Source organism: Gossypium hirsutum, chromosome A11 (genome assembly GCF_007990345.1).
Source record: "Gossypium hirsutum isolate 1008001.06 chromosome A11, Gossypium_hirsutum_v2.1, whole genome shotgun sequence".
NCBI classification, from domain to species: Eukaryota; Viridiplantae; Streptophyta; class Magnoliopsida; order Malvales; family Malvaceae; genus Gossypium; species Gossypium hirsutum.
This window is the reverse complement of record NC_053434.1, coordinates 15,083,791-15,155,879: the sequence shown is the minus strand read 5'-3', so window position 1 is coordinate 15,155,879 and position 72,089 is coordinate 15,083,791. Positions and strand designations below refer to the sequence as shown.

Here is a 72,089-nt window from a genome sequence, read left to right as displayed (position 1 = left end):
TGTGCTACCAACTAATAACAAAATGCTTAGCTTGTCTCTATTGTATTTTCTTTAACTAATTTCAAGCATTAAGTTCCTTCCAAAAATCTTTATTTTCTAATTAATAATTTTTTTATTGATAATTAAAGATAAAAGGATTGTGTTATTTAAGATTCAACCTATGTATTTATGCCTACAATTTAATACTTTTATCATTAAGTTAAGAGATTGTTAGCGAATTGAATTGATGATTAAATTAATTAAATTATCAGAAAACACCATAAACAAAAAAGAATTAACGTAATTTATGAATTTTAACATTTCCATAAATAAAAGCAACTTCAGGTTTGCAATTTTAGCATGAGTGAGTTGGGATTTCAGATTTCCACTCAAAATATAAGCAACGGTGATAAAGATTAAAGAAGGATTGAAGAAGGAAAGAGCAAGTGAGTACTAACGACTAGCTCCTAAACATGGTAATTAGGTGTAATTTAGTACCTATATATATATTTTTTTTGGTTCACTTTGATATTTGAACTTAGTAAATCCATTTTGATCTCTAAACTTGAAAAATATAAAAGTTTAATATTGTGACACACTGAAATTGTGCCATACCATCATTTCAAAATTAAAAAATTTCTAAGTGATGACGTCAATTTTAGAGTGCCGCATACAATGTTCTAATAATCGAACCTGTTAGACCACAAATTTTTAATTTAATTAGTTTGATTAATTCAACTACTAGACTAACAATAATAAAATAAATTTTTAAAAATTTTTAAAAATTTTTAAAAATTTTTAAAAATTTATTAAATCGGTTTAACTATTGATTTTTGTCTCAATTTTCGATTTTTTACTGATTTTGAGTAGTTCCCTTTGTTTGGTCCAGTATATCGATTTGTTCTCGATCTAATTAGTCCGATTGACCAACTAGTCTTGTTCCACGAACACTGGTCACATAACCAAATCTTAACAGATGTCAAATTTAAGGATCGAAATGGATTTAATTGTCAAGTTCAAGTACTAAAACAATCGAACAAAGTATAAGTATTAAAATGGACCTAATTTTCAAAGGGCTAAAAATTATATTATAGTAGCTGATTGAATCTTAGCTTGATTAGCATCAACATTGTTGCCCGTGTAACAGGACGTGAGTTCGAGTATGCTGAAACACGTTATCCTCTTATTTAAGAGTTGGGGAGGGGTTATGAGTAGTTTTAGGCATTATATCGAAAAGAGCATATATAATAAGAACTTATAACGAGATATGATTCAAAATTTGTTAGTTTCTTATTTCTACTTTTCATTTTTAGGATTTTTTTTTGTTTCAAATGTAGTAAAATTAAATGGGAAAATATAAATGTATTTTAGTTAAAATAAACATAAAATCAGATAAATATATCAAAAATATATATAAACCCAACACAATATATAAAACTAATTTATGCATTTTTTAAGTGGTTTGATTTTTTTTTTTAAATTCAATTTTTAATGATACACATCAAATTGTTGAACCCGTTGATGGATGTGTTCAGTACCATTTGATAACATTGAGATAGAGAGAAAAACAAAGTTTTTTTTTATAAGAAAAAAGAAGTTTATTTTTTCACAAAAATATTATATAATATATAAAAGAAACAAAAAATTGAGTAATTATTTGATATAGAGATTAAAAAGTTTTAGAATCCACAAATATAATTAAAAATATCATAATTGTCCCATTTATTTATATATATTTATAATATTTTATAAAACATGTGTTGAGTATGTCTTATATTTCAGTGAAATTTGAGAGATAATCTCTTAGTTAAACTTTGTTTATTTGTTTCAGTCGAATACTAATTAGTCTAGATTATTTTATTATTATTTAACCTACAAATTTAGCCTATAAATAGGTTGTTTTACAACCTTAGAAAAACACATCCATTAAAAGATTAGAACTTATAACGCTTTTGGAGAATTTTGTGTTTACGTTTTGAGGATTCTTTGTTTTCAGGTTTCGAGGTTTTGTTTTTATCTTCATCTTTTGTACTCTTCGTTTTTTTGTCATTATAGTAAAATTATCTTTTCATGTGGTTTTTTATCCTCTTTGGAGGAGTTTTTTCATGTAAAATTTATATGTATTCAATTTCTCAATTTCTTCTTCTATTTTTTACTTGTTTGTTGTTTAATCGGGTCGATCCCTAACAAGTCATATCAGAGCTAGTTTAATTTTCGTAGATCAGCCCGTTCAGCGAAGGAAGCAACGAGGTTTGACATTGAGAAATTCGATGGTGTCACAAATTTCAATCTGTGGCAAGTTGCGACTAGGGTATTACAAGAGGTATTAATGGAGAAAACCTCATCCGTATTGTGGAAAAGGTTAGAAACTTTTTATGCGACTAAGGCTTTAGCTAACCATTTAGTATTGAAACGACGTTTATTTACGTTTCACATAAACGAATGTGAGCTTCTTAGAGATTACATTAGTCAATTTATTACTCTTTTGAATGATTTAAAGAATGTTGAGGTTAAGATTGACGATGAGATCAAACTATGCTATTACCGTGCTCTTTACCCTATTCATACAAGTCTTTCAGGGAGACCCTGATTTATGGTAGAGACAAACTCTCGTTCGAGGATGTGAAAGGTTATTTGTTGAGTAAAAACAAGCTCAACGATGACTTTGGTTTGGATAGCAAGGCAGATAGGCAAGCTTCCGTTTTGGTAGCATTAAAGAAGCGAGACAAAATGTATCACTATTGTAAGAAGTTAGGTCACATCAAAATAGATTGTTATAAACTTCGAAACAAAAGGGCTACTGAGAGTAATGAGGAAGATGTAATTGGTGCTAATTTGACCGACAAAAGCGTTGATGATTTCTTATTAGTGTCAACGAGTGATAGATCCTAGTGGATCCTAGATTCAAGATGTTCTTTCCACATGTGGACACAGAAAATGGTTTTCCACATATAGTTCGGTTGAAGGTGTAGTTGTGCACATGAGAAACAATTCATCAAGTAAGGTATCAGTATTGGTACTATTAAAATTAGGATCACGATGGGACGATTAGAGCACTCTCAGATGTCAGGTATGTATCTGATTTATGAAAGAATCCCATCTCCTTGAGTATTTTAGACTCGAAATGTTGCAGAATAAACATCGAGTTGAGCGGCATTAAGGTACCTCATGGGGCTCTCATTTTGTTAAAATTTAAAAGGACCGACAGTCTTTATATTCTAAAAGGTTCTATAGTGACCGATGAAACTGTACGTCCCTCGTCCGTTACGGAGTCAAAGCCAACTTAGTCATAGGAAGGAAAAATGTATGACTGTTTCGTTGAAAAAAAATTCTCTTTTGGATGCAGGTTTGAAAAGTTAGGACACTGTATTTGTGAGAACCAAACCCGGGTTAGTTTTGATTTGGCAGTGCACAAGTCAAAGGCTAGAAGTCATCCAACTTCTAAGCACATATTCGACTTAGTTAATTCATTGCATAGTTAAAGTTAGGCCTGTGGTGGACTTTGTGGAAATATGAGTTAATGTGGAGATTTGTTGAGTATGCATTATATTTCAGTCAAATTTTAGAGATAATCTCCCAGTTAAACTATGTTTATTTGTCTTAGTCGAACTCAGATCAGTCTAGATTATTTTGTTATTATTTGATCTAGAAATTTAGCCTATAAATAGACTCTTTTACAACCTTAGAAAAACAAACCCATTAAAAGATTAGAACTCATAACACTTTTAGAGAATTTTGTGTTTATGTTTTGAGGGTTCTTTGGTTTCAGGTTTCGGGGTATAATTTTTATCTTCATCTTTTGTATTTTTCATTCTTTTGTCATTATAATAATAAAAAAAATTGTCTGTGGTTTTTTATCCTCTTTGGAAGGGGTTTCCACGTTAACTTTGTGTATGTTCAATTTCTCAATTTCTTCCACTATTTTTTACTTGTTTATTGCTTAATTGGGTCGATCCCCAACAACATGTCACATTCTTAATTCGTTTGTAGAGTATAAAAAACTCCATGTTAGAATTAAATAACCCGAATCCTTATTTAAACAAAATACGGTGGTAAAATAAAATAAAAGTAAAATCCATATAGAACTGCACTATTTTATTTTAGAATAAGGTTTTTTAAACGTTATTAAACTCCATCTATTTTATATTGATTAGAATAAGGTGTTTCAATCTTACTAGAATATGGCTTTACAAGCCTATAAATAGACATAGTCTATTTCTCTTGTATTCATTCGAATTCGACATAGTGAATTCTCTTTTCCTTTGCCCGTGGTATTTTTCCCAAAAGGGTTTCCACGTAAAAATCTGTGTGTTCTTTATTTATTTTATTTTATTTTCATAAATTGGTATCAGAGCTTCCGGGTAGTTTATCTCGATCACGGTAATGGCATCTTTGAAGTATGAAATTTCGCTGTTGGAACACAACACCAGATTTGAGTTATGGCATATTAAGATGTAAGCAGTTCTTGCGCAGATAGATCTGGAGGATGCCCTGCTAAGGATAGATAAGATGACTTCGACATTAACAGATGAAAAGAATAAGCGTAAGGATCGAAAGGCATTAACACAATTACATCTGCATTTGTCCAATGAAATTTTGCAAGATATGATGAAAGAGAAGACCGGCGCTGCATTATGGAAGAGGCTAGAACAAATATGTATGTCAAAAACTCTAACAAGCAAGTTGCATATGAAGCTACGTTTTTATACTCATCGTTTGGAGGAAGGTACATCTGTACACGAACACTTAACAGTGTTTAAAGAAATTCTCTCAAACTTGGAGGCCATGGAGGTTCAGTACGATAAGAAAGATCTAGGGTTGATTCTACTTTGTTCGTTGCCGCCATCTTATTCAACCTTTAGAGACACGATTTTATATAGCCTTAAGTCTCTCACAGTTGATGAGGTTTATGATTCTTTAACCTCGTATGATAAGATGAAGCATCTTGTGGTTAAACCCGACTCTCAGGGAGAGGGTCTTATTATTCGTGGGAGACAAGATTGGAATGCTGATGATGATCATGGAAGGACACAAGAACGAAATCTTTGCGGTAAATCTAAGGGTAGATCAAAGTCTTCAAATAGAGGTAAAACATGTAACTTCTGCAAGAAGAAAGGGCACATTAAATCTGAGTGCTATAAGCTACATAACAAGATTTAAAGGGAGGCTGTAAATCAAAAAGAAAAACAACCAGAAAATTTCGGTGAAGCTGATGTTGTAGAAGACTACAACGATGGTGAACTTCTAGTCGCTTCTGTCAATGATTCTAAAGTAAGCGAAGAGTGGATACTTGATTCAGGCTGCACCTTCCACATGAGTCCTCATCGAGATTGGTTTACAACTTACAAAACAGTGTCTGAATGTGTTATTTTGATGGGAAATAATGCTTCATGTAAAATCGCAGCTGTTGGAACAATTAAAGTTAAGATGTTTGATAGAGTTGTCGGAACACTTAGTGACGTACGACATGTTCCAGAATTGAAGAGAAATTTAATTTCGTTGAGTACTCTTGATTCAAAAGGGTACAGATACATAGCTGAAAGTGGATTTTTAAATATTTCCAAAGGTTCCCTTGTTGTGATGAAAGGGCAGAGAAAGACTACCAAGTTATATGTTTTGCAAGGTTCTACTGTTACTGGTGATGCAGCTGTCGCTTCCTCTTCCTTATCAAATGATGATATTACAAAACTTTGGCATATGCATCTAGGGCATATGAATGAGAATGACATGGCAAAATTGAGCAAAAGAGGACTTCTTGATGGGCAAGGAAATGCAAGCTGAAGTTCTGTGAACACTGTATTTTTAGAAAGAAAAAGAGAGTTCGATTTATAAAAGGAATCCATAACACGAAGGAAACGCTGGAGTATACTTATTTTGTTTTGTGGGGGCCATCCAAAGTGCCTTCGAGAGATAGAGCTAATTATATGCTAACTTTAATTAATGATTTTTCCAGAAAAGTTTGGGCATTCTTCCTGAAGTAGAAAATGATGTGTTTTTCTTGAAAAATTATGATTGAAAAACAGATGGGAAAAAAATAAAATACCTTTGCACAGACAATGGCTTAGAGTTCTTTTCTGATGAGTTTAGTAAACTATGCAAGTCAGAAGGGATCGTGAGACACTTGACAGTTCGTCATACTCCACAGCAAAACGGTGTTGCAGAACAAATGAACAGAATAATCATGGAGAAGGTTCGATGTATGTTGTCAAATTCCAACTTACCAAAGTCGTTTTGGGTAGAAGCAGCCTCTACTACATGTTTTTTGATTAATCGATCTACACCCATTGCCATTGAGAAAAAGACTCCACAAGAGGTATGGTCTGGTAATCCTGCTAATTATTCTGACTTAAAGATTTTTGGGTGTCCTGTGTATGCTCATGTTGATAATAGAAAATTGGAACAGAGATCCATTAAATGTGTTTTTCTTGGTTATAAAGCTAATGTAAAAAGGTATAAGTTATGGTGTCCTGAAAATAGAAAAGTTATTATTAGCAGAGATGTCGTTTTTTATAAAACTGCTATGCTGCCTAACTTATCTCTTAAAGACTCTTCCAATAAAGAAAATCAAAAGCAGGTGGAGCATTAGATTAATACAGAGTCGACTTCTCAAGCGAATACAAAAATTGAGAATAGAGTTGTTTCTTCATCACAATACTCTATTGCCAAAAATAGAACTAGAAGAGAAATTAAACCTCCAAAGAAGTATGCCGAGGCTGATCTAGTTGCTTATGCTTTAAATGTGGCTGAAGATATAGATGCAAACCGAGAGCCATCTAATTATTCTGAGGTAATTAGCTGTGAAGACTCAGAAAAGTGGATGTTTGCCATGTAAGAGGAGATGGAATCACTCCACAAAAACAGAAAATGGGATCTTGTGAAACTTCCTAAAGATAAAAAAGGTTGTTCGTTGTAAATGGGTGTTTAAAAAGAAAAAAGAGACTCTAGGAGTTGAAGAACCCATATATAAAGCAAGGCTTGTTGCAAAAGGTTACAGTCAAATTCCAGGAGTGGACTTCACAGATGTGTTCTCCTCAGTTGTGAAGCATAGTTTGATTCGAGCTTTGCTTGGTATTGTGGCCATATATGATTTGGAGCTTGAGCAGTTAGATGTAAAAACTGTATTTTTGCATGGAGAACTTGATGAAGACATTTACATGCAACAACCAGAGGGTTTTACAGTCTCGAAAAAGAAGACTATATTTGCTTGCTAAAAAAATCCCTTTACGGTTTGAAACAGTCACCTAGACAGTGGTACAAAAGGTTTGATTCCTTTATGACTTCTCATGATTTCAAAAGAAGTAGTTTTGACAGTTGTGTTTACTTTAAGAAAAACAATGATGGTTCTTTTGTGTATCTACTTCTTTATGTTGATGACATGTTGATAGCAGCAAAAAATAAAGGAGAGATAAGAAAGGTCAAAGCCCAACTAAGTGAAGAATTTGAGATGAAAGATTTAGGACCAGCAAAGAAGATACTTGGTTCAATATGCAGAATGCTAAACCTGTTAGTACTCCTTTAGCAGCCCATTTTAGACTTTCATTGGCTTTGTCTCCATAATCAGATGATGAGATTGAGTATATGTCACATGTTCCATACTCTAGTGCAGTGGGATCTCTCATGTATGCTATGGTTTGTTCACGTCCAGATTTATCATATGCAATCAGTGCAGTTAACAGATACATGGCGAATCCCGGTAAAGAACACTAGAAAATAGTTCAATGGATTTTAAGATAGTTACGAGGTACTACTGATGTTTGCTTACAGTTTGGAAGAACTAGAGATGTAATCATTGGGTATGTTGATGTTGATTTTGCTGAAGATCTAGATAGAAGAAGATCTCTCACAGTTTATGTCTTTACAATCGTAGGTTGTGCAATCTGTTAGAAAGTCACTTTACAAACTACAATTTCTTTTTCTACCACTGAAGCTGAGTACATGACAATTACTAAGGCTTGTGAAGAAGCTATCTGGTTGAAGGGACTCTTTAGTGAACTCAATGAAGACCTTCAAATCAGTACAGTATTTTGTGACAGTTAGAGTGCAATCTTCCTTACAAAAGATCAAATGTTTCATGAGAGAACAAAACATATTGATGTTCGGTATCATTTTGTTCGTGATATTATTGCTCATGGTGATATTGTTATGAGCAAAATTAGTACTCATGAAAATCCTTCAGATATGATGACTAAGTCACTTCCTATAACCAAGTTTGAGCATTGCTTACACTTGGTTGGTGTTCATTGTTGAAGTTAAACCCTTAAGGGGTTCTATGGAAGAGGTGGAGAACTTGTTCGTTGAGAGTTCACGATGAAGAACTTGTTCATTGAGAATTCGTGTCAAGGTAAAGATTGTTAGAATTAAATGAACCGAATCCTTATTTAAATAAAATACAGTGGTAAAATAAAATAAAAGTAAAATCCATATAGAACTACACTTCTTTTATTTTATTTTGGAATAAGATTTTCTAAACCTTATTAAATTCTATCTATTTTATATTGATTAGAATAAGGTGTTTCAATCTTACTAGAATATGGCTTTACAAGCCTATAAATAGACATAGTCTATTCCTTTTGTATTCATTTGAATTCGACATAGTGAATCTCTTTTCCTCTACCCGTGGTTTTTCTCCCGAAAAGGTTTCCACGTAAAAATCTGTGTGTTCTTTATTTTATTTTATTTTTACACTCCACATAATATGTATGGAATAAATATTTTTTTAATAATACTTCTTATTTAAATAAAACTCAAGTATTAATTGTGATGAAAAAACACATAACACTTGAGAGAAAAAGAAAAGTACAAATTCAAACTTTAAAAATAATATTATTAAAAGAGAGAATTACCAACTTGAAAGAGATTCTTAATCTTAAAACTACATGCAATTGTTGTGAAAATTGAGGTAATGACCTTTTTGACATTTTAACTTTATAAAAAATTATTTTAGGCTTTCATTTAATTTAATTTAATTTATTTTTTTGTCTTTTTTAATATTTGAATTTGTATTTTTTATTAAATTGTTTAAAAATGTATATAAAAGTTAACGTTTATTAACTTTGTTGATATGACATATACATGAATTGTTATGTGAATAACATGTTAGCATTTAATTAATTTTTAAATTTTAAAAATTATTATATATAATATTTTTAATTTTTTAAAAAAATTATAATTTTTTTGAATTTTTAAGAATTAATTAAATATTGACGTGATAATCCACATATATACTATATTAATAAAATTAAAAAATAATAATTTATATTAAGTAAAATTAAAAAATAATATTTTTTTTCTATTTTAAGAGGAATTAACAAAAATACGAATGTAAGAGGTAAAAAAATAAAAAATTAAATAAAAGATTAAATTTTTTATTTTATAAAATTAGAGTGAGAAATAAATGATTGAAAGTGTTATAAAGGCAATAGCAGATCTGATGTGATGGATTAGTAGTGGATGCCACAATGAAAGGTTAGGATTACGCAAACGTGGGTTGCGAAATCAATAGTCAAAAGTTGCGTTAAAAGAATAAAAAAAAAAAAAAAAAACAGGCGGAATCGAAGAGGACGTGTAAGTTGTAGCTCTTGAAGCTTGGTAATCATGCTTTGCTTTCGTTCTTTTATGTTTTGAAGCCGTTTGGTTTCTTTCTTGTGTTTTATTTCCAAGTTCTGAATCGACACACAAGACAATAATTCGTGTTTATAATAAAACTGTACACGTCATCAAATGTCATGTGCCTAATCAACATACAATTTCTAAAATTGTTAAATTACATCTTTTGACAAAGATTGGAGTTGGAATTCTAATTTAATATGAACACGGCTTCCTTGTCTTCTTTTTCCATGTTTTAAAGCTTATTTTAATTTGTAATAATGTAAGCTGTTTCTTTAATTTAATGTGGCAGCTTTTTTCCCTTCCTTACCTCACATTCAACTCATTCCCATCAGAATTTGCTTTTTCAAGTACAAGTAATGGAGTCCATTCCATATTTTAAATTTGAATTTCAATATATACACATTTTCAATTTATTTTTAAAAAAATGTACAAAAGTAGGAGGATGATCGGATTCAATGAAATAAGTTCAAAAGTATAACAAATATGATTATGAACAGTGATTTCAATTGGTTAGCTCATATATAGGGTTTTGCATTCAATCAAAGGAACATTTTGTCTATCAATATGAATACAAAGGACATGGCTTATTGGTTTTTTTTAAAAAATAATATTAAAAATTAGAAAGAAATACTTGTGTTAGGTAAACCTACTAATTACAACATAAAACCTAGGTAGAGTGGGTCCCTGGGAAATTTCCCCAAGCCATACCCCCTTCATCATGAAAGCACCCTAATTTAGGATATTTCACTTTTTCTTTATGCTGAGATATAATAATCTTGAATCCAAGTCATATTTTCAGCCTCCTAAATCCCTTTTTTTCTATCAATTCTACATGTTGGAAAGGTATTTTCCCCCTTCATTTATTTTAACAGGTTGAAGATTTTTGTCATTTACATCTTTTATTTTCATTGATTTTTTGAATTAAGGATGAATTTTTTACTATACTCACTAATATTTTCATCTTTTATTGAATTTTTTGAACGAATTTAAGAAAAATTTTAACAAACAAGAATGCTCTTTAAATATGAAGGAATGATAATTAATTTGTTTAACAAATATTTTTAAAAAATAACGTAGAGTGTTTAATTTACAAGAACAATATTTTTCTCATTTTAGGTCTTTCTATTATTATTATTATTATTATCATTTTATGTTATTGTTGCTATTAAAATGAAGTATTTGGAGGAATTCTTTGGTTAAATTTTATCTTTAAATCATCCAAACTTAATTTTAAATGGAAAAATACAATAAAAAAATTCAGAATGATAAATTTAGCCGTAATTTAAACTATAATAATAAATATCAATTGTATAAAAATAATAAATATCAATTAAAATCAAATATATTAGTGGAACTTAATATTTAGTTATACCTTTAACCCTGGTAAAGGTTATTAATCTCAGTGACGATGACAAAAGTTGGAGGCATCTTGATATGGGAATATATATTATATAGAGAGCAGGTATTTCTTGTTGGTAATGCAAAGGATGGTTGCTAAGTATATCCCATATTGGTTAAGTATTGACTATTAACAGCTTCTTAATTTCATTGGGTATTTGGGTTATAAGTCTAACACTCGGTTCGTGTTTTTGTATTTTTTTTAGATAAGACTCTTATATTATTTTCGAGAAAATAATTTCTTTATAAATATTTTTACTTTTTCTTTGACTGTTACGAAAATCTGAAATAAAATATATTTTTTTGCTGCTGCGTGGAAATAATTTTCTCTTTTACCTTTGAATATTTATTATTTTACCCTTTTGTTACTAGCATAAATGGAAAGTTATTTTCCTTATTTTCATATAGAAAGCAAAAAGCAAGCTTCAGAAAACTCTTTTCTCCTCCTTGCCTCTTTTCCACTTTCTTTTAAAATTTTTGCCATTTTTCCCTAAATTATATTCTGTCTAGAAATTTGAGTAAATGGAATCGATTGTGACCCTTACGAACTTTCCTGAAAATTGATTCTAGTGTGATTTCCTTGAGAAGGGTAATACCAATTGTGTTTCACCTTCTTTATTTAGATGTACGAATATTGTAGCATTGTGTTAACCTTAAGGGACAACATTCACTACACGATTACATCAATTAGAGCGAATTCATTTATAAGGCAGTGATTCCTCCACGACGCAGTAAATTTTAATTTCTTAATTCTTGGTTTATTTTTCTTGTCAATATTGTAGTATATTTTCAACATTACATAAGTATAAAATAATATATCTTTTTATAATTTTATATAATTAATATTTTAATGATTTTATCAATATATTTTATATTTTATTCAAATAAATCATGCTAATTTCAAAATGTCTAATTATATTTATTTTGTGTAAGAAACATTAAATGGTCAAATATATATTTAATTAATAAATACAATATTCGATCTATATGATATAAACATCATATCGATTTAAAAATTTATATGTATAATAAATATTATTATATTAATAAATTTAATAGTTTTAAGATATTAATCATAAAAAAAATGTATGCAACTATTTTAGTTTTATGAGAGAGTGTGAGATCTACATAACCCCAACAATTTAAACTATTTTAGTTTGCTGTTGATGTATCTTTGCTTGATTAAATGAATTTTTCCTTTGACTTTTCAAAGAAAAATAAAAGACCTCCAACAATATTGCTTCCTTAATTAATATTTGATGGTAGGAAATGGGTTCAAATTTGTAGGTATTTATGTATAATTCATCATTGGTTTTGATAGGTATGATCAAAAGGAGATTATTTAAATAATACATTTGATTATCAAATGGAGTTGGCTCCATTATTGGTGACTTTAAGCTTCCATTCAGCTGTCAGAACAGACAAGAATGAACCACCCCCAGTAATTTATTATACCAACAGCATGAGTTGCAGATAGAGCTGAATAATTTAAAAAAAAGGGAAAATGCCAATATTGTTTGGCAGATGAGAAAGTTTAGTACTAAAGTTTACTTGGTAACAGTCTCCGTATGTACAATCATTGTTTTGGAAATGAAAGATCATCAGCATCAGAACGGAACCAGAATCATTACTCCATATATGAAAAAGAAAACAAAAACAAAAGGATAGGTTTTTTAGTTCAGTTCCTCATCATTCTAAGGGCAAGTGCTTGAAGCTCACCCAAATCACTATTGTATGGTCTCTTCCTAGAGTAACCATGGATATTAGAAAACTCCTCTCTGCTTTGTATTTCTTGCATATTCATGTTATCAGCACTGTTGAGCTCAACAGACTCAAGTGAGCTTTGTGGCGAAATGGGATTCATGTAGATTGGATATGTTGGAATGGAAGGACCACCAGAAAGATTGCCTTGCCATTGACTCTCCATGTTATGTGAATTCATAGCATTTTGAGCTAGTTGTGCTTTCACTTGCATTAATTGACCTTGGAGGTATGCCACCTATCAAATCCACATCAACATTAGAAACAAATTAAAGCTAATCATAAACCTCAAAAGGAAAACAACTCTTGAAACTGGTGAAAAGGAACATGGATCAAATTCAAAGAGGTTTGATGTTGGGGAAATATATTTGTTCTAATTATATTATATATGCAAACTTCCTTGAGAAGGGACAATAAGGAAATCTAATACCTGTTGCTGCAAGGCGAAAATATGAGCAACACAACCATAGACAGGGTCTCTAATCCTTGCTTGGGCCTCATAAGCAATGGTGACAACCGCCTCACAACGATCATGAGCTGGGATATGCAACAACAATTTGGAGGCATTGCTAGCACCAAAAACTTTGTGGATGGCTGCAAACCTTGCAGGACCTTGTTCCGAGCAGAAATAAGGCGCAAATATACAGTCAGAGGCGCATTTTCGTCTCAGAAACTTGCATGCACCACAAGGGGAGCCAGTGCCAGAGGATGCCATGTCAGAAACTAAAAAAAAGGGACAGATAAAAGAGCTTTGAGCAGAAAACAGAACAAGAGGAATAATCTTTAAAATTTTCAAAAGCACACGAGTACACTAGGAAATGGTGCTAAAAAAATGGGGTTTGTGGAAAGAGGGGGAGAGTTGGCCGGCTAGGTGAAAGTGGGGCTGTTGAGGGGTCCTTAAGGGGCACAACAGTGGTGAATGGGGGACACTGAAGCCCTTTATGTAGGGTTCTAAAGGAACATTTACTAATGGTTTATGCTAATATTGGGATTGGTCTATATGATTTGAACTTGATCTCAACATTTTTTAATATATTTATTAAGTTTGATTTTTGGTGGTGGTTTTAGGTTTATCGTAGAAAGTTGAAAACTTTAGTATTTCTTTTTTAATTTTCCGCCGATCGCCGCACCTTGGAACTGCTGCAGTTTGTCGCTTTGTGAGCGCTGCCACCTGCCGGTAATGCCTACCGACAACCACTTAAGTGATTTAGAACACATTTTTTTTTATTTTTTTTTAGTGCAGTTGGTTAATGTTGTTGTGTTGTGAAAATTTTATATTATTTGTTTGAAGACAGATCAGGTAACATTTGTATTTGTTATACGTTTCAAAGCTAATCATTTTAATTCAGCAATATGCAGTTTTCCTACTATTGTAAGTAATAAGAAATTAAAAAAGAGTTGATAAGCCATCATATTATTCATTTTTCTTCAAAGTGTAAAGACAAAAAGGGTAACAAAGCAAGTACGCATTAAGCTGCTGATGGAGTCAAAACTAGAGCCCTGTGCAGCAAAGGGAAGCCGAAAGATTATCTTTTGGGCTTTTTCTTCTGAAAGAGTTAAATCGTTCAGGGATTTGAGTTTAAGTGAACAAATATTGTGCGGTATTGGCAGATAAATGCAACAAATTAGAAAGAATAATAATGTTGCAGGGCATTATTCTAGACAGCCACATTTACCGTCTTTTGTTGTTTGGTAATTATGACAGTTATTCAAGCCTATCTATACACCCTGATTATGGGTTCATCAATATTTTAATCTTGTTTTTCAACTTGGGTTTTTCTGAAAAATAAGTTTTAAATTTTATTTAAGTCTGACCTAAATAAAAAATATAAAACTCGAGTCTGATTTGATATTAAAAATTTTGTATGTAAAAATAAATTAAAAATATAATATATCAAATATGCTAAAAACATTAAAATAAATGTTTTCAACAAATTGAAAATATATTAAAAAAAAGTCTTTATACTTACATAACATTAAGATAATTACAACTTAGCAAACAAATGCTTTTAAAATAATAGCAAAATTAATAATAAAACAAGAGTTATATAATATCTAAACAATAACAACAAAATAATAGTAATATGATAGCAAAATGATAACAAAACAACATCAAAATGGCAGCAAACAATAGCAAAACAACAATAAACAGCAATAAAAAGAATTTAGCCAAATTTGAGCCGAACCCAAGCCAAATATCTTACTTGAGGCTGACTCGTTTAGATACAGGCCTTATTAAATGAGCCTTGTTATTTGTCCAAAACCATTTTTTAAGCTTATATATTTGTTAAAACCCTCTCACTTTTCGAACAAATCTTCAAGTTTAGACGAATGGCTCAGCTTATAATCAGGTCTATGGTCAACCAAACCCTTTCACTTTTTAACTTAATATGATCTCCACATTCACGGAATCACGTATTTCCTTTAATTTTTTTTCTTTGTTATTTTAATTGTTTTATCAATAAATTATAAGGTACAGTTGAGGGTTAGATTAAATTCCTGGTTAATCTAGGAATATTTGCCAGCAGTATTTCTTCTTTTTAGAATATGAATTTGCAGCAAAATTGATTTTTAGCGGCGTTTTTTAAGGTCTTTAGTCGCATTTTTAAGCGCTGCTAAAACTATTTGTGACATTTTTATAAGCGCCACAAAAAACGCCGCTATAAACGGCGCCACTAAAGTTTGTGGCGTTTATTTAAAAAATGCCGCTAAAGGTCATGACCTTTAGCGGCGCTTTTCCCACAAACGCCGCTAAAAGTCATGACCTTTCGCGACGCTTTACCCACAAACGCCGTTAAAGGTCTTGACCTTTAGCAACGCTTTTCCCAAAAACACCACTAAAGGTAATAAAATTTAAAAAAATATATTATAAAAGTCATGAAAAATATAAAAAATTTAAAATTCATTATCAAAATATTGAGAAGAATAATATCCATGATATAAATATAAAAATTTTCTATTAAAATTCATTATCAAATTAAATTTTCTATTAAAATTTTAACTAAAAATATTAAAATAAAAATTTAAAATCAAAACTAAAATAAACAATAAAAATTAGATTAAATATAAAGATATCAATGAAATAAGGACTTAAATCATAACCATGTAAAATATAAGATATTATCATCAAGATTTACATCCTCATCTTGCTCAAATTTTGGTGGCTTGTACCTTGCCAAAAAGAACATGCAGAATTTCAACCAAATAAGATCATTAGGGAAACACTTGTAGAAATCAGAGTATTTTTTTATACTAAATAGAACATAAATCAGAGTTTTTATATACAACCTATGACACTACTTTAGGAAACTCTAAGTTAGGAAAGATACTAAATAGGAGATATGATCCCTTAAAATAAGGGATTTTAATAAAGAAAATATCTACAAAATATTCCTAAAATATTTACAGAATATTCCTACACTCCCCCTCAAGCTGGAGAATATACATTGTATAATCCCAGCTTGAATAGGAATTTATTGAACACAGGTTTTGGCAAAGCCTTGGTAAGAATGTCTGCAATCTGTCCTTCTGAAGGAATGTAAGAAAGAGTGGCTGTCTTTTTGTTGACTTGATCAGCAATAAAATGCCTATCAATTTCAACATGCTTTGTTCGGTCATGTTGAACTGGGTTCTTGGCAATCTGAATGGCAGATTGATTATCACACAAAACTTCAAAGTGATCCTCCTGATTTGTGCCAAGTTCTTTTAGTAATTTAAGTAGCCAAATTCCTTCGCATATCCCCAAAGCTAGTGCTCTAAATTCAGCTTCAGCACTACTTCTTGAAACAACAGATTGTTTCTTACTTCTCCAAGTTGTAAGGTTACCCCAAACAAAAGTGCAGTACCCACTAGTGGATCTTCTTTCAGTGAGATCTCCAGCCCAACTAGAGTCTGTAAAAATCTTAACAGTTCTGTCTTGTGTCTTCTTAAACATTAAGCCGTGTCCTGGAGTTTTCTTCAAGTACTTGAGAATTCTATTTGCTGCTGCCATATGCTCTTCAGTAGGATTAGTCATGTGTTGACTTATCACATTTACGGGAAAAGCTATATCTGGCCTTGTCAAGGATAAGTAGATTAGTTTCCCAACTAACCTTTGAAATTTCTCTCTGTCTACTAAGGACCCATCTTCTTTATTGAATCTCAAGTTTGCCTCCATTGGTGTATCAGCCGGCTTACAGCCAAGAAAACCAGTTTCTTTGAGTAAATCAAGTACATACTTTCTCTGGTTGATCACAAGTCCTTCTTTTGATCTTGCCACCTCCATTCCTAGGAAATACCTTAGCTTTCCCAAGTCCTTGGTTTCGAATTCCATGTTTAACAACTTCTTCAAATTGCTAATCTCTTCCTCATCATCTCCAGTAAGAATGATGTCATCCACATACACAATTAGGATAGCTTTCTTATTTGTAGAAGTTACCTTGATGAAAAGCGTATGATCGGCAAGGGGCTGCTTGTAGCCATTTTGAAGAATGACTTTAGTGAACCTCTCGAACCAAGCTCTGGGTGATTGTTTTAACCCGTATAGAGACTTGTTGAGCTTGCAAACCTTGTTGCTACCTTCAATAGACTTTGAGCCAGGTGGCAATTGCATATAGACTTCTTCCTCAAGCTTGCCATTAAGAAATGCGTTTTTTACATCAAGTTGGTGTAATTTCCAATCGCAATTTACAGCCAAACTTAGGAGTACTCGAATAGTGTTAAGCTTTGCCACAGGTGCAAAAGTTTCTGTGAAGTCTATCCCATATGTTTGCGTGAAACCTCTGGCCACTAGTCTAGCTTTGTATCGTTGGATACTGCCATTGGAGTTATACTTTACAGCAAAGATCCATTTACAGCCGACAGCCTTTTTTCCTTGAGGAAGGTCTGTAATGGTCCAAGTAGCATTTTTCTCTAGTGCACAAATTTCCTCTTCAACAGCCCTTCTCCATTTTGGATCCTTTAGAGCTTCAGCTATGCTTGTGGGAACCTGTTCTTTATCCAAAGTTGCTGTAAATGCTTGAAAAGACGGCATCAATGAATTATAACCAGTAAATTTTTCAATAGGATGCTTGGTGCATTGTCTAACCCCTTTTCTAATAGCAATAGGAAAGTCATCTAAAGTAGTGGACTTACTGATTTCTTCTTCCATTTCGGCAGCTGGACCCAAATCCAATTCTCGGCAAGAATCAGATTGCAAAACAGTCTCAGGGATATGTCTTCTTTTTCTTGTGTAGACACGAAGCTGTTTGGGTGATGGTGTTTTTTGAAGACTGTCAATTGGAGTAGGTGTATTTTCAGGAAGAGTGTTTAAAGTGGGTGTAGGTGAATTAGTCATAGGTACTACAAGAGAATCAATGGGAGCATTCACAGGTGACAGATCTGCAGGTAATGGCGAACAAGATGGCAATTCTGAAGGTTGAGAATGAAGATTAGAAGGAGATACCTGTTGTGGCTGAAAATCACTCCATGTTTCCCCCTGAATTTCAGCCTGAGTGAAATAGGAATCCTGCTCATAAAATGTTATATCCATAGTGGTGAAAAATCGTTTAGAAGGAGGATGATAGCATTTATAACCCTTCTTAAGTGAAGAATACCCAACCAATACATATTTTAAAGACTTAGGATCTAACTTGGACTTATTAGGAGCAATATTTTGGATAAAAACAGTGTAGCCAAAAATTTTAAGTGGCAGAATGGAGGAGATAGGCTTAAAATGAGGAAAGTGCTGCAAAAATATAAATTGAGGCGTTTGAAATTTTAAAACCTTACTAGGCATCCGGTTGATTAAATATGTGGCAGTTAATAAGGCTTCCCCCCACAAATATTTAGGAACATTAGTGGTAAATAGAAGAGAACGAGTAACTTCAAGAAGGTGCCTATTTTTTCTTTCGGCAACGCCGTTTTGTTGTGGGGTTCCAACACAAGAACTAATCTGAACTATGCCCTTTTCCTTAAAAAATCACCTAAAGACCTTGCAAAAAATTCACTGCCATTATCAGATTTAAAGAGCTGGATTTTAGACCCAAATTGAGTGAGAGCCATGTTATAAAATTGCACAAAAACACTAGCAGTTTCAGATTTATCTTTCAGTAAATAAGTCCAAGTTATCCTACTGTGATCATCAATAAAAGTGATAAACCACTTACAATTATCAGCATTCTTCACCCGAGAAGGGCCCCAAATATCACTATGGATCAAAGCAAAAGGGTAAGAAGGCTTGTATGTAGAAGGAAAATAAGATGATTTAGTATGTTTGGCAAGAGAGCAAACTTTGCAAGAAAAAGAATTAGGCCTTTTATTAATGGCTAGAGCAGGAAACAATTTTGCAAGGTATTGGAAACTAGGATGGCCTAAACGAAAGTGCCATAACATAACAGTATCAACTTTTCCTAAAGCGGTAAATGACTTGGAGATCTCGATTTTAGGAGAGGTAGGGAGGATGTAGAGACCATTATGCAAGCTGGCCTTACCAATCATCTTCTTCGAGTTCAGTGCCTGCAAAGTACAATCACGATCATTAAAAATTACAGAGCAGTGCAAGTCTGTGGACAATTTACTAACAGAGATGAGATTGCACGCCAGATTTGGTACAAAGAGAACATTTTTAAGTGCAATCTGTTCATTGAGAATAACAGTGCCATGTCCCTCTATTTTGCACAAGGTACCATCAGCCGTTTTGACAGCTTTACCAAAGGTATGGAAAAAATTGTGAAACAATGTCTTGTTACCAGTCATATGATCCGTAGCACCAAAATCGAGGATCCAATTAGGAGTCAACTGGGAGGAGAAAAATGCAGTAGAAGAAAGGTTACCTTCTGGATCTTTTATAACCAGATTACCTTCACAAGACCCTTCAAGAAAATTGTTGCCATTCAATCGATGGCAGATGATAGTCAGACCAGACGAATCTGATGGAGCATCGGAACCAGAAAAATTTTCTGGATTTGAAGTAATCTCCGAAGTAGGAGAAGGAGTTTCGGACATGGTCTAGGTTGAAAAAGAAATCGTAACCTAAGCTGATACCATGTAGAAATCAGAGTATTTTTTTATACTAAATAGAACATAAATCAGAGTTTTTATATACAACCTATGACACTACTTTAGGAAACTCTAAGTTAGGAAAGATACTAAATAGGAGATATGATCCCTTAAAATAAGGGATTTTAATAAAGAAAATATCTACAAAATATTCCTAAAATATTTACAGAATATTCCTACAACACTTGATAAGCTTCTATCAAGCTTAGCACAAGCAGGTTTTTTAAAGCTAAATAAGCTCAACATTGAGACATGCTAAGCTCTTAACATGCAAGCACATGCCATGGTTCATTTGCAGCTCTACCTGACAAGGTTAAATTAAATTTAGACCTTCTAAAAAACCACCCTCCTGAAAATGAGAGTTTTTATCCAGAGACATAAGCACATAACTTTTAAACTCATAACCTATCTTTTTCACTTAAATCTACAAAATGCTTCTGCCCTTACCATTACTAAATTGAAACCAGAAAACAAATGTTCAAAATTAACATAATGCTTTTTGGAAAACAATAGAAGGCAATTCCTCTAGCTCCTTATCCCACCCACCATCCAAGAAAACAGAATAAAGTTTTTCCTTTTTGTTTTATCATCTTGTGGAATGCTGTAATTAACTTAACAGTCATCTAATTCAGGGACAGATTTTAAAACAGAATTAGACTTCTTGAAAACTGGGAAAAGAAACAAGGTCCACCTAGGCCCTTCAAGATGCTGACATGCTTCACATGATGCCCACATTAAGGATGCAAGTAAAACATAAGGCATAGGCAGAGAGAGAGTTACAGAATAATAAAATCACTATATGTTAACTGATTTTAGTCATAAAAGAGACTAATAGAACAAAAGAGTCTTGTTATCACAAGCAAAGATCAACAAAAATCCTGAAGAGAAAAGTTCATAAAAGATATAAATATGATTGCCTTAAAGCAGCTCCCTAGCTTTGTTACAGACTACTCTTTTTCATTTCAGCACATATAAAGATATATAGAAATCACCAACCAATACCAACATTACATAGAGACTACAATGAAATTCAAACAGGGATAAATCTTGAGCAGAAGAACTAAAAAGCTCCAATAAAATTTGCATACCAAAAGAGACAGTGATACATTGAATGGCTCTACTATATGTTCAGACTTATCACCAACACTGCGTGAATTGAACCAAGATTCAGAACCCCCAGTATTGCTCAAGCTCAAATCCTTGGCAGCATCCTTGCAGATGCTACAATAAATTTCCAAACCTTCAACCTCCACAATTTTGCTCACCTGACCCATTCTCAGCCTGCATTATAAGGTAAGAAAAAATTTATTTGAAATTAGAGCTAATTACGTATCAAATTAAGAATCAACATTTGGACTTAATTTTTGCAAAACTTATGAAAAAGCGAAAGAAAACAAAATGCAAATTAAATTTGCCATTGGTTAGTGGAACTTCACAAAATTAATGCAGAACAAGGTAAATTTCACATGTAAGCCAAGCCACAACTATTATTGCCATTAAGTTGAGGAAATTCAAATAACTTACTCCTTCATGTCCCTATGACAAAGTGGAAGATAGTATGTGTCTGTGAAAATTACAATGAAAATCAAGAACATTACAGTAGACATAAGAAATTACCCAACCGAATTTTGCTTTAACATTGTCAAGCTAGAGAATCTTAAACCAAATAAAACCTGCTCCTGCAAAAACATTTAAGTAAATAAATGTTTTAAAATTTTAAATCAAATAAGTTGCATAATAACATAACAAAGAGAAATGTTAATATAAAACCTAAAAATAATTTAATGCCAATTTTTAAGGAAATTACATATGGTTCTAAAATTCAAAACAAGTACTCCTAAAAGCATCCAGACGTTAAATCAAATAAGTTGCATAATAACATAACAAAGAGAAATGTAATTATAAAACCTAAAAACAATTTAATGCCAATTTTTAAAGAGATTACATATGATTCTAAAATTCAAAACAGGGACTCCACAAAGCAGTCAGACACAGATAAAGACAATAGTTATTATAGATGATCAAGTAAGTGGTTCACAAGGAAAATCTACAATGGTTCCCTGGCTTACTAAGTCTACTTGCATCCCTAGAATAGATCATGATTAGCATGCAAGTAGACATCCATCTTCTTTAATTTCTATTTCTTCTAATAAATGGTAAAGTCCTAGAGCTAGAATCACCAACAAGAAAAGAAAAGGGACAGTAAAGTACAAAAAAGAAAACAACATATAGAAGCAATGCCAACAGACATAAAAATAATCTTAAAAACAAATGCAAACAACACAAATAAATGTAAGTGACTTAAACAGTAATAGTTGCAAAGCATCAGATTTATTATAATAAATAGAGAAAAAAAAAACAAGAGTTACCATAGAAGAAGCATAAGGCAGGAGAAGATGGTATGCTTACTGAATTTGATTGCATACCACTGTACAAAACATGGAAATTTCTAATGGACACCTGGATATTCTCAAGAACCTAGAAGGAAAAATGAATTGTCATGAGTATAGAATAGAATACATTCAAAAGTCAGAGCAGTGTATTTGCAACATGCAGAAACAGAATTAGCGTCGTTTATACTCATTTAAACTTCTCATTTTAGTAAATGATAATACAATTTTTATACTTCTCATTTTAGCAGCTTCTATTTCAGCACGAATGCAGTTACTCTCAGCAACTTCCAGTTTTGTTTTAAATGCCAGAGAGGCAGCTTCCCAGCTCTCCTTTTCCTTTTCCTGAAAATATCACATGGTTTGTTTGATAATAAGGAAAACAAATGTTAACCACTATATCAATCAGTGTTAACACAATGAGATTCATTATGAGGGATAAGCACTTTTTTTTGTTCAACTTCATTGCTAGAATCATGTAGTTCAACAGTGGTTATACTTATTGTTTGCACTTCGTAATTGCTGCCTCTCTGCATCCATTGCTTTCAATGCTTCATTTGCTTGTTGATGTGTGCGCTCAAGCTCTTGCTGCAGACCTGACTGTTGGGATGATGCTTGCTCAAGTGTTTCATTAACTTCACGAAGCCTGGCCTCAAGGTCATCTTTTTCCTGAAAATGACAATCTCCAAACAAAAATCTAACTTAGTTCCTATGCAAACATGAAACTTTCCTTCCACTATTTCTCTTGATATAAAATTTTAACAACATTAAGAAAACAAAAACAATCAAAGGACAAAATTCACCTTCTGAACCTAAAAGCCTAAAAGCCTAAGCAAAAGGATGCCCATGAGAATGAGTGCACGAAGACGCATCTCGAATCAAATCCCAATTCATTATTAGTGCTGTAATAAAAAAGCAACATTCAAAATACCCAGAAGAGAAAGAAACAATGAAAAACGAAGAAAATTAAAAAAAGAGGGGTGACAGCTTACATGACCGTGAGGCTCAATATGCCAAACTCGAGCGGTTTGATCGACGGAACCGGAAGCCAGCTTGGTGCCGGTGCAACTCCAGGCTACCGAATGCACCTTTGAGAAAGGATATCAAAATATTCTTCAATTAGGAGAGAAAGAGAAACAAGAAAAAGAATCCAAAAGAAAAAAATCTTAGGAAAAAGAAAGGAGGGAACCGATTTTGGGAAAAAGAAAGGAGGAAAAAAAAAGAGATTTTAGGATTTCGGGGGGAAGGGGGAACCGATTTAGGGAAAAAGTTTTTAAGGCATTTTGGGTAATAAAACGGCCCCGTTTTGTGTAAGATTTTTTGCGGCGTTTTTTACTTATTTTTTTGTAAGTTATTTCCCTTTACACAATATGGTACCGTTTTGCTCTGCTAAAAATCTATTATTTTGTTTTAATATATATAAACTTTATCATTATCTCTTAAATAATTTAAACTATATTGATAATTTTAATATATTAAAACAATTATTATCTTTTTTATAATTATATAAGAAATTAATTAATATATAAATTAAAAAAATCAGTCATATACCCAAAAATAACTTTAAAATTATTTTAATTAATAGTATTTTTTTTTCATTTTTGACATGTGTTTTTCTATATTTTTACTTTTAAAATTTTTCTCAATAAAATCCAAATGTTGTTTCAATTTTCCAACAGTAAACCCTAAACCTAAACCCCAAACTATAAACTTATATCCTAAACCCTAAATATATATATTACAAGGGATAAAAGTAATTAAAAAAGAATCTTATTACTTACCTAAACCCAAAAATAATTTAATTTTTTGTTATCTTATAAAAAATCCTAACTTTTAAACCTTAATAGCCTAACCCCTAAAACCATGAACAGTACTACGATCCTAACTATAAACCAAAAAACCACAAACTCTAAACCATAAACTCTAAACTAAAAACAATAAACATTATATCATAAACCCTTAAACCATGGACATTAAATCTTAAATCTTAAATCATAAATTCTAAACCCCAAAATAATAAACATTATATCATAACCCCTATCCCTTAAACTCTAAACCATAAAACATAATCCATAAACCATAAACCCTTAACCCCAACCCTTAAACCATAATTAGATATTTAATTATATGTATACACCTAAATTTTGATAGAGATACATATCAGAATTATATATGAATTTCGATTTAATGTATAATTGTAGATGCGAAATTCTAATTGTGGTTTAAATGTATAATTGAAACTTTAATTTTGATTTAATCATACACATTTTAAAAAATAAATACATCAATATATTTTTATATTGAATAAATATAAATATTTATGTATGCAATATATAAATATAAAATGATGTTATATCAATAATTGTGTTCATAATTTATGCTTTTAGGATTTAACTTATTGCACACTAAACCATTGTTCATGTATACTTTTGGGATTTAACCCATTTTGATATATATATATATTTTAAAATAATAATTTATATTTATCTTATTTAGATTTATATTATAAAAAAAATCCAAGATACACAAGTTAAGTAGTTTACCATATTTACCTCTAAATTCCAAACCCCAAACCCCAAATCATAAACTCTAGGCCCTAAACACTAAACCATAACCCATAAACTAAATTACTTTTTTGCGGCGTTTTTTCAAAAGCGCCGCTAAAACCTCGACCTATAGCGGCGTTTTTCCAAAAGCGCCGCTATTGTTCAGTTTTTAGTGGCGTTTAGACCAAAAACGCTGCTATTACTCAGTTTTTAGCGGCGTTTGGATAAAAAACGCCGCTATTGCTCAGTTTTTTGCGGCGTTTTATTGCAAACGCCGCTAATGTATAATATTTGCGGCGTTTTTTGTTCAAACGCCACTAAAAACGCCGCTAAAGCCCTATTTTCCTGTAGTCAGTAGTAATAAATTTTAAAATATATCAAATTAATAGGAAGAAATACAAATGAGTCCAGGCAAAGTTGGGAAACCTCTAGTCTTGTTCAACAACAAAAAAAGTGCTAATACTAAGAAACTTGATAGATTCTTATAACCTAGCAAACATTATCATTAATTCTGATTATTGTAATTTAAGGAAGAAACAAATTTATTTGTTATTGGTTACAATCATTATAAGCTAATCATTAACAATTGACACAAATTTTATCATTTGAAAACAAGTAATTATAGGAATATGTGGAGTTTCCTTGCATGCCAACAACACACAGAGATAAAAGGTTGGGAGAAGCTTCTACAATGTTGATATTTTCTTGAAGACAAAAATCGTTAATTATGGAATAAAGTCTTCAATATAATTAATTATGATCACCCTTTAAAATCAAGATTAAAAAATCAAAATTAAAATCAGAATCAAAATGTAACTTTAGTATAAACAGTCCTTCTAGTAGGAGTTTATTGATATTATTTTTCTTATGCTTGAAAATTTTAAGGTGAGTTGAGTTTTGTAGTTGATGGATTAGGTTCTATAGTCAATAATTTGCAAGACATGAGTAAGCTAAAAGGATCACAGCTTTTGCTCCAAGTTGCTTTCCAATACTTGAGTCAATATTTTGGTAGAGAAGAAATTATGTTAAAAAGATATGTGTGGTAGGGGTAATACTTATGGTGATAATAAAACTAAGCACTTATAATTGATTTGTGGGTTGTCTAGATGCTGCCCATTGACTAACTAGATCCACTATTTTAGCAATTTTTGGTTGAAATAACAATCTTGGTCATTAAGAAGTATTAGCATCTCTTTTTTTTATTGAGCTTATTGAATGGTGTAGTGTCCTTTTTTCTTTATATGAGAATGAGCATTTATGGGCCATGGGTTAGTGGCTAACTCTAATGTATAAACTTGAAAAATTATAAGCTATATGGCGTTTTGCTTTATTTTGAGCCATAACTATTAACTGGATAATTTTAGTAGGTATTAACAATAGTTCCCCCCCTTATTATTTGAAGTAGGTTTCAAAGTAACTTGTGGAAAACTAAGATAAGCAAAATATACCATTAAATGAGTAAATTGAAGATGTAGAAAGTGTTGAAAATTTAGTTGCGTCCCTTGGAAGATTTTTGCTCAACTAATTCTATAAGAGTAAGATTTTATTGCTAAGTGTTGGAACCTACTATCGAAACTTGCAAAGAAAATAGCTAGTGATGACAAAAGTGATAGTTGCAGTGGCCACTGAAGGTGGCATTGCAACAATAATAGCAAAACAAGAACTCAATAAGTTGTTTACGCAGTTTGGTTTCCTTATGTCTACGAAGACTAGCTCAATGAGTGAATCCACTATTTTTAATCCCAATACAAAAAGTGATGCAAGTCCTATGACACCCCTGCATAACAACCTCTCTTTTGTACTTAAAGATCTAGATCACTCGCCTCCAAGTTTTTTCCCTAGAAAATTAAGTTGTAAACTAAGAAATAAACTTGTTTACACTCTTAATTACTCAATGAATAGATAAGTGCTAATTCACTCGATTACAAAACTTGTACAAGTCTCTCCAAATATATAAGAGTTTTGAGACTTGCTAACATACTAGATCAATTATTATAAATTCCCCAATAAAATTGCAGCTAAAATAGCATGTACAGTATAATAAGAATGACCAATGTAAAGTGGATTGTTAAAGATATGTCTACAATGCTATCTCAATCCAATCTCCATAATCTCTGATTGCTTGATCAGATCCAATCTAATCTTCAAGATAAGTTGTATCAATTCGATTTTCAATGGTATCGAAAAATGATGGTTTCAAAACCCTATTTTTGACGAGTAAATTCGTAAATATTATTATATATTTATGAGTTTATTTAGAATTACATTGAATTATGGTTTAGAAATTTTATTGAATTGATAATTAATCAAGGTACAAGTGTGACAACCTTAAAGTCAGTGGTTCAAGAAAATGAGGTATTGAGACCTCGTTTCTGTAAACTGAGCCTGTGAATTTTTTTTATTAAATATACATGGAGTGAGTATTTAGATGAATTGAATTTTGAATAAGTAATTTTGCTGAATTAGTAACTAATAAGGTACAAGGACTAAATCATAAAATTTACAAAAGTTAAAATATTTGAGATTTTAATTACTTATGGACTTAAAAAATAATTAAACCAAGACTTGAAATGGTAAATATACCATTTCAAAAGATGGTGGACGGTTAGATATATATATATATTTAATTGTAAAATATGTTAAATTATAAATGTTAATTTAATAAAACATAAATTAATGGAAGTTGTCATCCATTTCTTTCCATCTTTCTTCTAAACCAATTTTGGCTATCAAAGAAAACTTGGGAAGCCATTTTTGAAGGCTTCAATATTTGGTGAAGCTTGTTTTCGTAAATTTTATATTTTTGAGATTGTTGTAACTCAATTTAGCTTACTCATATATTTATTTTTAAAATTTTTAAAGTTTGAAAATGTTTCTATTGATGAATGCTTGAAGTTTTTGATGTTAAATGATTAGATTAGAAGTTTAGATATGAAAAATGACTATTTTGTAAAGTGAAAATTGTTAGTTTTGAATATAGGGACTAAAGTGTAAATATTTTAAAATTTGGTATAAGTTTTTTATAATTATTTATAATAGAGGGCTGTAGAAGGTTGTATTTAAAATCAGTTTAAAAATTGGAGCTCAAATTTGAAAGTGATGACAACTTCTATTTTAGGGACTAAATTGAATAAAATACAAACTTTTTGGGGCATTAGAAAACTAAAATTGGACTGATACATTAATGTAATAGATTGTTATAATATGTTTAGAATTAATAAATAAAATTGAATTATTTTATAGATCGAGAATTTAACCAAACCGAAGATAATCATGGAAAAGCCAAAATTACCAATTAATCCCTAAAGGTTCAATTTGTTTGTTGATCCAATCAAGCGAATTCATATGAGACTTACTTTATTAATTGATGATATATTTGTATTATATTGTTTTGCTTTATAGTGGAATTGTTATTATAATGTTTTTGATATCAAAAGGATTAAATCAAAAAATATGAAATATATAATAGATATAAACAAATATGTACTATCGAATGGTTATGTTGTGAGATGATATTAGTACAAGTTATACTTGTAGCCTTTATTTTGGTAATATGTGATGCTATGAAATATCTATATGTGAAATAGATATTTTCTAGGTAGAAATTGACTAATGGTATGAAGTAAATACTATGGAATTGATGGATTATAAATAGTTGAATGTTATATAATATAAGTTAGATTTGTACAAATTGAGCTTGATTATGAAATTAATATGTATATAGTGATATTACTTAGTTTAAATGTATATGTATAGCTTGGAGCTTACGGTTTGTAACTCTATAAATTAATTCATTTAAATTTCCAGTTTGATCCTTATTTATTCTCGAGTCAACTTAGGAGTTTTCGTAAGCTCGTTTGAGACTCAATTTAGTTTGTAAATCATATTTTGCATGATCTATGAAGTATTTTATTGTTTAATTGAATTTTTAAGCCTACATTGAATGTGATCTATTTTAGTAATTGTAGTAACATTCTGTAGCTCGGGTTCGACGACTGGACCGGGTAAAGGGTGTTACATAAGTTCCGTCAGATGGATTGATTTTCACATTTGAGCTTCATGCTTTCACATTATTAGCATCATTCAAAGCTTAAAGATTTTGTTTAAAAAATTGCCAATTTTAAGTATAGTAAGTTATGTGAGCCATTGTGTGAGCCATTGCTAACATACTTGCCTCAACAATAAAACCTCTATCGAGGTTGAACAAGGCTTCCATATTTATAGCACGAATCTAGCTTCATGATAAACACCAAATTATACATACCTATACCCCAAATACTTGGCATATTTATGGATGTTTATTACTAGATTTGTGGATTTTGGTGCTCTTAATCTGGTTATTTCATGTTTTGTACTCAGGAGAGCACCAAGAGTCAAAAAGAGCCAAAAACAAGCTAAAAAGGGACAAAACAGACCAAATTGAGAAGATCACACGGCCTAAGCCTTGCCACATGGGCATCTCACAAGCCCGTGGCCTTCGGCGGTGTCGACCAAGGTTTTCACGATTCACACGGCCTGACCATTGAACCCACACGGCCGTGTGCAATTTAACAGATTGAACACAGCCTGGCAAACACATCACACGGCAGTGGCACACGGGCGTGTCCCTTTTTCAAAGAGTTGTATTTTACACGAAAAAGGGTATTTAGGGAAGAAGAAAGCCAATCCAAAGCTTATATAAACACCCCAAGTGTGACCTGGAAGGAGTCCGCTTTTTCCAGAACTTTTCTGGAATACAGAACCACACGTCGGGAATTACTTGAAGGAAGCCAGATGATCCATCTCAAAAGCCGGAGCTACTCCAAGACTGAAGATCTCTCTTAGAATTCCTTCAGGGGTTTTAGAGTTTTCTTTATGTTTTGTTATTTTCATACTTTTGAGATGTACTCTTATTTTATTATGAACTAAACCCCTTAGATACCTAAGGGGGATAAAACCTATGGATCTTATTATTATTATCTGAACTGTATGATAAATATTTGATTTGTTCTTAATTATGTGTTCTTAATGCTTGAGTTAATATTCTGGGTATTAATTCATGATTTGATGTGCTTATGAAGAGGAGGAATAGACGCTGCCTAAGAGTAGATTTGGCATAATTAAGCGGAGTTAAGAGTAGATTTGGCATAATTAAGCGGAGTTGATCGAACGCCTAGAAATAGGGTTACGAGATTTTGCCGAATTAGGGTGAAACCTAATATAAGAGTCCATAGAGTGATTTACTGCTTCTCTAGGGGTTTTAATTAAGAAAGAAATTTCGATTAATTCAATAAGGGTTAGACGTTATTAGTCTCGAAAGGGATAATAACATAGGTTAGGGAGTCTCACGGATCAAGTCAAGTGAATAAATCATTCGGTTCAGAGTCAGATAACAAGTGAAATCTAGGTGGATTCCTCATTGGGTGTCGTCTTTATCAATTGCTTCTCTTCAAGTCTTTTTCCAAATTTTCTCTTTGCTTTAATTAAATTAGTTAATTAGTTTAGATAATTAGTTTAATAAACAAAACCTTTTTATTTCTAGGTTAGATAATAAAAAGATAGTTATTACTAGTACTTTTGGTTCCCTTGGGTACGATATCCCGGTCTTACCATTACTATACTATTGTTCGATAGGTGCGCTTGCCTTTTCGTCGTGATAATAGTTAGTCTAGGTTTGATCTTCATTATCAATATTTATTACTTGTTACGAATCACGCGATCAAGTTTTTGGCGCCGTTGCCGGGGAACTGAAATATTATGAACACTAAATTTTTATTACTTTAGCCATTTATTTTTCTTACAATTTTATTTTATTTTATTATTTATTAATTTACTTTTTCTCTCTCTTGGCAGGTTTTTATAGTTTATGACTAGAAGAAACCCATCAGGACCATTACTTTTTGACGAAGAAATCGATCGTACAGTTCGTAGAAATCAAAGAGAAATAAGGCATAGTTTACACTACACGGAGAACGAGTGAGAAGATGATACTCAAACCCCAAGCGAAGAGATGGCCGAAAACCAAGGCAATCAGCTACCTCCTACAATTGCAGGTAATCAAAATCCTACTCCATGTACTATGTATGACTATGCTAAACCTTCTTTAATAGGAACTGAGTCTAGTATAGTTAGACCTACTATTGTTGCGAATAATTTCGAACTAAAACCTAACACAATTCAGATGATACTACAGTTTGTTCAGTTTGATGGTTTGCAGGATGAGGATCCCAACACGCACTTGGCAAAATTTCTTGAATTTTGCAATACATTCAAAATCAATGGCGTTTCTGATGATGCCATTCGTCTTCGGTTATTTCCCTTTTCACTGAGAAACAAAGCTAAACAGTGGTTAAACTTGTTACCACGAGGGTCTATCACTACTTGGGAACAAATGACCAAGAAATTTTTACTAACATATTTTCCGCCAGCTAAAATGGCTAAATTACGTAATGGTATCTCTTCATTCATGCAGATGGATTTAGAAACACTTTACGATGCATGAGAGAGATACAAGTACTTACTGAGAAGGTGCCCTCACCATGGGTTACCACTTTGGCTGCAAGTTCAAACGTTCTACAATGGTGTGAATCCCTCGACAAGACAAATGATTGATGCAGCTGCTGGCGGAACCATCAACAATAAAACACCAGAAGATGCCTATGAATTCATAGAGGAGATGTCATTGAACAACTATCAGTGGCAAGTTATGAGGACAAAGCCAACGAAAGCAGCCAGCGTCTATAACATCGATTCAGTCACCATGCTCTCTAATCAGGTAGAACTTCTCAATAAAAAGATTGACGGTTTACTTGGTTCTACATAGGTACATCTAGTAATGAGGTGTGACTCAAGTGGCGGAGGTGTGCATACAAAATACCAATCCTTCAATCCTACAACTGAAGAAGAACAAGTCAACTATATGGGTAACAATAACTTTAGATCTCAAAATAACCCATACAGTAATACTTCTAATGCAGGTTGGAGGAACCACCCCAATTTTTCCTGGGGAGGTCAAGGAAATTCAAAGCCACAAAATCCTCAAGGTTTTCAACAGCCACCTTATCAACAGGAGAAAAAAGCAAACTTTGAAGAGATGCTTTCTAAATTCATCCCGGTGTCAGAAACCCGTTTCCAAAATACTGAGACAGCACTTAAGAATCAACAAGTATCGATCCAAGGACTCGAAACTCAGATAGGCCAGCTATCCAAACTAATCTCTGAATGACCACAAGGTAGCTTACCAAGTAATACTGAACCTAATCCGTGGGAACACCTCAATGCAATTAGTGCCCAAGATAATGAAGGATTCATTACACCTGAGCCAGAATTACAGCAAGACAATGTGATGAACAAAGGTCGAGGAGAGGTAAACAATAATGATCCCAAACAGGTAACTACAAATCATGAACCTCGTGTGCCATATCCTAAAGCGATGACGAAAGACAGAACAGAAGAACAATTCGATAAGTTTGTCAAACTCTTTAAGAAATTACATATTAACTTACCCTTTATTGAAGTTCTTTTGCAGATGTCCAATTCAGCGAAATTCTTAAAGGAACTTCTGAGCAATAAAAGGAAATTAGACGCTACATCGCATGTGGAACTTAATGCAGTCTGCTCAGCTATTCTAAAGAATGAGCTACCTAACAAATTAAAAGATCCAGGGAGTTTTACAATTCCTTGTTTGATTGGTAGTCTATCTATGAATAATGCTTTAGCTGATCTAGGGGCAAGTATAAATGTTATGCCGTATAAAATGTTTAAACGACTAAGTCTCGGTAAACCCAAACAAACTAGGATGAGCATACAATTTGCTGACAAAATAGTTAGATTTCCTAAGGGTATTATTGAAGACGTTCTTGTTAAAATTGATAAATTTATTTACCCAGTAGAGTTCGTTGTCTTAGATATGGATGAGGATAACGAGGTACCTTTAATTTTAGGACGACCATTTTTAGCAACTGCCAGAACCATTATTAATGTAGGCACATGATAGCTAACGCTTCGTGCAGGTGACGACGCAGTAACACTCCAAGCACGCGACTCAGTCTAAACCTCTAAGACTCAAGATAATGCTATAAAACCTGTCGATGATAAAACTAATATTCAATCGTCCTTGTAGGAACTTCCTCGAACCAAGACAACAGAGACAGTGTGGTACTATCATGAAGAGAACAAAGACGTCTATGAAGAACGAAGACTACGGATAGAGAAGCTAGACGAATGGCGAGAACACAAACCGAGAACACATGATAAATCGAAACTATGCAAAAACAAGCCCCGATACCTCTCCTAATCAACTTAAGGTTGGCGATACAGTCTTTCTAGATGCCGTAGATCCCCACATTGTCACTACCACACCAAATGAGGAAATCCCTCTTACGGTACTCAGTATTTTCCCATTCGGTACGGTTGATGTGAGTTATCCCAAGTTCGACACTTTTAAGGTAAACAACACCCGTTTAAAACCTTATTTTAAAATTGACAACAAGAATGAGGAGTATGAACTCCTCGAACCACCATGATCATTCAACGGAGAGGTAAGTGGAGCTTAGACTATAAATAAGCGTTTCTCGGGAGGCAACCCGAGCACTAACATATTTTGATTTCTTTATTTTTATTTTCTAACACTTTAGATCCTTAACTTAATCTTTGAATTGTAAAGTTTTTCAGCACACACGGCCAGACATGTGGCCAAAAAGAGGAAGAAACCACGGCTGTGCGATATGGCCGTGTTGAAGCAGGCCATGATTTTCCTAAAACACGAGGTGCGATAAATCTCCATGACCGTGCGACATGGCCGTGGGTGAACTTGATAGAAGACCACAGGTGTGGGAATGAAAACCCACGAGTGTGCCAAGGACAAGGCTCGATTCTGTTTCTTCGACACGGGTGTGCGACACGCCCGTGCCATTCAGCCGTGTACAACAATACACGGGCATGCTACCATAACACACGGGCGTGGGAGAAGCGAACAAAGTTAGGAACGACCATGCGACATGGTCGTGTGTCACACACGCCCAAGACACACGGGCGTGGGACAGTAGCTGGGTACGACCTAAATTGAAAAATTCAGGCTCACCTTCAAAGTACACGGGCGTGACCCTAGGCTGTGTGTACCTTCCCTATATAAACAAACTACTGTTCATCCTCTCCCCCCTTTCAAAACCCTAGCCGAAAACTTAATCTATTTAATCATTCTAGCAACTTTTACACTTTTTTCAATTTAGTCCTTTTTATTTAATTGACTACCCAAACGTTAAAATTTTCTAACGAAATTTTAATACCACAATACCAACATTTCATAAATATTTATAAAAATATTTTTGACTCATTTTTACGAGATCGAGCTCTCGATACCTTATTTTTACCCAATTTCTTCAATAAATTTTTAAATTTTTTTCTAATTAACCACTAAATCGGTACAATTTTTCTATCGATATTTTCATACGACTTTCCTATCATATTAATATTCATGCAAAAATTTTTAAAATAAATATTCTTTTTAAATCGAATTTGTGGTTACAAAACTACTATTTCGATAACCCTGAATTTAGGCCATTACAACTTCCCCCTTTAAGGATTTTCGTCCTCGAAAATCTTACCAGTAAAGAGGTTTGGGTATTGTTTCCTCATTGCCTCCTCCGATTCCCATGTTGCTTCTTCAATCTCGTGCTTTTTCCATATTATTTTTACCAAATTTATATTTTTGTTTCTGAGCTCCTTTGTCTCTCGTGCCAAAAATTTGACTAGTTCTTCACTATAAGTCATATCAGGCTGAATTTCAACCTCTGTCAGGGAAATAACATGTGACGGATCTGAGCGGTAACTCTATAGCATAGATACATGAAATACATTATGAATTTTTTCAAGCTCTAGTGGTAAGCTAACCGATAGGCAACCGGTCCAATCTGTTCCGTAATCTCATATGGCCCGATGAACCGTGGGCTCAATTTACCCTTTCGACCAAATCGAAGTACTTTCTTCCGTAGTGATACCTTTAAGAATACCTTGTCGTCGACTTGAAATTCAATCTCTTTTCGGTTCAGGTCGGCGTAGGGTTTTTGACTATCAGAGGCTGCTTTTAAGCTTTTCTGAATCACTTTTACTTTTTCTTCGGTTTCTCGAATCAACTCAACCCCATATAACTTTTTCTCGCTAACCTCTATCCGATACAATGGAGTTCTACATTTTCTACCATACAAAGCTTTATACGGAGCCATTTTAATACTGGACTGGTAACTGTTATTATAGGCAAATTCAATCAAAGGTAAATACTTTTCCCAGTTACTTTCAAATTCTAGTACATAGCATCGAAACATGTCCTCTAATACCTGAATTACTCATTCAGATTGGCCATCTGTCTGAGGATGAAAAGCAGTGCTAAAATACAACTAGGTACCTAGAGCTTCTTGTAACTTGTCCCAAAAACGAGGCGTACATCGGGGATCTCTATCAGAGATAATGGAGATTGGCATTCCATGTAGCCTGACAATCTCAGATATATATAGTTCAGCCAACTTATCTAATGAATAATCCATACGTACCGGGATGAAGTGCGTTGATTTTGTTAATCGATCAATGATCACCCAAATGGCATCTTTCTTATTCGGTGACAATGGTAATCCCAGCACAAAATCCATAGTAATTCTTTCCCATTTCCGTTCTGGTATAGTAATTGGCTGGAGTAATCCCAAGGGTACCTGATGTTCTGCTTTGACCTGTTGACATATCAGACATCATGATACAAACTCAGAAATATCACGTTTCATACCTGGCCACCAGTACATCTTATTCAAATCATTATACATTTTATTACTTCCCGGATGTAAGGACATAATACCGCTGTGTGCCTCGTGTAAAATCTTCTGTACAAGCTCTGAATTCTTCGGTACACATACTTTGCCTCTGAATAATAAACAACCATCAGTCCCAATCTGAAATTTTGAATCATTACTTGACTCACATTGTACCCGTTTAGCTTGTAACTTTTTATCATTTTTCTAAGCTTCACATATTTGATGTAGAAATGTCGGTTTAACTCTCAACTAAGCTATGACTGAACCATCATCAACCAAAGGCAATCGGGCATTCATAGCTCGCAAAGTAAACAGAGATTTTTGAATTAAAGTATTAGCAACAACATTAGCCTTACTCGATGGTAATCAATAATCAAATCATTGTCCTTTATCAATTCAAGCCACCTGTGCTGTCTCAAATTTAGATCTTTCTGCGTCATCAGATATTTCAGACTTTTATGATCAGTATAGATATGATATTTCTTACCATAAAAGTAATGCCGCCATATTTTTAGTGCAAATACAATATCAGCTAATTCAAGATCATGCATTAGGTAATTTCTTTCATGTGGCTTAAGTTGTCTTGAAGTATAGGCTATAACTTTACCTTTTTGCATCAAGACACAACCTAAACCATTTAACGAAGCATCGCTATAAATTATAAATTCCTTACCTGGCTCAGGCTGCATTAGTACAGGTGCTTTTGTCAATAGATCTTTCAGTCTATCGAAGCTCTGCTGGCATTCATCAGTCCACTCAAATTTAACATCTTTCTGCAATAGTCGAGTCATCGAAGAAGCTATCATAGAGAACCCCTGTACAAATCTCTGATAATACCCAACTAGACCTAGAAAACTTCTGACTTCAGATTCATTCTTCGGTGGACTCCAATTAGCAATGGCTGAAATTTTACTCAGGTCTACTATGATGTTTTCAGCAGATATAATATGCCCAAGAAAACTCATCTCTTAGAGCCAATATTCACATTTACTAAATTTAGCATACAATTTCTTTTCACGCTGGATTTTCAATACAATTCTTAGATAATTTGCATGCTCATTTTCATCTCGAGAATAGACCAGGATATCATCAATAAAAAAAAACACGAACCTGTCTAAGTATGGTCTGAATATTCGATTCATCAGGTCCAGAAATATTGCTGGTGCATTAGTCAACCCAAACGACATAATAAGAAACTCATAATGCCCGTACCTGGTTCTGAAAGCTGTCTTCGGTACATCTGACTCCTTTACCCGTAACTGATAGTAGCTCAACCGGAGATCAATCGTTGAAAATACAGTGGCACCCTTCAACTGGTCAAATATATCATCAATTCGAGGCAACAAGTACTTATTCTTTATAGTGACTTTGTTGAACTGCCAGTAATTAATACATAATCTTAAAGACCCGTCCTTCTTTTTCACAAACAGAACCGAAGCTGTAATACCCCCTAACCCTTTCCAGCATTGGAATAGGATTACGGAGCATTACTGGTCACTACGGTTTATAACACGAATCAAATAAAGTTAAATATTATATAGTTCAGTAATATATCTTATTGACTCCTTTTTGTGGACATTCAAGGCCCATAAAGGATGTTAAGAACAAATCAGAATTCAATCAGAAGCTTATAAACTTTTTCGTAAAATTTCCAAAATTTCTCTTAATGAACAGTAACACACGCCCGTGTGGTTTAGATACACGCCCGTTTTGTCACCCTGTATGACTCACACAGCTTGGACACGTCTGTGTCCTTTACTCGTATACTTCTCTGACTTATTATTTTGAACAAATTAGTTTCACACGGCTAAGGCACACACCCGTGTGCTTTGCCCGTGTGCAATTAATTTCAGTTTGAATCTAGTGTAGTTTTCGCACGGCCAAGCACATGTCCGTGTGCTGTAACCGTGTGCTTTACACGGCTGAGACACACGCTCGTGTCTTTGCCCGTGTGGCGATACCTGAGTATTCTGTTTTCATTAATAAAGATGTAGGGGACACACGGCCTAATCAAATGCCCGTGTATAAGCCGTGTGTCTCACACGGTTTGATCACACGCCCGTGTGCCAGGCCGTGTGGACTCAAAATGAGCCTTATAATTTAAAATTACCAACCCTACAAGCTTTGATTTGCGAGTAACTTAAAATCCAATCTTTCAACCAATCCAAAACATGATTAAATACATCTAATACACATTTAAAACCACCAGTATAACGATCTAACTCATGGATTTCAGTAACTATTTAACATAGAATTTCCAAACATTATACTTAACACTATCTAAAATTAATTCAAAATAAACTATATAAAACACTATGTTATAAATATCAATTGTGCATATATGGAATAACCATTATCATCTTTACACTAATAACATTCTCACTAATAGTAACTTTAAAAGACAACCTAGGTACATGCCATTTCTTAAAATAAGGTACATCACCTAGTATTTGAGTTCGGGCTTATCTTGGATGCTGAGTTGTTAGTCACTTTTGTACTTAACCTGCGCACGGAAACAAACCGTACGCTAAGTATTCACTCAGTGGTATTTCTATAAACCAACACTTAAACAATTATTAACACAAAATGCATTTAAGATACTATTTTCAAATCTAATAGCACTAATTATATTCACGTTTTTTTTCTCAATGCAACATTCAGTTCAATTTTATATCAGTCAATATCAGTCGATTTCCAGTACAATAGCACAGTCATATAGTTGTCCAGTATAGTTAATTTTCCCCTACTAACATAATTCAGACTTTGGCAGATACACGGATCCAACCAACACACCAGTACGGCACAATGTGCCTCATCGACTTTGCCGAAGTAAACAGTAGCAGTACGGTACATAGTACCTTATTGGATAAAACCGAAGTAACAGAAACAGTACGGCCCACAAAGTGTCTCATCGACACGAAGTTGAAGTAACAGTACGACACTATTAGTGCCTCATTGACACAAGGTCGAAGTATCCCTGTACACTTCCAATCCTATGGCATGCCAATTATATCCAACCTAGCCCGACACTGTTAATAAGGTATTCATTTCACTTTAATTTTCAGATAACCATCAATATACATTTCGGTTTAGATATTCACAACTCAAATCAATTCAATACAATAATAACAATACTTACCTCTATACCACTTACCATATATATATAATAAATGCAAAAATAATTATTAAGTTTGGTTTATAGAAATACAAACCTAAATTTTTCAGATTGCTCATTGCCAACTTTCTCTTTTCCTTTCTTTGTAGATGTCTCCGGTACTACGTTAACTACGGAAATTAAACAATTCGTACTATTAATACAACAATAATTCACAATAAATAATTGAATTTCTATGTAATTCATAACTAAAATTTTAATTTAATGCTAATTAACACATTTACTTTTATCACTCAATTCATACTTCATTTCTATTCAATTTCCTATTATATTCTCCTTAAACATTGAATATTCACGGTAATACCCTAATCTCAAGTTTCTTTCAACTTAGTCCCTCAAACATGAAACTTATAGCTTCTTTTATAATTTAATCCCTTAAGCAATTCTAGCTTGAAATTTATTCAATTAAATCCCTAATTCAACAATTTTTTCAACATAACCCATGTCTAAAAATCATCTAACTTTCAAAATTTCCACTGACATCAAGTAATATTTGTCTCTAAGACTCCAAAAATATCAAAATTATAAAGAAAGGGACTTAATTGACTTACCAAATTAAACTTTAAGTTTCAAAACCCTAATTTTTCCCTTTTTCTTTTCTCCTTGCTTTTTCTCCCAATTCCTTCTCTGTTTCGTTTCGTTTCGTTTCGTTTCTATTCCTTTTTCTTTTTCTTTGTTTATTTCTTTTATTTCTTTTATGTTTTATTATATTATTCAATTATTATATTAATATATTATTATATTATATACTTAAGTATTAAGTCTAAATATATATTATACATACACATGGAATAATATTTTCCATACATTTGGCACTATTTCTTTTTATGAGTTATTAGCTAATTTAGCCCCTTCAATTTTCTTTAGTTTATAATTAAACTTTTACACTATATTCAATCTAGTCCTTATACTAAATTAACCTTAATTCAAGCTAATTCACCTAGACAAAATCTAATTAATCACTCAACTAACATTTGTAAATATTTCTAATAAATATTTACAAACCCAATTTTCTATAATAGTAAGCCAGAAACTCGATTTCCGATACCCATAAATTTCGGGTCATTACAGGAGCACCCCAAGGTGAATGACTCGGTCAGACAAAACCCCTGTCAACAAGTTCTTGCAACTGTGTCTTTAAATCCTTTAATTTCGTAGGAGCCATACGATACAGAGCTATGGAGATCAGAGTAGTTCCCGGAATCAGATCTATAGAAAATTTCACTTCTCTTTCTGGTGGCAACCCAGTAATTCCTCTGGAAACACATCGAAAAATTCACATGCAACTGGCACTGCCTGTATCTTTGATTCAGATACCTTAGTGTCTAACACATATGCCAAATAAACATCATACCCTTTTCTGACACACCTCTGAGCTGTCAAAACTGAAATCACATCAGATAATCCCTGTGTCTGATCAGATTTAACCCGGAGTAATTCACCATTCTAACACTTCAGCATAATATATTTCTTTTTACAGTTTACTACTGCATCATGATGAGTTAACCAATCCATGCCCAATATTACATCAAACTCATCAAAAGGCAATAACATTAAGTCATCCAGGAAACAAATACCTTTTACCATTAGCGAACAATTTTTACAAATTTTATCCACCATTACAGACTGGCCCAGGGGTTCGAAACTTTAACCACAAATCAAGTAGGTTCAACAGATAAATTTTTAACAAATACTAATTTTGTGCATATGTATGAATGTGTGGAGCCAGGATTAATTAATGCAATAATATCAGTATCAAGTAAAGAAAATGTACCAGTAATTACATCTGGTGTGGAGGCATTTTCTCTGGCACGAATAGCATATGTCTTGGCTGATGTTCGTGCCTTAGATCTGCCTCTAGTATCTTTTGTAACTCCTCGGCTACCACTAACATTACCGGTAGGCTGAGGTTATCTACCCCTTGAAGCAGGATTACTCCCCCCTAAATAAATTCCGTCCTTGAAATTTACCTGAAAAGAGATGGGGGTATTGAGATCTCATTGTATCCTCTGGTTCCCACGTTGCTTCTTCAATGTTATGACTTTTCCATAGTACTTTCACTAATGGGACCTGTTTTTACGCAATTCCTTTACCTCTCGGGCTAATATTTTAATCGGTTCCTCTTTATATGATAAATCAGGTCGAATTTTAAATCCTCCGTAGAAATAATGTGAGAAGGATCTGATCGATATCTTCTGAGCATTGAAACATGAAAAACATCATGAATCTTCTGTAATTCCGGAGGTAAAGCCAATTGATAGGCAACCAATCCAACTATTTTCACAATCTCGTATGGTCCAATATAACGTGGACTCAATTTACCTTTCTGACCAAATCTCAGAATTTTCTTCCAAGGAGAAACTTTGAGAAATACTTTGTCCCCAACTGAATACTCAATGTCCCGACATTTCAAATCTGCATACGATTTTTTCCTGTCAAAAGCTATTGTCAGTCTTTCTCGAATTTTCTTAACAGTACCCTCTCTTTCTCGAATCAATTCTGGTCCAATCACTTTCTTCTCATTCAATTCTGTCCAACACACTGGTGATCGACATCTTTGACCATATAGAGCTTCATATGGAGCCATTTGAATACTTGATTAGAAACTATTATTATATACAAATTCGGCTAACGGTAAATAACGTTCCTAACCTGATTTAAAATCAATGATACAAGCTCGGAGCGTATCTTCTAAAATCTGGATAACTCTTTCTGACTGACTATCGGTCTGTGGATGAAAAGTTGTACTAAAATGAAGTCGAGTACCAAGAGACTCATGTATCTGTTTCCAAAACCTCGATGTAAATGGTAGATCCCGATCAGAGATTATCGATACAGGAATACCATGCAGTCTCACAATTTCCCGGATGTAAGTTTCTGCAAATTTCTGAAGTGGCCAATCCGTTCTGACTACTACAAAATAAGCTGACTTTGTAAGCCGATCAACAATCACCCAAATAGCATTTTTCTTACTTGATGACAATGGTAACCCTGTTACAAAGTCCATTGTGATGCAGTCTCATTTCCATTCAGGAATATTAATAGGCTGAAGTAAAACAATTGGAACTTGATGCTCGACTTTAACTCGCTGACATGTCAAACATTTAGTCACAAATTCCACTATATCCCTCTTCATACCTAGCCACCAATACAGTTCCCATAAATCTCGATACATTTTTGTTCCTCCAGGATGTAATGCGAATGGACTATCATGTGCTTCTCGAAGTATCAACTCTCTCAATTCTAAATCAATCGAGACACAAATCCGATTACGAAATCTCAGACAATCATGTTCATTAATTCTGAAATTCTCTGCTACACCACTCTGAACCATTTCTTTCCTCTTCATTAGCTTGTCAGATTCTAACTGAGCTGACTTGATTTGTTTGAACATCACTGGTTTAATTTTTAATTCAGCCAATAAACCTCCATCATCACTAATACTAAGTTGTGTAAACATCGCCTGCAACTTGATTGCAGCTTTTCTACTTAATGCGTCAGCTACCACGTTAGCTTTACTCGGATGATAGTCAATAACACAATCATAATCTTTTAGAAGTTCTATCCACCGACGCTGTCTCAAATTCAACTCTTTCTGTGACAGAAGATACTTGAGACTTTTATGATCAATGTAGATATTGCATTCCTCACCGTACAAATAATGTCTTCAGATCTTCAGAGCAAAAACCACAGGTGCCAGTTCCAAATCATGAGTTGGATAATTACGGTCATGCGGTTTCAATTATCGTGAAGCATAAGCTATCACTTTCCCACTTTGCATTAGTACACATCCGAGACCATTTAAAGAAGCATCACTATACATAATGAAATCTTTTCCTGATTCTGACAAAGTCAATACCAGTGCCTCAGTTAACATCTGCTTTAATGTTTCGAAACCTTTCTGACACTGCTCATTTTAAACAAATGGAACATTCTCATTCCAAAAAAATGGAACATTCTTTTGTAATTTCGTCATTGGTAAAGCTATTTTTGGAAATCCATTAATAAACCTTTGATAATATCCAGCCAATCCGAGAAAACTACGTACCTCTAACACATTTTTGGGAGTTTTTCGCTGCACAATTGCTTCAATTTTCTTTGGATCCACTCTAATTGCATCTGCTGATACCACATGACCAAGAAATACTACCTCTGACAGCCAAAATTCATATCTACTCAATTTACCATACAATTATTTCTCTCGTAATGTTTGCAAAACAATTCAAAAATGCTGATCATGTTCAGATTCAGTATTTGAATATACCAAAATGTCATCAATAAAGACTACTACAAATTGATCCAAGTACGGTTGAAAAATTCGATTCATAAGATCCATAAAAGTAGCTAGAGCATTTGTTAATTCAAATGGCATCACCAAGAATTCATAATGCCCATACGGTGATTGAAACGCTATCTTTGGTACATCATTTTCTTTCACCTTTTAACTGATAGTAGCCCAATCTTAAATCAATCTTCAAAAACACATAAGCTCCTTTCAAATAATCAAATAAATCATCAATACGAGGTTACAAGTATTTCTTCTTGACGGTCACCTTGTTCAACTGTCGATAATCAATACATAACTGCATCGAACTGTCTTTCATCTTAACAAATAACACTGGAGCTCCCCACGGTGATGTATTAGGTCGTATAAAACCTCGATCCAATAAATCTTGCAGCTGTACCTTCAAATCCTTCAACTCAATTGGTAACATACGATATGGAGGTATTGACACTGAATCTATGCCTGGATAAACTTCAACCACAAATTCAACTTCCCAGTCAAGAGGTAATCTAGGTAATTCTTCAGGGAATATATCAGGAAATTCACATACAAGTCGAATTTTACTACATTTACTTTCCACCAAATCCGAGTTAATAACATATGCTAGGAAAGCAATACAACCTTTATAAAGAAGGTTACTAGCTTTAAATCGCCGAGATTATACGAACTGTTCCACTGGTCCAAATACCATTTACTTCAAACTTATCTCCGTTTTCATTCTGAAGAATCAACTTCTTTTTATAACAGTCTAAAATTATTCAATGTTTTGATAGCTAGTCCATACCCAGTATAATGTCAAAGTCGCCAAATGGCATGATTAATAGACCAATAGGAAAAATTTTATCTTGAATCATTAACGGACTTCTTTGACATATTTGATTCGCTAACATTATTTGCCCTAGAGAACTAGACACCTCTATTGTTACTTTAGACAGTTCAAGTTTTAATTTTCCCGTCTCAACTAGTTTTGTATTAACATAAGAATGTGACGATCCCGGGTCTATTAAAACATAAATGAGTTCTGAATGTAATAGAAATATATCTGTCACCACATTATGTGCATCCCTTTCTTTACGAGTTCTTACAATATATACTCGAGTTGAGGCTCTAACTTCCGATTGTTGAGTGGCAACTTCACTTGTTCTTCTAATACCTCCTCTACTAACTGAACCACCTCTGCCTGACCCTCGACCTTTGTAAGTAGATTCAGATTTTTGCGATACTGTTGGTGCTACTTTATTAATCTTTGAACAGTCTTTTACAAAATGATCAGTGGATCCACATCAGAAATAACCTCCTATAAATCTCTAGCACTCACCCTGATGTTTATTCCCACAATGTTGACATTCCGGAATTTTAGTATTTCTAGATGGCCCTCTAACACTACTAGTTGAAACTGTCGTCTGTCTACCACGATTTCTGTCGCTTTTATTTGATCTAGAACCAAATCTTTCACTGCTTCAAAATTCTTTTGATCTCTTAACTTTTGGATTAGAGCTTGTAGTTCCGAGACACTTCCCAAGTGAACGAAAAATTTCATGCTTTTTGTCTAACCCCAACACTTATTCTACCATTTTGGCTCTTTCAATTAAATCCTCAAATTCAGTAATCCATAAAGATACCAATTGAAATAGTAATTCATCACGCAATCCTCGTAAAAACTATTTGCATCTATTAGTTTCAGTAGGTACAAATTCAGTTGCATATCTACTCAATCTCAAAAATTTCCATTCATAATCTGCTACAGACATCTCGCATTGTTTCAACATTAAGAACTCCTGTTTTCTGTCTTCCATATACAATTCTCCCAAATATTTCTTTTGAAATTATCTTAGAAAGAATTCCCAACTTATCTGTTCCTCCTGTATATGTTGAGTTACCGATTCCCACCACACGTACGCTTCTCCTGGTAATAAAGAAACGGCACACAATAAGCTTTCCTGTAGGGTACATTCAAGTTGCTTCAGGATTCTCTTTGTAGTTTCTATCTAGTTTTCAGCTATAGACGGGTCAACTCGCTTTGATTCCAAAAATTTGGTAGCACCATACATCTGCAACTCTTTAATCAGAGCTCGTCGAGTAGTAGGGGTAGGAGTTATAGTAGGTATAGTTCCTACTACTCTTTGAAGAGCATTAGCTATCACTCTGAATATCTCTGTATTATCTCTTTCTCTAGTACCACTCCTTCCAACGTTTGACGGTTGATTACCTACTGAATTTACAGTAGGTGTTGCAGATTCTAATTCATTCATATCATACGGTTCATTATCTTCACTATACATTTCTTGATCAGTTTCTTCAATATTTTCATCAGACATCTTTAACTATAAAAAAAAAATTCAGTATTTGTATATATATCAACATCCAATCCTGACTCAAATTTAACTCAATAATGGCATGTACCTTTAGACTCAGTTCCGTACTCAATTTGACCTAGAATCATCTAAACTTGAATAGCTCTAATACCACTAAATGTAATACCCTCTAACCCTTTCCAGCATCGGAATAGGATACGGAGCATCACCAGCCACTACGGTTTATAACATGAATCAAATAAAGTTAATCGTTATATAGTTCAGTAATATATCTTATTGACTCCTTTTTTGTGGACATTCAAGGCCCATAGAAGATGTTAAGAACATATCAAAATTCAATCAGAAGCTTATAAACTTTTTCGTAAAATTTCCAAAATTTCTCTTAATGAACAGTACCACACGCCCGTGTGGTTTTGGAGACTGGAAACACAAAAATTTATATACTTTTTCATACCTAATTCTACTTAAATTCATGCAAATTCGGTTAAATTCTTGTAAAAAAATTAAATATTATAAAATAATTAACTTATGAACATTATGAATTTTAATTAATTTTATAGTTAATTTTGATTAAATTTGGTTATTTTTTACAGAATTACACAATTAGAGAAAAAGGGCCCGGTGAACACTGCGAGAAGAAAAAACCGAGAGTAATTTGAAGTATCGAGGCCAATAAATTTCCAGCCCAAGACAGTCCAGAAATGTGTATTAATTCATAATTAAATTAATTTTAATTTATTTCCTATTTAATTTAGGTTAAATGAATTAATTTTAATTAATTACGAAGAAAGGGCCTAGTGAACCGCACTGGTTGAACCGAATGAAATGAGCCGAACCAGCCACTAATTGGGCTGACCAGAATCGTCCATTGGCTGACCCAAATAAAAAAATTATCTGATAAAATATTCTTGCAAAAAGGCCATTGAAAAACCTCCAAATTGCGTTCAAACCGCACCTTTATTTTAGGATTTGTAGATTTGCCCCAGCCTATTTTTAGCAAGGTTGAAAGCTTCAACCTTGCCATGTGTGTGGCCGGCCATGGGAGGGCTCTCTTGGCTGCTGAATTTGCTATTTTTAACAGGCCTCTTCAGCTATAAAAGCCACCCTATGCTGCCTATTTCAAAGCATCCCTCAACATCCCTCATTCCACAACATTCTCTCATCCTCTCTTCACTTCTCTCAAGTTTCCTCTCCATTTTTCCATCCCATTTTCCCTTCCTCTTGTGCCTATTTCCTCTCTTGAGAAAGAGGTGTTCTTCAGCCATATTGGGCTGCAATCAAGGATTCATAGAAGCCTTGCTCGCCGAAGACAACGGAGCAACAGTCGACCCGCAGAGAAACACTGGATTTGCTTTCTGTTCCCTTTCTTTTTAATTTCTGTTGTTTTTATGATGAACATATCTATGAAAATATTGTTGTTGAAATGGTTATTTTAATCAATTTAGCTTGAATTTAATTCGTTTTGGGTTGATTATATTTTGCCTACTTGAATTATTAAAATAGTGTTTATGCTGTTATAGGCCTCAATGAAATGCTTGATTAAGTAAAATCATGCTTAGGTTATCTGGCGTTATAAACTAAAGAATTAATTGTTTAAACGGATTGAAGTTTCAATTAATGGACTCAGTACTTAATCAGTGCATGTTTAATTTTTCTACTGTAACTGAAAATTAAATTAGCATTGTATTTGGCGATACATATGCCTTACATAACTTGCAAGATTGTTGTGATAAAATTGTTTCAAGGTATGACTACTTTGTTACTTCACATAATCTTTTACATGTTTATTAAGTTGAATTAATCGGTTGAATCGACATAGGAATATGCGAGAGATAATTTAATTCAATAAGTATGTATGTGCGATAGCATGTTTACTTTATTAAATCTGTTTAGTCGGTTGAATTGGCATAGGGATATGTTCAAGAGATAAATGGAATTTTAATTAGTAAATATGTTCATAAGTTAGCAAATTACGGGGTTGCCGTGAATTTATTCATAACAGCATAAGCACGAATTTAATATTTCTAAGTTAAATAGGTATAATTAATCTAACACAATTATATCATCTTGATTAAATCTTAATTGGAATCGTGCACTAGAACTCTTTTATTTTATTTAAATTGTTTGCCTAGTTTTAAAATCTTAGTTTATAAATCACTCTTTTCAAACCAAAATCATTTTTACCTCACCAAAGTGTTTTAATTAATTTCATAAATATCGCTTTTTACAGTCCCTGTGGGTACGATAACTCGACATTTACTTGTCACTTTATTACTTGTTACGATTGCATACACTTGCACATTTCCACCGTTCCAAGTTTTTGGCACTGTTGCGGGGAACTGTTTTAAAAAAAACATTATTTGTGAATTTATTTTTACATTTTGGTTCTTTTATTTTCCTGTTCAATTATACTTACTTAATTAATTCTTCTCCGATTATTTCAGGTGTTTATGAGTATTTACCAAATTATCGACTTACTCCCAGTGGACCTTGAAATAGAACGAACCTTTCGCCAATGAAGAAGACAAGCGAATCAGAGAAGGACCGAAGAAATGAATTTCGAGAATATCAATCAAGGAAACGGAGCAAACCTTGCTCAAAATCCTATCCTTATTACTGATGTTAGGGATAAAGCTTTACGACAATATGACGTGCCCGTTTTTAATGACCTTAATCCAGGTATTAGAAGACCTGAGATCGAGGCACAACAATTCGAGCTGAAGCCAGTCGTGTTCCAAATGCTTCAGACAGTGGGCCAGTTCAGTGAAATTCCTACTGAAGATCCTCATCTTCATTTAAGATTGTTTATGGAGGTGAGCGACTCTTTCAAGCTAGCCGGAGTACCTGAAGATGCATTACGATTAAAACTGTTCCCGTACTCGCTGAGAGACAGAGATCGAGCCTGGTTAAACTCACTACCATCGAACTCAATTTCTACATGGCAAGAGTTAGAAGAGAGATTTCTTGTGAAGTATTTCCCACCTAGCAAGATTGCTAAGCTGAGAAATGAGATTACTGCTTTCCAACAAATGGATGATGAGTCCTTGTATGAGGCATGGGAAAGATTCAAAGAGTTATTACGAAAGTGCCCTCATCACGAAATTTCGCATTGCATCCAAATAAAGACATTTTACAATGGTCTCAACACTCACACAAGGATGGTAGTAGATGCTTCTGCTAACGGTGCTATCTTATCTAAGTCTTACAATGAGGCTTATGAAATCATCGAGAGGATCGCCAGTAACAATTATCAGTAGCTAACCAATTAAGCAACGTCAGGAAGACGAGTTGCTGGATCCATGAAGTGGACGCTCTCACTTCACTTGCATCCCAGGTATCTTTGATATCTTTAATGTTAAAGAATCTTACCACTAATGGGTCTAACAGTTTTGTAGCTCAACCACCTAACCAATATGAGAATATAGCCAGTGTCTATTGTAGGGAAGGACATGTGTTTGAAGAATGTCCGTCAAACCCAGAATCCATGTACTACATAGGTAATCAGAACCAGAACCGAGGAAGGCAAGGGCTGCAATCCAACTTTTACAACCCATCGTGGTAAAATCACCCCAATCTTTCCTGGAGTAACCAAGGGGCTGGAGGCAGTAACAACTATGCCCAACCTAGACCAATCCAGCCGCCTAGTTTTTCACAGCAAGTTCAGAAACCAGTTCAGGCTGAATCGTCCAATAGTTTAGAGAATTTATTGAAGGCATACATGGCGAAGAATGACGCCACTCTAAGGAATTTGGAGAATCAAGTGGGCCAGTTTGCTACTGAACTTAGGAACCGTCCACAAGGTGCTTTACCTAGTGATAAGGAAAACCCGATAAATCCAGGGAAGGATCATTGTAAAGTACTAACATTGAGGAGTGGAAAAACGGTATAGCCCAACATCATTGAAGCTGAAATGGGGCATGCTGAAGCTCAAGATTCGAAAAAAGTTCAACCGAGTGTTAAAGTTCCTGTTCCACTAGAACCAGAACCTGCAATACCTAAAAAGGTAACCTCAGAACCAGCCAATTCTGATCAGCCAACCATTCCATTAGCAGCAGAATTGTTGCCAAAAACAAATCAACTAGTACCAACTCCAGTATATAAACCTCCACCACATTACCCTCAAAGACTCCAAAAGGAAAAACAGGAGGTCCAATTCAAGAAGTTCCTTGACGTACTCAAGCAACTTCATATCAACATCCCATTAGTTGAATCACTTGAACAAATGCCAAATTACGTAAAATTTATGCAAGATATCCTGTCCAAAAAGTGAAGACTTGGAGAATTTGAGACCGTAGCTTTGACGAAGGAATGCAGTGCATATCTTCAAGACAAATTACCCTCTAAGCTGAATGATCCTGGGTGTTTTACCATACCATGCAACATTGGAGAAGCTTATTCTGGTAAGGCACTATGTGACTTGGGCGCAAGTATCAACTTGATGCCTATGTTGATATTTAAGAAATTGGGGATAGGTGAAGTTCGACCTACTACGGTTACACTTCAGCTAGCAGATCGATCCTTAGCACATCCAGAAGGAAAAATCGAGGACGTATTGGTACGTGTAGATAAGTTTATATTTCCTACTGATTTTGTAATTTTAGATTTCGAAGCAGACAACGAAGTACCAATTATCCTGGGGAGACCGTTCTTAGCAACCGGAAGGACACTTATTGATGTGCAGAAGGGCGAACTTACTATGCGCGTTCAGGACGATCAGGTAAAATTTAATGTTTTCAAGTCAATGCGATTTCCTAACACAATAGATAATTGTTTTGCAGTATCCGACTTAGAGGATTTCATAGTGGAGAAGGAACTCAACTCTGTTGAGGATCCTTTGGAAAGAATTTTGACATCAAACCCTCCAAGTGATGAAGAAGAGGATGGAAACTTAGCTTTGCTAGAAGCTAATCAAAAGGGATTTAATCCACAATCCCGTTTTAAATCTTTAGATTTAGAGGAAAGAGATTACACACAGCCGAAAGCGTCAATCAAGGAGCCACCTAAACTAGAACTCAAGGTATTACCTTCTCATTTAAAATATGTTTATTTAGGTGACGCTTCTACTCTGCCTGTGATTGTTTCAGCAGAGTTAACTACTGAGCAAGAAGAGAAACTTATCTTAGTTCTGAAACAATTTAAGAAGGCTATCGGATGGACCATAGCCAATATTCGCGGTATTAGTCCATCTGTATACATGCACAAGATCATCCTGGAAGATGGTGAAAAAGGGATGATTGATGGACAACGAAGGCTGAATCCCATCATGAAGGAAGTAGTGAAAAAAGAGATTATCAAGTGGTTAGATGCGGGTGTCATTTACCCCATCTCAGACAGTTCATGGGTAAGTCCGTTCCAGTGTGTACCAAAGAAAGGAGGTATCACGGTCATAGAGAACGAGAATAACGAGTTGATACTGACTAGAACAGTTACGGGATGGAGAATCTGCATCGATTACTGGAAGCTAAACAAGGCAACTAGGAAGGATCATTTCCCTTTGTCGTTCTTAGACCAGATGCTGGATAGACTCGCGGGGCGAGATTACTACTGTTTTCTCGATGGATACTCAGGGTACAACCAGATCACGGTAGCACCAGAAGATCAACATAAGACCACATTCATCTGCCCGTACGGTACATTTGCATTTAGATGCATGCCATTTGGTTTATGTAATGCACCTGCTACATTTCAAAGATGTATGATGTCTATTTTCACTGACATGGTTGAGAAATTTTTGAAAGTTTTCATGGACGACTTTTCAGTGTTTGGAGATACGTACGATGATTGCTTAGCCAATCTGGCTAAGGTACTTAAGTGATGCGAAGAGACAAACCTAGTCTTTAACTGGGAAAAGTGCCATTTTATGGTACGGGAAGGTATTGTTCTGGGGCATCGGATAACAAGACATGGGATCGAGGTAGACAGAGCAAAAGTAGATGTTATTGAAAAACTCCCACCTCCAACATCTGTAAAGGGTGTTAGGAGCTTTGTGGGCCACGACGGGTTCTATCGAAGATTTATCAAGGACTTCTCCAAAGTTGCTAAACCTTTATGCAAATTATTGGAGAAGGACACGATATTCAAATTCAATGAAGAATGCTTAAAAGCTTTTCAATGACTTGAATAATCGATTAGTCACGACACCCATAATTGTCACACTAGACTGGGACTTGCCATTTGAATTGATGTGTGACGCAAGTGACTTTGCAATAGGAGCTGTCATGGGCCAGCGAAAGAACAAAGTTTTTCATCCCATCTACTATGCAAGCCGAACTCTGACAGGAGCTCAGTTAAACTATACGGTAATAGAAAAAGAGTTACTTGCTATCGTATTTACTTTCGACAAGTTTCGATCTTATCTTGTAAGTACCAAGGTAACTATCTATATAGACCACTCGGCAATTAAATATTTACTTGCCAAGAAAGACGCTAAACCGAGGTTGATCCGATGGGTACTACTACTTCAAGAGTTCAATTTGGAAATTCAAGATCGAAAGGGAGTAGAAAACCAAGTAGCAGATCACTTGTCTAGATTAGAGCCGTAAAAAAGGGAATTCTCCGCTTGTACCGATTCAAGAAACATTTCCAGATGAACATATACTGAAGGTAAGTCATGTCCATAATACCCCTTGGTTTGCTGATATTGCTAACTTTTTAACTTGTGGTTTAATGGCGTATGATAAGACATATCAACAAAGGAGAAAGTTTCTTCACGATGTGAAGTACTATTTCTGGGGGGAACCATACCTGTTTAAAAAGTGTGCAGATTAGATGATTAGGAGATGCATGGAAAAATAAGAAATACTGCAGATTCTATACCATTGTCACTCAGCCTCAAGTGGGGGTCATTTTAGAGGAACTCGTACTGCAGCCAACGTATTGCAAGCCGGATTCTTTTGACCAACACTATTCAAGGATGCATATGCATATGTAAAGAGTTGTGACCGATGTCAAAGAGTTGGAAATGTCACCAACAGAAATAAGATGCCTCGAACAAACATCATTGAGGTCGAATTATTCAATGTTTGGGGTATTGATTTTCTTGGGCCCTTTCTTTCGTCTTTTGGTCACAAGTATATACTGGTCGCAGTAGATTATGTGTCCAAGTGGGTCGAGGCAGAGGCATATCCGACAAATGATGCTAGGGTTGTGATGAAGTTTTTGCAGAAACACGTGTTCACGAGGTTTGGAACCCCGAGAGCCATCACTAGTGATGAAGGGTCCCACTTTGTGAACAAGTGGTTAAAATGGTTACTAGACAAGCACGAGGTGAAACACAAGGTTGCAACGGCTTACCATCCGCAGACGAATTGACAAGCTGAACTGGCAAATAAAGAAATCAAGGGCATATTGGAGAAGGTAGTTTGCCTGAACCGACAAGACTGGTCCAAAAGACTAGATGACGCTTTATGGGCCTACAGGACAGCGTACAAGACACCTTTAGGGATATCACCCTATAGGCTAGTTTTCGGTAAAGCATGTCATTTGCCTTTGGAGTTAGAGCACAAAGCTTACTGGGCTCTTCAATGACTCAACTTAGATCCTAAGCTCACAAAAGAAAGACGGATGTTCCAACTCAACGAGTTAGAAGAATTTTGAATGTTCTCATATGAAAATATCAAATTACTCAAAGAGAGACTCAAGAAATGGCATGACAAACACAGCCGGGTTCGAGAATTTGAAGCAGGTCAGCAAGTATTGTTGTTCAACTCGAGATTGAAGTTCTTTCCAGGTAAGCTAAAATCATGTTGGTCCGGTCCATTTACAATTCACAGAGTCTATCCATACGGAGTTGTTGAACTCCAAGGTAAGAGAGGTAATTTTCAAGTTAATGTTCAGCGTTTGAAACACTATTGGGGGAATAAAATCGAACGGGATAACGTCTTGTTCATTTTGTCAAATATTTAATAATTTTCGTGTTTTGTTTAATAAATAATTTAGGGTCTATTTTTCGGGTTTAGTATGTTTAATTAAATTCTGTCTAGGAGGTTGGAACTTAAGCGGGACCATTTGTGACCCCTCCAATCTTTCCTAGGAATTTATTTTAACATAATTTTCCAAGAAATTTTTCCCTAATCAATAAAATAAATTTTTGTTTTTCAAATAAAAGGGTCAATTTGATCCAATTTTTAATTAGCAACTCAATTTTAATTTTCATTAAGTCTGGGGACATAAATTGAATTATTTTTAAAATTTGATTGCTCTTTTCGTAAATAATAAAAACTAGATGCCTCTTTTTGTAAATATTTTTTTAAAGGGCTTCTAGAATAAATGTTTTTAGTTAAAAAAATGATAATTATTAATATATAATTATACTCATTATAATATATATTAATTATTTTTGGATTTTGTTTGATAAGTTCTAATAATAAGATGATAATCTTTAATATATAATTATATCTATTTATATATTAATCTTTATCAATTTAGCATGAAAGTAGGATTTTATCTTTGTTTTAATAAATTAAATAGCAATTAATAGTTTAATATATGCATATATCTAATTATTAATTGTTGTTATCTTTATATAGGATTAGAATTTAGAATTTTTATTAATTTGTTTTAAGAATTCTGCTCTAATTCCTATTTCTCCCCCTATAAATACTACCCATCTTCCCATTCACCTAACACTTGAAACCCAAAGTACCAAAATATCCAAGTGCCGAAACCCCAAGTAGCAGCTCCAAGCAGTCGGCAAGCACACGCCCAACTCCATCGCACGCACGTCTCGCGCACAACGCGCGCATTGCCTCGAGCGGCCTCAGCCTCAGCTCGCACCAGACCTTCACCCCGTGCGCGGTACCTGCCCTTCGCACCATCCTGCGCGTGCCCGAGTCCCACCTGCTACCGAAAGCCCGTGTTGCTACCAGCCCTACTGCGCACCGCTGCTCCCACACGCACCACACCCGCACACCCAAACTGCTTGTGCGGCATTCCTTTCCTATCCATCCTAAGCCACAAACCTCCAACCCTTCTTTTAAATTCCCATCTTTTTCTTCATTATTATTGTTAATTCCTAGAGTTTTTATATTTTTACAAAAAAGGTGGTAAGACCTAGTTTTTCTTAATTTTAATTTTAATTAATTAATTTTTCAAATCATTAAATTACTAATAATTTTTATTAAAATTTATTGAGAAACTAATTTTTCCATCTTATGATCAGGTTAAACATACCTCACAAGAGAACTCGTGCTTCCGCTCAAATTGATGAAACACAAAACAAATTCCATTGTGAAGAAGCCAAAGTGAGATACGAAAGTATCTTCAAAAACCAACAGATGCATCCAGAAAAAGGCTTCACTTTAAAGGAGAGCAACTACCGAGACTTTATGGCTCGTATTCGTCAAGTTGCTGAAACCTTAAATTGGGAGTTGTTTTGTGAAAAGAGACCAAGTGTGGATGAGGAATTAGTTCGTGAGTTTTATGCAAATTTAACTTCAAGTGAGATGATAGAAGTTCTAGTTCGCGGAATCAAGGTACTGATAAATTCAAATGCTATTAATGAATTCTTTGAATTACCAGATCTCGAAAACGATGAATATTCCATATTGATGAGCAATATCAAGCCTGAAAATCTGCGAGAAATTCTCGAGGAGCTTACAATTGAAGGTTCAGTTGGATTGTGTCGAAACAAGGAACCCACACGTGTCGAAGAGAATACTTAACACCTATTGCAAAGGTATGGTTTTATTTCATTCGTTTCAGCCTTCTGCCTAGCTCACATGGGACTACAATTTCATTGGAGCGAATGGTCTTCCTATACTCAATCTTAACAGGTAAGACCATTGATGTGGGAAAGATCATCCTGAAAGAAATTCAAAACTATGTCGTTAGACGTTCTGGCCCTGCTTACTTCCCCTTTACAATAACTATTATGTGCTTGAAAGTAGAAATTCTTGCTAATGTTAAGAAGACAGGGTGCACCCAAGGCACAATTACAGATTGGGACCTCTACCGAGTAGCCGGAGACTCAATTCTACAACAACAAGTTGAAGAAAGTGAAGAGCCTGAGGAACCTGATGAAGAGGAAGATCCCACGATGCAATCATTTAAAGTCCCTAATAAGGTGGACCCAGCAGAGCCAAAAGATGAATCGGATGCTGGAACTTCAATGTTTTGAGCTAAATCGTCGAGCCCAGACCTTCGAGATGAGCTATCAAAACTGATGGACTTAATGCAACATATGCAATGGCAGCAACAAGCCTACTAGAGATACTCAAAAATAAGGGATGACTCGATGAGAAGTGCTTTTAAGAAAATATACAATAACCCATTTATTTTTGTGCCTGAATTTCCAGATTTCATATTCGAGCCATGGACTCCACTCTCGAAAAAGGAGCGAAGCGATTCATGCAAAGGCAATAGTGATGGAGCAAAAGATGAGTCAAATACGGAAGGGACTGCAAATAAATAAATAGAGGATCTTGACTTTATTTTATCTCTGTTCTTAGGTCATTTTAGGATTAAGTTTAATTAGGAATTTATTTCTATTTTTTACATAATAAAACAAGAGAGGAAAATCACTAATAAAATGTGAGCAAGTCACAAAATTTAAAGTGTGGCAATAGATATATACATGTCTAGGATTGGATTTAGAAAGAGCTTGGTACTTAAGCAGTCAAATTGACTCACCTCCTCTTTTCTAAAATCCTACCTGGTGTATAGTATCTATTCACTTTAAACAATGAGGACATTGTTCATTTTAAGTTGGGGGGACCGAGAAATTGAATTATTTCCACTCAGGATAAAATTTTTCTTTTAATTATGATTAGGATATATTTTGTTCAGAAATTTGAATTCTGTTAAGTATGCTCAATTTAAGTATGAATAAAGTTCTATTATTTCAATAAATTATTATGTTAGCTTAATAATGACATGAATGTGTTTTTAATAAAGCACGCAAATTCGTACCATAAAATTTTTAGTTCTTTAGGAAAGTTAGATATGCATGAAAGTTTAAGTCTTTAGAATTGACTTAGTAAGTTTCTTGAGGCGAAATCCTAGGGAGCATGAAACGTTGGAAATGATTTAGGCAACTATTGTTTGGACCGTTTGAGCCTTTCAAGCCCACCATGGTATATTTTATCCATTGAAACCTAACTTTGAGATATATGGCCTAATTTTATTCCGACTCTTATAATAATTAGCCATTACTTTTCGCTTAATAATCTTAAAATTGTCCCAAACACTAGACTCAGTAATATTCTAGATGTTGTTCAAAAATAAGTTTAGGGGAGTTGACAAGAAGTATCAATTGCTCGAGAATTGCAGCACACAAAGTAAGTGCTCGTGTTGTTGAAAAAAAAAGCACATATATTTGAAAAAGAGCATATGAAAGTCAAGTTGGTGTATCGAAGGTAAAAACTCCGAAGGTTCAATTGACACTGAGTCTAGGGATTTTTTTAAAACCAAAAATTTATCCATCTTTCACTTACCCCTAGCCTAGCCACGTTACAGCCCTGATAAAGACCTATTGATTCAAAGTCCTCATGCTACCTACATTAGTGGAGAGAAATTGCTACGATCAACATATGAAGACATAAATTAAGCTTAATGATTGCAGCTTAGTCTCTAATAAATGAATAAAAATCAAATTGGTAAGGATTAACATGTCTTTATTACAAAAGCATTTAGTCTAAATTTTGCTATAATAATAAGTCGTTGAATTTAATTTGAACAATATGCATACTTAAGTAGCATAACTAACAGATTTCTTGTCTTTGAGCATAAGTACTTTAAGTTCATAATTTTGGGAAAAATGTTGTTCTGAAGGAATTTTTCAAAGGTGTTTCCGAGAGATTCTTTTCAAAATTTGCGCATTACTCGGGACGAGCAATGAATTAAGTTTGGGGGTGTGGAAACACAAAAATTTATATACTTTTTCATACCCAATTCTACTTAAATTCATGCAAATTCGGTTAAATTATTGTCAAAAAAATAATTAAATATTATAAAATAATTAAATTATGAACATTATGAATTTTAATTAAATTTATAGTTAATTTTGATTAAATTTGGTTATTTTTGACAGAATTACACAATTGGAGAAAAAGGGCCCAGTGAACACTGCGAAAAGAACAAAACCGAGAGCAATTTGAAGTATCGAGGCCAATAAATTTCCAGCCCAAGACGGTCCAAAAATGTGTATTAATTCATAATTAAATTAATTTTAATTTATTTCCTATTTAATTTAGGTTAAATGAATTAATTTTAATTAATTATGAAGAAAGGGCTTAGTGAACCGCACTGGTTGAACCGAATGAAGTGAGCCGAACCAGCCACTAATTGGGCTGACCAGAACTGTCCATTGGCTGACCCAAATCAGCAAATTATCTGATAAAATATTCTTGCAAAAAGGCCCTTGAAAAACCTCCAAATTGCGTTCAAACCCCACCTTTATTTTAGGCTTTGTAGATTTGCCCCAGCCTATTTTTAGCAAGGTTGAAAGCTTCAACCTTGCCATGTGTGTGGCCGGCCATGGGAGGGCTCTCTTGGCTGCTGAATTTTCTATTTTTAGTAGGCCTCTTCAGCTATAAAAGCCACCCTATGCTGCCTATTTCAAAGCATCCCTCAACATCCCTCATTCCACAACATTCTCTCATCCTCTCTTCACTTCTCTCAAGTTTATGCTGTTATAGGCCTCAGTGAAATGCTTGATTAAGTAAAATCATGCTTAGGTTATCTGGCATTATAATTGTTTAGATAACTAAAGAATTAATTGTTTAGACAGATTGAAATTGCAATTAATGGACTCAGTACTTAATCAGTGCATGTTTAATTTTTCTAAGGTAACTGAAAATTAAATTAGCATTGTATTTGGCGATACATATGCCTTGCATAACTTGTAAGATTGTTGTGATTAAATTGTTTCAAGGTATGGCTACTTTGTTACTTCACATAATCTTTTACATGTTTATTAAGTTGAATTAATCGGTTGAATCGACATAGGAATATGCGAGAGATAATTTAATTCAATAAGTATGTATGTGCAATAGCATGTTTACTTTATTAAATCTGTTTAGTCAGTTGAATTGGCATAGGGATATGTTTAAGAGATAAATGGAATTTTAATTAGTAAATATGTTCATAAGTTAGCAAATTACGGGGTTGCCATGAATTTATTCATAACAGCATAAGAACGAATTTAATATTTCTAAGTTAAACAGGTATAATTAATCCAACACAATTATATCATCTTGATTAAATCTTAATTGGAATCGTGCACTAGAAGTCTTTTATTTTATTTAAATTGTTTGCTTAGTTTTAAAATCTTAGTTTATAAATCACTCTTTTCAAACCAAAATCATTTTTACCTCACCAAAGTGTTTTAATTAATTTCATAAATATCACTTTTTACAGTCCCTGTGGGTACGATAACTCGACATTTACTTGTCACTTTATTACTTGTTACGATTGTGTACACTTGCATATTTCCACCGTTCTAGAGACATGCCTGTGTTGTCACCCCGTGTGACTCACACAGCTTCTACACGCCCGTGTCCTTTACTCGTGTACTTCTCTAACTTATTACTTATGAACAAACTAGTTTCACACAGCCAAGCACATGCCCGTGTGTTGTAACCGTGTGCTTCACACGACTGAGACACACGCTCGTGTCTCTGCCTGTGTGGTCATATCTGAGTATTCTGCTTTCATTAATTAAGATGCAGAGGACACACGACCTAATTACATGCTCGTGTATAAGCCGTGTGTCTCACACGGTTTGATCACACGCTCGTGTGCCAGGCATTGTGGACTTAAAATGAACCTTATAATTTAAGATTACCAACCTGAAAGTTTTGATTAACAAGTAACTTAAAATCCAATCTTTCAACCAATCCAAAACATGATTAAATACACCTAATACACATTTAAAACCACCAGTATAACGATTAACTCATGGATTTCAGTAACTATTTAACATAGAATTTCCAAACATTATACTTAACACCATCCAAAATCAATTTATCAATTGTGCATTTATGGAATAACCATTATCATCTTTACACTAATAACATTCTTACTAATAGTAACTTCAAAAGACAACCTAGGTACATGCCATTTCTCAAAATAAGGTACATCACCCAGTATTTGAGTTTGGGCTTGTCTTGGATGCTGAGTTGTTAGTCATTTTCGTACTAAACCTGCGTACGGAAACAAACCGTACGCTGAGTATTCACTCAATGGTATTTCTATAAACCAACACTTAAACAATTATTAACACGAAATGCATTTAAGCTACTATTTTCAAATCTAATAGCACTAATTATATTCAAGTTTTTTTTTTCTCAATGCAACATTCAGTTCAATTTTATATCAGTCAATATCAGTCGATTTCCAGTACATTAGCACAGTCATACAGTTGTCCAGTACAGTAAATTTACCCCTACTAACATAATTCAGACTTTGGCAGATACACGGATCCAACCAACACACCAGTACGGCACAATGTGCCTCATCGACTTTGCCGAAGTAAACAGTAGCAGTACGGTACATAGTACCTTATTGGATAAAACCGAAGTAACAGAAAAGTACAGCACACAAAGTGTCTCATCGACACGAAGTTGAAGTAACAGTACGACACTATTAGTGCCTCATCGACTCAAGGTCGAAGTATCCCTATACACTTCCAATCCTATGGCATGCCAATTATATCCAACCTATCCCGACACTATTAATAGGGTATTCATTTCACTTTAATTTTCAGATAACCATCAATATACATTTCGGTTTAGATATTCACAACTCAAATCAATTCAATACAATAATAACAATACTTACCTCTATACCACTTACCATATATATATATAATAAATGCAAAAATAATTATTAAGTTTGATTTATAGAAATACAAACCTAAATTTTTCAGATTACTCCTCATTCACTTTCTCTTTCCCTTTCTTTGTAGATGTCTCCGGTACTACGTTAGCTACGGAAATTAAACAATTCATACTATTAATACAACAATAATTCATAATAAATAATTGAATTTCTATTTAATTTATAACTAAATTTTCAATTTAATGCTAATTAACACATTTAATTTTATCATTCAATTCATACTTCATTTCTATTCAATTTCTGTCATATTCTCCTTCAACATTGAATATTCATGGTAAAACCCTAATCTCAAGTTTCTTTCAGTTTAGTCCCTCAAACATAAAACTTATAGCTTCTTTTACAATGTAATCCCTTAATCAATTCTAGCTTAAAATTTATTCAATTAAATCCCTAATTCAACAATTTGTTCAATGATAAACCGTAATTTATACATATTTTTACCCCATGTCTAACGCATTTTATGGATGATTTCCTATTAGATTTGGTGAATTCGATGCTCCTAATGCTTTAATTTCATGTTTTATACTTAGGAGAGCATAGTAGAGCGAAAGGAACGAGAAACGGGCCAAAGTACGAAATCAACACGGCTTGGACCTCCTTACAGGGCAGACCACACGGTCGTGTCAATTTGGTAGGCTCGAGGACGGCCTGAACTAATCATACACGGGTGTGTTACACGAGCATGTCCTTGCCGAGCCCAAGTTGAGTCCAATTCGGAAAAGGCTAATTTTAAGGGCTCTTAGGCATTCAAATCCTATAAATACACCCTAGAGGAGGAAGAAAAGGGAGGCACATAATAGGGAGTAAGGAATTACTCCAAGGAAGTCGATTGATCCATCTCAGAAGCCGGATTCACCATCAAGACTGAAGATCTTTCCTCAATTTCCCTTCAGGAGTTTTGGGTTTTCTTTATGTTTTGTATTCGTTATTCTTCTGAGATGTTTTCCTTTTTAGTTATGAACTAAATCCCCTAAATACCTAAGGAGAATGAAACCTAAGACGAATCTTGTTATTATTTTTTGAATTGTATGATAAATATTTAACTTGTTCTTAATTCTTGTTTTGATATCCCAGGAGACTGATTCAAGATAAGCTCTTATTCAGAGGAGGAATAGACCCTGTCTAATAGTACATTTGTCATATTTAAGCGGAGTTGTTTGCGCGCCTAGACATAGGGTGACAAGATTTTTTCGGATTAGGGTGAAACCTAATAAGGGGATCTATAGATCGAGCTAATGCAACCCTAGGGTGTTAATTAGAGAAAAGTCTTAATTATTCAATCTAGGAATTAGACATTATTAGTCTTGAATAGGGATAATAACATAACTTAGGTATCTCTATAGAAAAAGTTAAATGAATAAATCGTCCGATTCGGAGCTAGAATAACAAGTACAGTCTAGTTGGATTTTTCCTTAGGTATTGTCTTAATTCAATCGATTTTTCCAAAAGCAATTCCCCAATTCCATTCTCTGTGAATTCTTAATTTAGGTAATTAGTTAGTTAAAACAAAAACCTCTTTATTCTTAGGCTAGATAATAAAAAAGACAGTCATTACTAGTACTTTTAGTTCCCTTGGGTTCGACAATCAGGTCTTGCTCTATACTACTATTCGATAGGTACACTTGCCTACATCACGATAATAGTTAGTTTCAAGATTGATTAATTATAAATATTTAAAACCTATCACGAAATCACGCGAGCATTCAACATAATCCATGTCTAAAAATCATCTAACTTTCAAAATTTCCACTTACATCAAATAATATTTGTCTCTAGGACTCCAAAAACATCAAAATTATAAAAAAAGGGACTTAATTAACTTTACCAAATTAAACTTCAAACTTTAAAACCCTAATTTTTCCCTTTTTCTTTTCTCCTTTCTTTTTCTCCTAATTCCTTCTCTGTTTCGTTTCTATTCTTTTTCTTTTTCTTTGTTTATTTCTTTTATTTCTTTTAGGTTTTATTATATTATTAAATTATTAAACTAATATATTATTATATTATATACTTAAGTATTAAGTATAAATATATATTATACATACACATGGAATAATATTTTCCATACATTTGGCACTATTCCCTTTTATGGGTTATTTGCTAATTTAGCCCTTTCAATTTTCTTTAATTTATAATTAAACTTTTACACTATATTCAATCTAGTCCTTATACTAAATTAACCTTAATTCAAGCCAATTCACCTAGCCAAAATCTAATTAATCACTCAACTAACATTCGTAAATATCTCTAATAAATATTAACGAACCCAATTTTCTGAAATAGCAAGCCAAAAACTCGATTTTCGATACCCATAAATTTTGGTAGGCCGAGGTTATCTACCCCTCGAAGCAGGATTACTCAGCTTCAATGTCTATTCTGCCTCTTTTTCTATTCTTTTGAGATAATCTGTGAGGAAATAATCAAAACAGCCACATCTATAACAGGCTCCACTCTTCAGTCGACATTCACCAAAATGAACTTTATTACAGTACTAGCATCTCGGCTTAGTATTAATGACCTAAATTTAGGGTTATCAGAATAATGGTTTCGTAACCACAAATTCGATTTAAAGAGAAATATATTTTAATATTTTTGCATGAATATTAATATGATATGAAAATCGTATGAAAATACCGATAGAATTTTTTTTACCCATTTAGTGGTTAGTTAAAAAAGAAATTATTGAATAAAATTGGGTAAAAACAACGTATCGAGACCTCGATCTCGTAAAAATGAGTCAAAAATATTTGTATAAATATTTATGAAATGTTAGTAATATGTTATTAAAATTTCGTTCGAAAATTTTTACGTTTGGGTAGTTAATTAAGTGAAAAGGACTAAATTGAAAAGGGTGTAAAAGTTACTAGAAGGATTAAATAGCTCAATTGTTAAATGAGAAGGGACATAAATTGCAAATAAGCCAAAAAAGAGATATTTTGGGAGGCATAAGCTGAGAAAAATCAGGAAAATTGGTGAAATAAGGGCAAAATGGGAAAATAACAAAATTTACTAAAATAAAAATGGGATCAAATTGGAATATCTAGAATTCTCTTCATATTTTCTTCATTATTATCAGCCAAAAACATCCTAAGGGTTTATTCAAGCTGGTATTTCATAATTTTTTCATCAAATGAGTTAATCCTTACCTTTTTCTTCCAACTTTTGTGTTTTTAAAACTTTTACAACTAGGTCCTATTGCTAAATTCATTAGTTTTTGACTTCATGGATGAAATTGAAAGTCATCATGGTTGAGTTATATAAGTTTATGATGAAATAGCATGAAATTGAAGATTTAATTTGTTTATGAGATGATTTTATTAGGTAATTTCAATAGAAAATAATTTTTAGGACCTAATTGTGAAAAAGTTTGGAATTAAAGTCTAGTGCTAAAATTTTGACTTCCAAAGGTTATAAATAAGTTTCAAGTGATAAATAAAGTGTTAACTGAGAAAAAATTAGCTCCATTGAGAGGTTAATTGAGCAAGGACGAAATTATCATTTACTGAAAGCTTAGGGGGAAAATGGTAGTCAACATCTTGCACTAAAACAGTTTTGAACGGCAGCAGTAGGCTAACTTTGAAAAATGACCATAAATTGTGAAAATCGAATTATAGGATAAAAAAACATGAAATTAAAGCTTATTGACTGTAGTTTCTCATAGAAGAAACTGTGTAATCAATGGAATTGTAAATCATGAGATATAATAAATTTTGTTAGACAATGTCAAAATGAATTCTGGTTCTCCTGTTCTGACTTTGGAAAATCATAAAAAAATGGAAAAAAAATAATTAGGGGCTTAAATTTATATGTTTAAAATTTTTAATGAGCCTATTTTCAAAATAAATAGACGGGAACATCATCCAAATCCCATACTAGGAGAAAATAATTTTTTAGTGAAGAAGGGTCGAAACTACTAAACAGCAGAACAGGGATGAATTTAAATAATTAACTGTACTTATTGGCTAAACTATAAATTCTAAAAATTTTATGGTAAGAAGATATGTGAGTCCAGTTTCGGAAAAATCAAGCGGATTTTAATTTGGAGTTCTGTAGCTCAAGATATAAATAATTTAGTGACTATGACTCAAGGAGATAGCTCTAAATGAACTATAAATAATAATGGAATTATAGAAAATGTTACATATGAACATGAAATGTATGAAATTGATGATTAAATTTATTTATTTAGATCCAAAAAATTCAAATACGAAGCTAGATAGAGGAAAAGAAAAAAGTTCTAGATTAGTAGATTTTTGTATATGAACAAGTATCGAAGTAAGTTCGTGTAACTTGAATTATATTCTTAAATGCTTGAAATGTATGTTATTGATGTGAATATGATTTGAATGTTTATTGTATGAAAATTGATGAAACATTGATATATTTGATAAAAAGGGGAAGAAATCTCGGTTGAATGGAAGGAAAATTCGATGGATTTCTGAAAAGGAATTGACGATAAAAAGGATCTAGCCCAGACGGGTGATCCTAACCTGATATAGTCCTCCCGAAGAATATGTGTAAAATGGATTTAGCCCGGACGAGTAATTCGAATTAGGGTTTGAATTTAGCCTGGACTGGTAATTCAGATCTAAGCTCATCAGGGTAATTGTCGTTGCAGGGGATTTAGCCTGGACCGGTAATCCCGACAATACTCTATGAGTTTATATTACAGGGGATTTAGCCTGTACTGGTAAACCCGCTGTAAGAATGAGGTTCGCGAGAGTGTGCTCTCTAAAATTGAAATGTGCGCACATGAATATGAATTGACGGACCCGGATTTGTACACTAAAGTGTACCTCTGAAAATCCATCAAAATTCTGATAAATTCAACAGGATAAATATGGAAAAATAATAAGGGAATGGAAATCATGGTATTGATGAGCTCATATATCATGGTATATATTATTGATACATGGAACTTATTGGAATAACTTGAATGTTGAGTTTGTGCATGTTAGGATAATAATGCATTGAATGGATGTAAGAATATTTATTGCATTGTATTGCAAATATTCGGTAAGTATAATTCTTGTTACATGAGCTTACTAAGCACAAAGTGCTTACCCTGTTTCCTTTTCCCCTGTTTTGTAGTGTTAAGAGCCCAGAGGTCGAATTCAGTCGGAGACACATCACACTACCAACCTCAAGATTTTGGTATATAAAGAAACTTTATTTTTGAAATCAATGGAATGTATAAGCTAATAAAGTAAATGTTAATGTGAAATGAATGTAAGGTTAGCCATTGGTATGGCTAACAAATCTTGGTTTTGGTATGTGATGAGGTTATCTTATGGATATGTTTGAATCTATCTTGAAAATATGTTGAAATGGATTGGTCTCAGTTTAAAATTGCAGAGAAGGTTAGATATTTATAAAGGGGTTATATTGAGTTCATGAAAAAAAAACTTTTGGACTTTGAGAAAAATTTCTTATGGTTTCAATTTAATCCCAGTTTGGTCCCGATGTATGTTTTGGGCTTCGGAGGCCTATCTAAGGGACATCATGACATGGTTCGATAAATGAATAGTATTAAACTCGTAATAACAGAAAATTAATTCAGTAAACTCTGATAATGCCTCGTACCCTATTCCAGCGACGAATACGGGTAGGGAGTATTAAATTTGTTGGTATCAAAGCTACGATTTAGTCAGTTCTCGGGCCGAGGTAGTAAATAGGGATTAGCTATACATGCCATTTAAATTATTATTGATAGTGTGATATCTCCTGACCATTTGAAATGTGATTTTCTTATAGTAAATGCCTGCAGGCCGAGCTCAACCCGAGGAAGCCGGGAGTCATGCTCCGGCTCTAGAATAAAAAGAAGTTGAAGCTACTAGTAGTAGAAGGTCTGAGACATGGTACCAAAGTGAAGAGGCTAAAATGGACTTCTATCAAATGATGAATGAATGGTTTACTCATTATATAAAAACCAACCTTGTAGTGCAGCAAACTCAAGCTCCGCCTCCTCCTCCTCCACCGGTTCCCAAGATTCCACAGGGTATAGGTACCGAATCTATCATAACAGGGAAAGCTTTAGTTGATAAAATCAAAAAATATGGGGCAGAAGAATTCAGAGCTGCAGTTGATGGTGATCCTGAAAGGGCTTTGTTTTGGTTAGAAAATACTACTCGGGTTTAAAGGGAATTATCATGCACACCAGAAGAATGTCTGAAATGTGCCATCTCACTGCTAAAAGACGCATCTTATCATTGGTGGAACACTAAAGATTCAGTGGTTCTGAAAGAAGAGATTACTTGGGAGTTCTTTCAGAACGAATTTAAAAATAAATATATCAGCCAGAGGCTCCTTGATCAGAAAAGAAAAGAATTTCTTGAGCTAAAATAATGCAACAAATCGGTATCTGAGTATGAAAGAGAATTGATTCGGTTGAGTAAATATGCTCGGGAATAGGTACAATCAGAAGCCGAAATGTGCAAAAGATTTGAAGAAGGGTTGAATGAAGATATCAAGCTATTGATCAGAATTCTTGAAATCTGAGAGTTTGCTACCTTTGCAGAGCGAGCTTATAAAGCAGAGGAACTGAACAAAGAAAAGAAACAAGCTGAAAGGGAAGCTCGGGTTTTCAGTAAAAGGTCGACGGGGAAATCTCAATCATCTTCAGTTTCAAAGAAATTAAAGAGGTATTATGATTGTCCTACTTTAGTAACAGGATATTCTGGAAAGGAACGGGGCTTCCAATGCACTAACCCGCGATCTCCCACTCCGTCTGTGACTAGTACAGGTAGTTTCGACAGTCCTAAGCTGAGATTCCATTATTGTAATAAAACCCATTTTGGTTAATGCTGATTAAAGAGTGTGGCTTGTTACCGATGTGGTTCTTTCCACCATTTCGTCAGAGATTGTCCAAAAAGGGGTGAAAAAGAAGCTGAACAGATATCGAAGCTGAGTAATCCAATTTTGAGGGGCAGACCACCTCGACCATCTGGTCATGTCAGTGGTAGCTGAGAAGCTACGAAAGATATTGCAGGCATATCTGAAGTAAGAGCACCTGCTAGGACATATGCCATCCGTGCTAGAGAAAATACCTCAGCACCTGATGTTATTACTGGTACATTTTCTTTACTTGTTACTGATATACCTACATTGATTGATCCTCGCTCTACGCATTCATATATATGTGTTAAACTTGCATTTGTTAAAAATTTATCTGTTGAACCTACTAAATTTGTGGTTAAATTCTCAAACCCCTTGGGCCAGTCTGTGTTAATGGATAAAATTTGTAAAAATTGTCCACTGATGATAAGAGGTTATTGTTTCTCGGCTGACTTGATGTTACTTCCTTTTGACGAGTTCGATGTGATATTGGGTATGGATTGGCTAATTCAGCATGATGCAGTAGTAAACTGTAGACAGAAATATATTTTTTTTAAATGTCAAAACGGTGAGTTACTCCGGGTTAAATCTGATCAGACAGAGGGATTATTGATTCGATTTCAGTTATTACTGCTTAGAAGTATGTCAAAAATGGGTATGATTCTTTTCTTTCTTATGTATTAGACACCAAGGTATTTGAGTCGAAGATTCAGGTAGTGCCAGCAGTATGTAAATTTTCTGATGTATTTCTAGAGGAATTACCAAGGTTGCCACCAGAAAGAGAAATGGAATTCTCTATAGATTTGGTTCCTGGAACTACTTCGATTTTCATAGCTCCATACTGGATGGCTCCTACAGAATTAAAGGAGTTAAATACACAGTTACAAGAACTTGTTGATAGGGGTTTTGTTTGTCCTAGTCATTCACCGTGAGGTGCTCCGGTTCTGTTTGTGAAAAAGAAAGACAGGTCTTTGAGATTATGTATTGACTATCGGCAACTCAATAAGGTAACTATAAAGAATAAATACCAGTTGCCCCAGATTGATGATTTATTTGATCAGCTGAAAGGTGCCACAATATTCTCGAAGATTGATCTCCGATTAGGTTATTACCAGCTATGGGTAAAAGAGCCAGATGTGCCAAAGCCAAATTTCAGAACCAGGTATGGGCATTATGAGTTTTTGCTTATGCCGTTTGGGCTAACTAATAACCTGCAGTATTTATAGACCTGATGAACCAGATATTCAGACCGTATTTAGACAGATTTGTAGTAGTTTTCATTGATGATATTCTATTCTATTCTCAAGATGAAAATGAACATGCAGAATATTTGAGAATAGTGTTGCAAATTCTGCATGAAAAGAAGCTTTATGCTAAATTCAGTAAATGTGAATTTTAGCTCCGAGAAGTAGGTCTCTTTGGACATATTGTATTCACCGAAGGCTTCAAGGTAGACTCAAATAAAATCTCAGCTATTATTAATTGGAGTCCACCGAGGAATGTATTTGAAGTTAGAAGTTTCTTGGGTTTAGTTGGTTATTATCGAAGATGTGTACATGGGTTCTCTAAGATAGCTTCTCTGATGACCCGTTTATTGCAAAAAAAAGGTGTTAAATTCAAGTGGGCTGATGAATGCCAGCAAAGTTTCGACCGATTGAAAGATTTGTTGACAAAAGAACCTGTGTTGGTACAACCTAAACCGAGTAAAAAATTTATTATTTATAGTGATACATCATTAAATGGGTTAGGTTGTGTCTTGATGCAAAAAGGTAAAGTAGTAGCCTATGCTTCAAGACAACTTAAGCCACATGAAAGAAATTACCCGGTACATGCTCTCGAATTAGCTGCTATTGTATTTGCATTAAAAATATGGCGGCATTACTTGTGTGGTGAGAAATGTCATATTTATACTGATCATAAAAGCCTGAAATATTTGATGACACAGAAAGATTTGAATTTGAGATAGCACAGGTGGCTTGAACTGATAAAGGACTATGATTTGGTTATTAATTACCATCCGGGTAAGGCTAATGTTGTAGTTTATGCTTTGAGTTGAAAGTCTCTGTTTGCTTTAAGAACTATGACTACCCGATTGTCTCTACTGATGATGGTTCAATCATAGCTAAATTGAGAGCTAAACCGACATTTCTACAGCAATGATGTGAAACTCAGAAGAATAACGAGAAGTTATAGGTTAAACGGGCACAATGTGAGTCAGGTATTGATTTGGAGTTTTAGATTGGTTCTGATGGTTGTTTATTATTCAGAGGCAGAGTTTGTGTACCGAAGGATGCAGAGCTCATACAGAAGATTCTACACAAGGCTCATAGTGGTACTATGTTTGTACATCCGGGGAGTAATAAAATGTATAATGATCTAAAAAAGATATACTGGTGGCCGGGTATGAAACGTGATATCTGTAAGTTTGTATCAAAGTGTTTGGTATGTCAGCAGGTTAAAGCTGAACATCAGGCACCTTCGGGGTTACTTCAGCCAATCACTATACCAGAATGGAAATAGGAAAGAATCACTATGGATTTTGTATCTGGTTTACCGTTATCTCCGAAGAAGAAAGATGTCATTTGGGTGATTGTTGACCGATTGAAAAATTCAACGCCGGTACGTATGGATTATTCTTTAGATAAACTGGCTGAATTGTTGTAACGACCCACATTTCACGGGCACCGAAAAAGTGAGTTTAGGGCTTCCGTCTTAGGAAAATGAGTTCGTAAATATTTATAAAAAAGTACTTATGAAGTTAGTTGTGAGTTGAATTAGATTTTAATTAGGTGAATTTATTTTTAATTAGAAGTAATTGGCAGAAAAGATTAAATTGAATAGAGCATAAAAGCTTAATCATAGAATAGAGAAAGGATAAAGGATTAAATTAGTAATTAAACTAAATTAGTGACATATGTAAGTTAGAAAATAAATACATGTGTATTTAAATTATTAGTACAAGTGTATATAATATATAAATTTACTTATAAATTAAGTAAAAGATATTTACTTATTATTATTATCATTATTATTATTATATTTTATCAATTAATTGAGATAATGACAAATGTATGGTGATGAAATATTACATGTGTACATGTGTGTATAAATACACATGTAGTATTTTTATTTGTATTAATTAGATATTTTATAATTAATTATTAATTTAGTAAATGAAAGAAATAAAATGAAATAAAGAATAAATAAAAGAAAGAAAAACAAGAAAAAGAAACAGAGAAGAAACGAAATAGAAAGAAAGAAAGAAGAAAAGAAAAGAAAAAGGAGAAATTAGGGTTTGAAAGCTTGGAAGTTAAATTGGTAAGTCAATTAAGTCCCTTTCTTAGTGATTCTGATGTTTTTGAAGTTCTAAAGTTGAATAATTTTGAATTTGTATGAAAATATTGAAAGATGATAGACTTTTAAGTAGGGTTTATGTTGAACTAATGATGAAATTAGGAGTTTAATTGATAGAAATTTTGATTTAAATTGATTAAAGGATTGAATTGTAAACAAGGTCATAAGTTTTGTATTGTAGGGACTAAATTGATAGATATTCAAAATTATGGAAAAATGATAAAATTTTGATGGTTATATTAAAGTTTTGATGGAAATTGAATAAGGAAATAATATGAATTATAAAAAGGAAGAAGATAAAAATAGTTAGGACAAATTTGGGATTTATGTTAAAATTGCATGGAAAGTTATTATTTTCTATAAAATATTAATTAATTATAATTATGCTAATTTTAGTAGCCAAAAAGGAAACTGAGACGTTAATGCAAAGGGAAAGGAAAAAGTGATCGAAGAGTAGCTCGAGAAAATATCGGTTTGTATTACCTTAATTCAAGTTATTTATTATTAAATGTTTAATTTCAATATATGTGCATGAAAAATGAAATTGAGGTAAGTAGTGATAATTGAATTGAATGAGAATTGGATTTGTTTGATGATTGTATTCATGTGTGAAATTGAATTGTATAATGATTTGTGGTGAATTTGAAATTGTGATTGAATTGTCATTGTAACTGATTGGAATTCGAATGATTTCGATACCCTATTAACTAGTCGGGCTAAGGTGGATATAGTTGGCATGCCATAGGATAGGAAGAATTCAGGGATTCTTCGACCTCGAGTCGATGAGACACTTGGTGTGTCATATTTACTTCGGATAGATTCGATGAGGCATTGGTCACCACTTTGCTTCGGCTTAGCCAATGAGACGTTAGTCGTCACTTATTTGCTTCGAACTTTCCAATGAGGCATTGGTCACCACTTTGGTGTGTTTGGTCAGATCCGTGTATCCTCTAAAGTCCGAGTTATGTTAATAGGGGAAATATATGTGAAGAGAAAAATCAAATGAAATTGATAAATTGAATTATTGAATGAAATGAGAAAGTAATATAGTAAGATGAATTGAGAAATGTAATTTGTGCTATGAGATTGAATGCATGAAACCAAGGTTCATGAATTATTCATATTTGAATGTGAATTGGATATTTATATGTGATTGAGAGATGAACCAAAGGTTCATGAATAGTTGGTAATCTTATTGATGAGATATTGAATCAAATAATGAAAATGATACAATGGAAATATGATAACTTAGTATGAATTATATGTATGATTTGTTAATTATCTATGCATGTTTATAATATTTTATATTTGCTATAATTTGAATTATGGTAATACCACTAAGTATTTCCAATACTCAGCGTACAGTTTGTTTCCATGCGCAGGCTAGGTAAAGTTGAAGTTTGGTGCAGCATCCGAGTCAATCCCGACCTCAGCTTAATTTTTGGTGATGAATCTATCTTTTAGAAGTGTGGCATGTATTAGGTTTTGTTTATTCACCTTAATATATTTATGTTTTGGGTGTAAGTAATTTGTAACTTTTAAGAAGTTTTGAAATGAATAAATGAATGTTATTTGATCAAGATTTATAAGTCAATGTATTGGGCAAGAATTAGGTGTGTTTGAAATGTGAAAATAGCTTTAAAATGGTGAAAAATCACGTTTTCACACGGCCAAGTCACATGGCGTGTGCCCAAGCCATGTGGCAAAGTCAGAATTGGCCACAGGTTGTCCCACGGCCGTATAAGAAAGTCAAATCTGCCCACGGGCTGGCCCTGCGGGCATGTCCCAGGCCACACGGGCGTGTGCCCCTATT

The 72,089-nt window shown here is 33.7% G+C and overlaps 1 protein-coding gene and 2 non-coding genes across 3 annotated transcripts; all 3 read right to left on the bottom strand.

The window, feature by feature from the left end:
• Nucleotides 1-12,473: 12,473 nt before the first annotated feature.
• Nucleotides 12,474-13,957, bottom strand: LOC107923642 (LOB domain-containing protein 16). Its single transcript, XM_016853825.2, has 2 exons — nucleotides 13,178-13,957; nucleotides 12,474-12,985 (listed from the first exon to the last, which is right to left on the bottom strand). Exons 1-2 carry the CDS (start codon nucleotides 13,460-13,462, stop codon nucleotides 12,665-12,667), a joined length of 606 nt encoding a protein of 201 aa, XP_016709314.2. The 5' UTR covers nucleotides 13,463-13,957; the 3' UTR covers nucleotides 12,474-12,664.
• A 17,161-nt stretch (nucleotides 13,958-31,118) lies between these two features.
• LOC121210238 (small nucleolar RNA R71) lies at nucleotides 31,119-31,225 on the bottom strand. The gene has a single exon (XR_005905360.1). It is a non-coding gene; the product is annotated as a small nucleolar RNA R71 (small nucleolar RNA).
• A 17,024-nt stretch (nucleotides 31,226-48,249) lies between these two features.
• On the bottom strand, nucleotides 48,250-48,356 carry LOC121210642 (small nucleolar RNA R71). Its single transcript, XR_005905756.1, has one exon. It is a non-coding gene; the product is annotated as a small nucleolar RNA R71 (small nucleolar RNA).
• Nucleotides 48,357-72,089: the final 23,733 nt, after the last annotated feature.

What these genes read in the sequence shown, in the direction of transcription:
- LOC107923642 (XM_016853825.2), bottom strand. Translation starts at nt 13,462, where the DNA reads ATGGCATCCTCTGGCACTGGCTCCCCTTGTGGTGCATGCAAGTTTCTG. An exon ending in TTTTCGCCTTGCAGCAACAG is followed by an intron (nt 12,986 to 13,177) that starts GTATTAGATTTC and finishes TGGATTTGATAG; the next exon opens with GTGGCATACCTCCAAGGTCA.